Source organism: Lynx rufus, unplaced genomic scaffold, assembly GCF_022079265.1.
Source record: "Lynx rufus isolate CCGP_SWC_20201006 ecotype Redwood Valley unplaced genomic scaffold, mLynRuf1.p SCAF_1, whole genome shotgun sequence".
NCBI lineage: Eukaryota > Metazoa > Chordata > Mammalia > Carnivora > Felidae > Lynx > Lynx rufus.
The window spans coordinates 208,559,808-208,631,578 of NW_025814823.1; the positions used below are offsets into that span (position 1 = coordinate 208,559,808).

Below are 71,771 nucleotides of genomic sequence, written 5' to 3' on the forward strand. Positions count from 1 at the left end.
AAGCTTAACCTCCGTTAATACCTGGTATGATACAATAAATGCCCGAGGTGGAACTTGTGCAGGGTGCACTGGGAACATTAAGTGATGCCAGCGTCTGGGCGTAATGGCCTGCGAGAGATCCAGGAGGCAAGGACGCCCAAGGGAGTTGAGAAGGAGGATCAGCTTGTGGGGCCGAAGTTTGAATTTGAGTTTGGACGTACAGCCTGAGCAGTTGGTTGGGCCGCCTCCTGACTGTTGGCCTGAAGCTTGAAGGGACAGTGAGGGCTAGAGATGGAGAAGCTGATGGAAGCCAGGTGAGTCATCGCCGAAGCCAGAGGCCACGAGATGGATTAAGCTGTGATTAAAGTACATGTGACGGCGGTGCTGCTGAGGGCCCGCCAGAGGAGTGGCCTTGGAGAGAGGGGGACAGGGTTGGGGGGGAGAGGTGGAGCCACATGTAGGAGGTAAAACTGGTGAGTAGGTGGACGAGGTGGGGAAGAAGGTGGGGTTAAGGGTGACTCTCGCTTGGGTGACCCAGGAGAGACTGGTGCCACGAACAAGACCTGGGGCGCAAGAGAGTAGGTTGGGAAGGGAAACTGAGTTTAATTTTATACCTGTGGAGTTTTTGAGGGATCTGTGAAATCTCTAAGTGGATATGTCGCGTCAAAATATTTGTCATTCCTGAAGGACCTCGTTTGAGTGGATTTGTGTAGATAAACAAGAAGTTGCCTAGTGGACAGATGGTTCATCTGTAGCTGGGAAGAGAAATACGGATTTGGACATCATTAGTTGTGAACGATGATTAAAGCCACCGAATAGATGATGCTGTTCAGTGAAGATGCACAGGGTGAAAGAACGGTGGGCTAAGGGAGTCCCTTCCCAGCAAGGAAGTTGAGAAGGAATGCTCTCTTATGGGCGTCTCTAATCAACGGGGGAAGGAATGGATTCTTTAATTAGTGGTGTTAGGGTCAGTGTAACCTTTGGGGGCCAGAGGAACCTGCGTCCCGACTCCTCTTGTACACCGAAATTAATTTCAAAAGGACCAAAGTTTCAGATGTTAAAAGCCTTAAATGTACTGGGAGATTAGATGGGTGACCATTTTTACAACTTCGGCATGAGAAAGTGTTCATGGTCAGAAACCAGAAAGGACAAAATTGGGGAACCTGACTTAATGAAAGTCCAACAAAACCTCACTGGAAAGTAAGAAAACAAGCTGGAAATATGTGCAGTGCATGTAGCAGTCTATCTGTATACTGGGCTGTGATGTTAGGCTGTTTCTTATCAAGCAGTGAGAAAAAGATTAGTGTCTAATTAGAAAAATGGGCAAAAGACAGAATGAGCATTTTATTCATAAAGCATCTCAGATTACCAATAGACACGTGAAAGGTAGTTTTGACTACATATTCAGGAAATGCCATTTATGGCCTAACAGATGGAAGAGATCAAAATTAAAAAAAAAAAAATCCTTGATCTTGGTGAGAGTGTGGGGAAGCAGGTACTGGGGAACGAGCTGTTCCTGTTTGTTTTTGGAAGGTAAGCTTTTATCGTGCTTTTCCCCAGCACGTTGAAGATCCCTTGGCTGATTTTGGACCAAGAAGGAGTGTTCTTCAGGTTGTTTCTGTACTATAATAATAGAGCGTTTAACTCTTGTGATAGAAGGCAAAAACAAGTTCGCGGGTGTGATAGACATTGTTAGCATTTATCGAAGGCTGTTGCATGTCAGCGACTCTGACCGCCCAGCGGAGGTGAGAGGTGAATGTACAGACCTCAGTCGGCAGCGCCGTGCAGTGTCTGGTGGATCCCGAAGCACAGGAGGAGTTGGGGGTGTGGAGCATTCCAAGAGGCAGTGGTTGGAGGGGGGTCCTGAGGCCTGTGGGAATGTGTGGAGCTGGAGGGTGGTTCCCTGCTGCAGTGGGGGGTGAAGGGGATGGCTCTGAAGGGTTTTGTCTACCAGGCTGGCCAGGAACTTGACACTGGAATCATGGGGAGTCTTTTTTTTTTTTTATTTTTTATTTTTTTTTTTGTAATTTTTTTTTTTTCAACGTTTATTTTTGGGACAGAGAGAGAAAGAGCATGAACGGGGGAGGGGCAGAGAGAGAGGGAGACACAGAATCGGAAACAGGCTCCAGGCTCTGAGCCATCAGCCCAGAGCCTGACGCGGGGCTCGAACTCCCGGACCGCGAGATCGTGACCTGGCTGAAGTCGGACGCTCAACCGACTGCGCCACCCAGGCGCCCCGGAATCATGGGGAGTCTTCAGAGGAGTCTTAGACACCAGAGTGGTGTACTCAAAATTGCCTTTTTTTTTTTTTGAACGTTTATTTATTTTTGAGACAGAGAGAGACAGAGCATGAATGGAGGAGGGGCAGAGAGAGAGTGGGAGACACAGAATCGGAAGCAGGCTCCAGGCTCTGAGCCATTAACCCAGAGCCCGATGCGGGGCTTGAACTCACGGACCGCGAGATCGTGACCTGAGCTGAAGTCGGACGCCTAACTGACTGAGCCACCCAGGCGCCCCTCAAAATTGTTTTGACACGCTGAAGTTGATAGGGAACAGCCCCTTGAATTAACAGGGAAGTCCTCACTGGAGTGAAGATCGTCAAAACTGAAGGAGAGGAACGTAAAGATCCTGAAAAACAAAAAGTCAGACCGAGGAACACTTTTGGGGAAACGCTATCCTGCAGAATCCACAAAGACATATTCTTATAGCACAAGTCATATTTCATTATCATTCTCCTGCACGCAGATTCAGATTAGAGCAGGATAATGGAATCTGGAGGCCGTGGAGATGTCTCTCAGATTCCCAAACATTTCTTGGCTCACAGGGCTCTTGATGTTTCATTGTTTTCATGGTGCCCCTAGGTCCAAAGAAATGCCTAACAGCTCTTTTTGTGAAGTACTTAGTTCCAGACAACTTAGTATTTATGACCTGACACTTTAGTCGCGGTTTGGAAAAATAACGCGTATCAATTTTTAAAACAAAGATAATATTTTGATGTTATTCTTTGAAAGCCACATGTGTGAAAGATAATATTTTGATGTTATTCTTCAAAAGCCACTTGTGTGAACCTGTTGGGTACTGCATACCTTCTCAAACCTTGGAAACAGGTCGGGACACTGCCACCCTTGTTTCCATTTGTACGTTGATATCTGGATGGGTGGTGCTTATATTTTATCACAGCACCCAATGACCCTGTCTTTGCAGGATAAGTGACGTCATTGAGAGGAATGTAGCATCGCCTAGTGTTGAAAGTGACCTACCTTGGGGTGCCTGGGTGGAGCAGTCTGTTAAGCGAAGCATCTGACTTCGGCTCAGGTCATGATCTCAGAGTTCATGGGTTCAAGCCCCGCGTCGGGCTCTGTGCTGACAGCTCAGAGCCTGGGGCCTGCTTCGGATTCTGTCTCCCTCTCTCTCTGCCCCTCCCCCACGTGTGTGTGTGTGTGTGTGTGTGTGTGTGTGTGTGTGTGTGTGTGTGTTGCATGCGCGCTCTCTCTCTCTCTAAAAAAAAGAAAGAAAGAAACAGAAACTGACTTGAGCTAAAGGTTCTGACAGTGTTGGACAGTGATGTCACTTTGTTTCCTTTGAAAATTTAAAATACACTGTAATATCCCAGATGGCTTGCTTTTGTGCCTTGGGGTGCCTCAGTGCGTCGATTGGGAACTGCAGCTCCAGCTCCGACTCTGTGTTCTGGGCTGGGCAGTCCTTGGGTCAGCCATCAGCCAGCTTAAACTTGTGAGTGTCGGTGCCGTGCTGGACAGTGGGGGCTTACGGTGAACGGAGAGGCAGCATCCTCTCAAGGAACTTGGAGTCTGTGGGAGGAATTACAAAACTGGGAAGTGATGCCTGGGAGCCAGGGTCAGCAAGCTTTCCCTAGGAGGCCAGGTAGTAAATAAATCTTTTAGGCTTTGCTGGCCATGCAGTCTCTGTGGACGCTGCCCAGTCCTAACACTATAATGCGAAAGCAGCCACGGGCAGCATGTAACAAATGAGCACGGCTGTGAGCTAGTAAAACTTCATTCACAAAAGCAGACATGGCCCACGGCTCATTGTTTGTGCAAGCCCTGAACTAGAGATGTGATTAAAGCGTGGAAGCAGAAGAAGGAGCCACTGACCTGCCGGGGAATCCCAGAAGGGATCTCAGAGGCCGCCCTGGGCTCTTCCTACCTCCTGCCAGGAGTTTCCCAAGTGAATGGAGGAGAGGAGGCGACAGAAAGCCATACAGAAAGGAATTCCAGGCCCAAGGGAAATACTTGCAGATACAGGGAGTTGTGAAGGGGTGTGGCAGCTTGGAAATGGTAACTGTTAGAGGGGAGGGCACAGGGCTACAGTTCCATGGATCATTTCTCTCATGTTTTGTTTCCTCCCTTATTTTTTGGTGAATCGCATCCTCTAGTAGCCTCCGGAGAATAGGTGCGTGGAGGTGTAGCTTTTGAGTTCTGGCATAGCTTTATAAAATAGATTTTATCATCTCTCGTAATTAGTAGTTTGAGAATAGAATTCAAGTGTGAAAATAATTTTTGCACAGATTCTGGAGATGTTCTCTTTAGCTTTCAATGCCAAGAAGTCTGATACTCCCCCCCACTCCCCCACTGTGTCTGTGGACCACACACCCAGTGTCTCCTCTGCAGCCCGCTCTGAAGATAGTGCTGTCACTGTCCCCGTGTGCTGGCGGAGGGCTGGTCGGGTTCATGCAGCAAGTCCCAGCGTCCTGGTTTTAGAGAACTGTTCCCATAGTGTCTCATTTCCGAAACCTTGTATGGATGGCCTTCCCCTCCCTGGAAGCTTTTGAAATTTTCTTTTACACGGTTATTCTCAGTGATGTACTTTGTTGTAACTGTAAATTCACTGTGCTGAATACTTGCCCGGCTCTTTGAGAACTAGACTTTTTTGCAGCTGAATATATATATATATATCAACAATTCTTTGTCTTTGTTATTGCAGTTCTCTCTTAATTAATCTTCCCAAAACACCACTTCCTTCAAGCTTCTCTCTTCCTGAAAAACCTTTACTGTTTTCCTACACAGTCTAGTCTCCGTCTGCCTTTCCAAACCAGCCAGGTTTGTGTTTTTCATAGGTATGTCTCCCTCAACTCAAATCCCCACACTTGACTTAACAGCACAGTGGGGTCTCCCTAACTGCAAAGAAGTTTATGTTCCTGCCAAGCCTTCTTCAAAGGCAGTGCCCCGGAGCTGAAGATCTCGTGTATAGGGGAGGTGGAGGCGTGGAATGCAGTTAGGAAACTAGTTGCTGGTCACAGTTTTTCAACGTTTTCTTTTGTCCTCCAATAGAAAAGAATAAAGAAGGGACACTAAAAGAGTATGAATCAGCAGTATGGATACTGTTTACTTTCCATTCAGTCTCCCTTGCTTGGGGGTAAACATTCCAGCATCTCTCCTGTAGGTTTGGTGACCTTGCCTTGTAGTTAAGTGGCTTTTCTCCCTCCAGTGTGCAGTTCCTTTTCTGAATCGGTGACAGGAATTATCTCATGGTGATGACAAAAAGCTACATTCTCGGGATGAAGGATGCTCTGGGTCATCTTCATCCATGTTTCCCTGACTGAACAGGTGTGTCTCAAGCCCCTTCCCGCTGGCTGTAGTGCCACCCGGGCACTGTAGGGAGAGTCCTGCCGGCAGGATACACTAGCTCTCTGCCACATTTCCCCTTCCCTCCTCACCCCCCTCCCCCTCCTCCCTCCACCCCGCCAGAAGAAAAATCAGATCAAGCAAAATCTGTCGACCGCAGTTTCTGGTCCTTCTCTGCCTTTAGCTTTACTTCCCTCTTTTCAACCCTCTTTTCTAATTGTCCTCAGCAGAAAGGACCAAAACCTCATGTAGATTGGAACCGGGATTCTCAAAGCTGAGGAGGAAGCAAACCGAGTGCATACGTGGAGGTTCCATTGCCCCAGGAGGGGCGGGAAGCACTGCATGCGGGCTGGCCTGCGCTTCTCCGCAGCCTACGCGAAGTCAGGACGCAACGTAAAGAAACTAACTAAACCAGCAAAAAATAGATTTTTTCCTTTCGATTCCAGTAATTTTATAAATTGATTCTGCTTGATCTGTTTTCTTAAAAAGAAGATTTGTTGATGTTTTTTAATCCTTTAACATAATTGTATTGCGTAAGAGACAGACTGGTGGCCCACGGGTGGGGTACCTTCTGAAGGCATATTTTGTTTGGCCTTTAGAATGTCTAAAAAATACAAATTAGTTCCGTACATTTTACAAAGTTGAGCTTTTCATATACATCCCAGGTTTTTACCTTGGCTTGAAAAATAAAATCTGGCAGCATGAGGCCCGCTGCTGCCACCTCTAGGCTGGGCGGGGAGCTCCGGTTTGTGCCTGCCCCTGTGGCCTGTCACTTCTTTTGTCCTCCAGGAATGTGCTGCTGCATTGGGCTGCCGCAGCAAGCCACAGTGAGCCTCCTTTTGAAAATCAGCTCCTAAAGCTCTCTAAAAACGTGTTCTCCTCTAGGAATAAGGCATCCAGTGGGGAAAAAAGTAAATTTCTGGCAATGTTTCTATCAGAAGGGAGCAAAGACCAGTTTCACGTGTCCTTTTTACAGTAAAGTTCATTCGAAGGCTCTGTTCGTGTATTGTTGTGGTCTCAAGTGAGTCCCTTTGAAACTCTGCTCAGTAGTGAAGTCAGATCTATCACAAGCACAGTATCATATGGCGCGAGCGACTTCCTCCGAATTTGCTACATAAGTGTTAAGGACAGAAGAAAGTTTTCTTTATCATCCTGCGTGTGTTCACTTAAGCAGGTGTTGGTGGCATTGCCATTGATTGTCCTGTTCCTGTCCTGCACGCCCAGCACCCCAGCCTGATGCTCACTGACCTCGTCAGTGGTGTCCTTGATCGCTGCCTGCGGTTGGCGCCGACCTTGTGCTGGTGTATCTGCTTGCTTGTTGCCTGCCAACAGGAGTGGAATATCACACCTTGACTTTGGGAAGTTTCTCGCTTGAGCCCCGAGTAGAGGCGGCTTCGGTGCTGCAGTCCCAGAGGCTGAGGCCGGGAGGGATCAAGTGATTTGCCTCAGTCATGCTGCTGATTAGCCTTGGAGCCAGGAGGAGAGTCTGCGTCCACAGGGTCTGGTCCAGAGCTCGCCTGCCTACATACCGCTCTTGCCACTTCACAGGACACATGTCTCCTTTCTAGAACAACTGTAAACTTGTAGTGAGGGACTGTTTCACCTCAAGCTAATGTTTAGCCAGTCAGTGAATGCGGTGTGTGATTATTTCAGTTACGGTTTGGTCGCTTCCGGGGCTCCTTGATTCAGTTATTCCTGCACAGGCTATGTAATAATTCTGTAACTTTAGCAACTGGCATTTTAGACATTCCATGAATACATTTTCATTCTAATATGTGAGCGAGTTGACACCAGAAGTGACTAGGAAGTTATTCAGCCAGAAAATGGCTGAACACCTTTAAAATGTGTGCCCGTGCCTCTTGTTGTGTTTTGGTTATAATTATTTAAGCTACTCGAGATTGCTGTTCTGAGTTTTTGACAGTATTCAGCAGTAGCTGAGAAGAAGTCTTGCCGTCTGCGTTTGCTAAGAAAAGCGTTTTCTGAATCCTCTTTTTGGGCTCCAGTTAGTTAGATGTTGGATCCTTTTTCCTCTCTCAAGTCCCTGCTCTTAACATCTCTTCTCACCTGTTCTGTTCTTGTCTTGGGTTTTTTCCTGAAAGATTGCTCTCAATGTTGTATCCGTTTTTAAAAAACTTTTAGTATCAGCCAATACATTTAACTTACAAGAGCTATTTTTATTCCTGATGATTCCTTTTTCATTGCATCTCTTCTTGTTTTTATGACCGAGTCCTGTTCATTCTGAGAATACGATTTAGAGGTGGGTTTTCTCTTTGTGTTTCAGTTTTCCTCTTTTCCACGTTATCCCTTTTCTCTAGGAGTAATTTTTATTTTTGCCCTGGTGACCCTGTTTATTTGGAATTTCTTTTCATTGTTTTGGGCTCTGCCTGTATGTTTTATGATCCGTGGTTGTCTGTTCCAGTATAAAAATGAGGCACTGTTAGGTCTGACAAGGAGTTTTCAGTGCCTTGGAAGGACTCGTGTGTGGTGGGCTTCATCCCAGCAGCAGCGAATGGGAACGTCATTCCTCTGAGGAACTCCTGTGTGTCAGATGCGGAAGCCTTTCCTCTTGGATATCTGTGCCTTTGGTAGCTGCTCTGATTTCCTGGACAGTTCTTTTACATTCTGCAGGGAATGTGTCTTTGGGGAGTAGGAACACATCAAAGTTGAGGTCTTTAAACAAATCTATGTTATAAACAGACTGTCTGTAAACAGCCCCGTAAATCGCTGCCTCCCTCTTTATGGACCCAGAGAGGATTTAAATGGCACCACCATCCTTCCATTGTTGTGTTCCCACCAAATCTGATAGCCATCTTTGCTTCCTGTCTTTTCCCTCTATCTCACACGACACACTGAATACGCTCAATACCACTTACCACGTGTGTGGTACTCTGCTAAGTGCTTTACGTTTATTTACTCCTTTAATCTTTACAAAAAACTTAAGAGGAAAATATTGTTATCACCCCCACTTTACAGATGAAGAAATTGAGGCACAGAGAGGTTCAGGCCACACAGTGAGTAGCACGGCTGGGCTTCAGCCCCAGTCTGTGTTTTTTTCACCACACTGTCCTGCCTGCAGTGCATTGGGAAGACCTTCCATCTCTAGAACAGAGCCTGCATGTGACTGCCTCTTCCACATCTGCTCTTAGAATCCTAGCCTTCACCACTGGTGGTGATGTCACCTGCACTATGGTTTCCCTGCCTCTTCTCTCCTCCCCTGGAGCCCACCCTCCATGTAGCAGCTAGAGAAATCTCCCCAAGTGCACGTCAGATCATGGATCTCCCCTGATTAAAACACAGCAGTGGATTCTTTTCTCGGAACTCCATATCCTTTCCATGGCCCAGAGGCCCTCTGTGGCCTGACCAGCCCACCTCCTCTTGGCCCCAGCCCCGGCCCCTCCTCCTGACGTTTGAACCTAGTGAGCTTGTCCTTTCTTAGGGCTTTGTATCTGCTGTTGCCTTTCTTTCCCCTGCTCTTATCATGGCCATCTTCTAGTTATAGTCAGGCCTCAGCTTAGCTTAACATCTTCACTTACTCACACACTCTCACACACATTGACTTATTCTAGTTTTTTGGGTTTTTTTAAGTTTATTTATTTAAAGAGAGAGAGAGCCATGGAGGGGCAGGGGCTGGGGAGAGAATTCCAAGCAGGCTCCACGCTGTCAGCGCCGAGCCCAACGAGGGGCTCGAACTCAGGAACCGTGAGATCATGACCTGAGCCAAGAATCAAGAGTCGGAAGCTTAACTGCCGGAGCCACCCAGGCGCCTCAGACTTCTTCTGGTTTTTAAAGCACCTTTCAAGATCTGAAATTTCTTACTTGTTTGTATATGTGTATCTCCCAACTAGAGTCCAGGCTCCTTGAGGGCCAGGACTTGGTATGGCTCAGTGTGTATCTCCAGTGCCTGGATGGGGACCCAGTGCTTGGTACCCTGTCTCTAGGCATTTGCTGACAAGTGTCTCTGGGAGCTCTTAGGCTGAACAGCGCCTGCCTGCATTGCAGCCACTCCCCATGGCACTCCAGGTTCAATCTCTGCCCATCTTCTTGTTTACCAGCAGCCCCTTTCCTCCCATTGTGGTGTTTGGTACACTTTCATCATTTCTGTGTTGTCAATACTTTTGTCACATCTGCAAACCCGCTATACTACTATTTATCCTAATTCTTTCTTTAAACTATTTAAGTTTATATGAAACATAAACATATCATGGTATAAATGAAAAAGAAATAATGACTTGTCACAAATGACTATGTTAATTAAAATTTAAAATGTCATTCTGTACATCGTTTAAAATTGTCAAAACTTCAATTTCATGTTCTGCTTTTCTGTACTGAATAGTATTGGAGTGGAGAGTTATAAATATGTGCTTGGTTATAATCTTGAACTTGAAGCCCATCATTTGTTTAATTTTTTTTAATGTTTATTTTTGAGAGAGAGAGAGAAAGTGGGCAAGCGCACGTGAGCGTGCACAGTGGGGGAGGGACACAGAGAGAGAGGGAGACACAGAATCTGAAACAGGCTCCAGGCTCCGAGCCCATGCAGGGCTTGAACCCAAGAACCGTGAGGTCATGACCTGAGTTGAAGTTGAATGCTTACCCGACTGAGCCATCCAGGCGCCCTAAGCGGCTGTCATTGAAAGTTGAGCCTGTGACGGATCCCGGAAGCAACCACTGTGTCTGAATGTTCACATCTCCTGAAGCCCGGGCAGCTTGAGTCTCGTGTGCACAAAGTTGTTCATGTAGAGTATGTTTCAGTATTCGCGCGGCTCTGTTTTCTGTGCCGGTGGGCACAGTACGAGGGGTCTTTGGAGCACTTTGAGCACCGTTTGAAACTCTTCTCCTCGCCTAGGACTGACTGCTTTGCACGGATGATGAACATTTCCTTACGTTTGAGAAGACCATCCCGGATGGTGGATGGTAAAAGGATGAGGATGACTTCAAGTTTCCAGCGGCTCTTACTAACATTTATTCTTCTGTATTTAATGAATCAAGTAAATAGCCAGAAAAGGGGTAAGTACATCTGAGTCTTAGAGAATAAACTGATTGCAATGCCATTGCTATTTTTTGCCATTACTGTTTTGGTTATGAGGTGATCCTGTGTCTTTATTGAACCCTTCAGGTTTTCTGTGGTTAAAATCCATTTCTTTGCAATCTTTTTTTTTTTTTCTGTGTACTTTTTGTTCTCTTTTATAAAGGCCCATAAAGGTAGATGTAAATATTCTTGCCCCATTTAAAAAAATTAAGATATTATTTACATAAAATAAAATTCACCCTTTTAGGATAAAATTGTGTGAGTTTTGACAAATGTACACAGTCATGTAAACACCGGCACAATCAAGAAGTAGGACATTCCTCATTCTAGAAAATTCTCCATGCTCCTCTGTATTTAGCCCCTCTCTCCCCACCTCCAGCCAACACTGACCTATGTTCTGTCTATAATTTTGCTTTTCTGAATGTCACATAAATGAAATCTAAACATCTTTCTTTAATAAAATGCTGTGTTCGTCTTTTTTAAATATATTGAAAATGTTTGTGTAGATTTACTACCTCACTTATTTTTATGAAGAACATTATCCTTTTGCCCCTGAACTTATTTTTAATATTATTTCCATAATTAAACATCACTTTCCCCCAGGATCACTGTTGAATAATTTTATTATAATTACTGATAATTTCTAATGTATTTCTAACGTTTTTGTTTTCTGTCACATAAATAGCTTTATAATTTATTGCTTTCCTAAATGCCATGCCAGTCGTGTGTAAAAACTAAAAAAATCTTTTTCAGAGACATTTATATAGAGTCTGAGAGGGAATAACCTTTTTTACACTATAATTGCTTTATCCACTCCCTCCTTCCCTCTCTTCCTTCCTTTTGCCTTTTGTCCTCCCTCTCGTACCCTCCTTTTTTTGCATTTTCTTTTCAGCATGATAATTTTTCATTGTATAGTGCTTCTGTATTCCATGACCTAATATTATTTTATAGGTATGAATAAGCACTATTAGGATTATAATCTTCTGAGTCATTTGTTACTTTTCAGTTGTTTAGGCCTACACAAAAGACATATTTTTCAGACTCGTGTCAGTTCATTACTGTGTAAATGTCATATGCTTCATAAAAATCTAAAGATTGGTTATGGGGTTTCCATGCAGGTAGCAGTCTGGTAACAGGCAAAGAGACAGCAATGGCTACAAGTGCTCAGAAGCTGTGTTGTGGGCATGGGGAACACGTAATTTTTACTTGTACTTATTTGTTTTGGGGGAAGGAGTGGGGCCAATGGGGCTATTTAAAAAATCTTCTAGGCCCTCTCTGGGTCTCATCCTTGACTCTACAGTCCCTCCCTGCATTTATCTTAGTGGCTGGAGGTGGGACTTTGATGGAGGCCCAGTCCCTAAGTGGTCTAGTGGTTGGCCCATGTCCATCGGTTTCCTCTCATTTTTTAATCCACAGCTACAAAGAGAAATCTAAAACCAGTCCCTCCTGTGACTCTGCAGTCAGTCCTGCAGAAAGAACCTGGCTCCTGTGCAGACACATGTGCTCATACTCATGACTAAAGATGATTTGATGTGTTGACCTTTTTACAGTGCAGTTAAATTATTAAGCATGTTCTGTGTGTGTGTGTGTGTGTGTGTGTCTGTGTGTCTGTGTGTCTGTGTGTGTGTGTGTTTCTCTCCTTCTCCAGGGGCTCCTCGTGATTTGAAGTGTATAACTAACAATTTGCAAGTGTGGGACTGTTCTTGGAAAGCACCCTCTGGAGCAGGCCATGGTACTATTTATGAAGTTTGCATTGAAAGCAGGTAATAGAGATACTTTGATTATTAGCTGTAACCTAAAGGTCTTCAATTGTAGAACATAGAGATTTTGTTCTAGAAATTTTTTAATGAAATTTTAAATCTTAGCTATTTCCTAAAAAATCTGAATCTTACGTCAATCAAAGTGGAAAAAAACCCTTCTCCTGGTTAAAACTTTGATTCTTTTGTTATATGAATATTAAGTATGGAACACACCTTGAATATGTTGTGGATTCTGATCTGTAGAGAAGTTTTACTGGTCTGTCCCACACCATCTGTCTAGATCAGTTAGGTTGAGGTTTTGACTCTGCCAAACGGGAAAGGTCAGGTCTGGAGTAGACAGTTCAAGGCTGACAGGGTTGTTGATGAGAGACCCAGGTTCCTCTTTATCGTGCTGCCGTGCCACCTTTAGCAGAGGGCCTCATGGTCCCAGGATGCTTGAGGAGTGGCCGTCATGTCTGCCTTTCCAGAAAGCAATGAGGAAAAGAAGGGTGTGAGAAGTCCCACACAACACGTCTTGCACCTGCTTGCATCTTTTTGGCAGAAGTCAGTCAAATGAGGAAGCCTCTTTGCATAAGAGGCGGGGTAGTGTGCCTGGATAAACCTGGGGTTAATGTAGGGAAAGGGAGAGTGGACATCAGGAGGCCAGTCACAGGTCCCACCACCTTCCCCCTCTCGGGCGACCTTGGAGAAGGCCACAGGCTCCGAAGCCTGGAGGTGAGGCCTTTGGGCTCTCTGCAAACCAGAACATTCTCTTCGCTGTCCCTGACTCCACGGGCCCAGGCAAAGTGGTTCAGCGACACCAGAGTTGTTCAGCACGGCGGCTCTGAGGCCAGTTGGCTGATGGGCGGTCCTAATGAGAATTGACATAAGTCTGCATTTAAGTACTACTCAGGTTTTCCCCGTTTGGTGTACATTTATTGAGCATTAGTCTAAGCTTTGTGGGAATTTGTCAACCAGGAGGAGCTTGGTTGTGTTGCAGAAACAGCTCTAACATCTTATTTGGTGTGAAAATAAAGGCTTATTACCTGCTTTCGTCCTGTGGCCCTCTGGGGCCAGCTGGCATCTCAACCCCGAGTCTCTCCCGCAGGGCCCCCGGCCTAGGGCTCCCTCACCCTCCAGTGCATGAAGTGCTGGCTTTCACAGCTTCCTTCCTGAAGTGACAGATGTGACTTTCACTCCCATTTCTCCACAAATAAAGTCGCATCGCTACGCCTTGCCTCAGAGGAGTGGGAAGTGCAGTCCTACTGTGAGTCCAGCAGGTCTGGGAGAACCTGGCAAACCTGGTAAATAACATGAGTGGCTTACCTCAGGCCGCAGGGAGAGGGAGTTGTTCTGGCTCTCTGTTCACAGGAGACCAATCGTAGCAGTGCTGTGGGTCAGGTGCTGCCGGAAATGCGGAAATTCTATGTGAAGGGCTGACGGAGCATTGACTGAGGAGCATGGGGTGCCGGAGAGGCTGTTGGAGGGGTGATTGCGGAGTACGAATTCCCGTCTTCTCAGCAGCAAAAGGACAGAAGGACATTCCAGCCTGAAAGGATAGGGGCTCAGTGGCATAATGGAACTTATGAAATAGCACGATTTAGCGAATTCAGGTGGTTCTGTGTTACTGACACCTAACGAAGCCTCCCGCTGTGAGGCTGAGAACAGGTGAGCCGACCTGTTCCGTGGTGGTCAGGAATTCCTAGCGAGTGACGTGGAGAGGCCCGCGCGAGGTGCCGGGCAGGGACGCCGGGACGCCGGGACACCGCAGAGTCCCTTTGCTTGAGTTCAGATTTGCATGGGACGTTAGAAATATACATGAATAACGGTAAAAATAATATAAATGCGCTCTTGAAAGGTTCAGAGGGCCATGAAACCACAGAGGAGAGGAATGACTTTTGTCCAGGGGATAATGGGTGGGGAACTGGAAGAGCTTTGGAAACAGAGCGGATGAGAAAGTGTTGTTCAGACCAAACCGTGAGACAAAACAGGAGCAGTGGCCAGGTCGAGGGTGTGTTTGAAGGGCCACAGACAGCCAGTTTCATTCTTGTCCTCTATCTGTGGAGCAGCCTCTGCACGTGAGACTCTGTGATGGTCTTCTGTAGAGGGGTGGGGGGTTAGGGGAGCAGGCGTGTGCAGCTCGAGGGAAGGCTGCAACGGGAAGGCTGGTGGGAGTGTAAAGGGCATGCTGAAATCCTGAGTTTCTCGAAATGACCATCTCTGCTTATCACTCGACTTTCTGGCCCAATCTGGTTATTCATCCTCCATGTTAATGCACTTACCATTAACCTCTCTTTTCTCAGTCTTAAAACGCAGTGTAACCTATCGTGTTTCTGTATGAAAGAACAGAAAGTATTTTCTGGTGCATTTTGTGTTAATCAGGCTTTTATGAAAATTGCACTATTAGTTTTATCCACTAATTAAAATGTGATTTTTTATATTGCAGGTCCCGTTCTTGTTATCAGTCAGAGAAAGCAAATGCTAAAATCCCAGCTCTTTTACCTGGCGATCATGAAATAACCATAAATCGTCTATATGATTTTGGAAATCCTATAAGTAAATTCACACTAAATGAAAAAAATGTTTGTAAGTATTTGAAAAGAAAATTGATTTGAAAATAAGGCAGCAACAGTGCTTTGTAATAGGCAGAAGTTTACTCTTCTTTTGAATTCCACTTGTTAGACTAATAGTTGCATTTCCCCAGCAACCGTACTGTGGATTCTAGAGCATAGCCAGGATCAGGAAGGAAGGAGTCAGAGTAAATGTCACAGAGTTGACAATCCTTTCCACATGCGGGTACTTTTCTTGGCATCACTTCGCCTCGTTGATTCCTGCATACCTTTCAGAACTCCTCAGGTGTCGCATGCTCTAGGAAGTGGTCTTTGACTATCCCCTCTCAGAGGAGATCCGATTCCTTTCTTAACATTCCCTTAGGCAGTGTGTTTTTCTCCTTCGTGGCATTTCTCACAGTTGCATTAATAATGTGTTATGTAATAAGGCACTGCGTTTGTTGCTTCTGCAAGAAATAGGCTCAGTAGGGCAGGGAGTGTGCCTTCTACACCTGGCACCTCGCCCACTGCCTTGCACGTGGCAGGATCTTCTACATGTGTGTTGATTGAATGCCTACGACCTATGTTACCCTCGTGACATAGCCCAGACTGATGGAGATGGAGATTTTGCTACACACTGAGACCTTAAAAACCCCCAGTACTCTTGACTCTTAATGGTGGGAGAAGCAGGTTTCTTTCTCTCCTGACAACTGTGAGGGCGTGGCATCGTAATGACATTATGATGAGTCTTATAAGTATGACTTACTTTGCAACAAGGAGAAAAATATAATTAACTTGGTGACTTGTTCAATTTTATAGATAAGATGCATGTTTGGAGCGGTCTGTGTCTGAGATAGAACAGATTTTGAAAGGATAATAACAAAGCGTGCTTTCCAGGAACTTTGCATCTGTCTCACTGCCTTTTAAGTTAAAGAGAGAAGAGCCATGTTACTTTCTTTCTGTAGCTGTATGTGAGATCCATGTGAGAATGTTTTGAACAGATCAGTCATGATCTCAATACGCACAGAGAAATACTGTTAACACTTAAATATATTTTTTGTGCATATACATATAAACAGTGAGGTTCATATTATTACTTTGTAACCTGCTTAACAGAAAACAGAGTTTTCGGTTTGATATCTAAATAAATCTGTATTATTTGTATAGGCTGCAGAGTATTCCACTGAGTGGAGGTACTGTAATTACTTAAGTGACTGATTATTAACATTGAGATTTTTATTTCTGGTCTTTCAGTGTAATAACCAATGCTTTAATGAACATGTTTCGCAAATATGTGTTTCTGATTTGTGTGATGATGTCCTTAGGCTAAATTCCTAGAATTGGGAAAGCTGCATTAAAAACAGTCCCCTTGTTAGGACTTTGATGTCCATTGCCAGTTGCTCTCCAAAACTTTTGAGTCTCTTTGCATTTCAGTCTCTTTGCAAACGTCACACTAGAGGGGACTTGTTCTTCACTTCCTTGCCAGGACTGGGTTTTGTCAATTTCTCTTAGTTCTGCCATTTCAATCTGGTGGCCCCCAGTTAGAGCACTTTGACTTTGCATTTCTGTGATTACTTTTTTGGGAAAAAATGATCAGTCATTCTCATTCTTTTCTGAACTGTCTGTATCCTCTCTCATTTTTCTCTCGTGGTGAAACTCAACTTTTCCTCCATCAGTTCACAAGAGTTCTCAATATTGTTATTAATTCTGCCATATTTCCTACAAATAATTGCCCAAATTTAAAATTTAAACTTCATGGTTTTCATTTTTATATAAATATACTCTCTTGCTATTTTTCTCTGAGATTTTGGTTTTATTATCATGCTTGATTTAAATCTTTTACACATCTGGAATTATTTTGTAGTAAAGTATGAGGAATCTAACTTAATTTCATTCCAGATTTTTAAAAAATTCCCCAGGACTCTGTCAGAGAGCCAGTTTGTGTTGTCTGATTTTTCAGTAGGTATTGAGAAGATTCTGTCTGGGAGCTGCTTGACGATGTCAGTATTGGATAGAAAGAAGTAGAAAGGGGTGGGGGGGGGGCGCCTGTGTGGCTCAGTTGGTTGAGCGTCCGACTTCAACTCAGGTCATGATCTCACTGTCCGTGGGTTTGAGCCCCGCGTCGGGCTCTGTGCTGACGGCTCAGAGCCTGGAGCCTGCTTCAGATTCTGTGTCTCCCTCTCTGCCTGACCCTCCCCCACTCATGCTCTGTCTATCTCTGTCTCTCAAAAATGAATAAACATTAAAAAAAAAAAATTAAAGAACTAGAAAGGCAAATCAAGACAGATTCTGGATGACTTACTAGAATGATATAGTTCATTGTTTTTACATATCATGTAGTTTGTTAATAGCATTTTTAATAATACTGGGTCTGATTGTGATTAGAATATTAGATTAATAGTATCCCAATAGTAAGCTGCTACTACTATGATAATACTGCTAAGAAAATTGAAAAGCAAACTAGATGAATATAAGAGAGGGAGGTGGCTTCATCAGCAAATCTTTGAGTACCTGCTGTGTTCGGGAGAAGCTGTGGAATGTTGGTGCAGTTGTGCGTTAGAGGATCTGGAGTTTGGGGCATTTGGCTACTTAAAAAAGTATGAGAAATTCAGTTTTCTTCAGATGCTTTCAACGGTATACATATAAAGAAAACTAATATATATATATGTGTGTGTGTGTACACAGTTTTTTTTAATAAGCTTCTAATTGGCCAGCGCTAGCACAAAAATAAGTCTTTGTAAGACTTTTAGTGTCTTAAGTTTCTTAAAATAACCTGAAAGTATGGATCTGTCTGAGGCAGAGTAAAATCATGTAGATCCCATAAATGAAGTAGGGAAGCCCCCATCTTCTGATGTCCTGAGGAAGAAGAACATGGAGGTTATAGGTAAAGATGTACTAGCTTTAAAAAATAAACACAAATGATTACATTTCTTTCCCAGCTGAAAAGTTCCTGTTTTTTAGAAAGCAAATTAATATTGTCCTCAAGTGTCCGTTTTAGCTGGAAAGAAATGCAGATAATAGATAGTTCATGGGAGCTTAGAGAAACTTCCCTTTTACTGTGAGGATGTATACTATGAAGTAGTGAGAAAAGTGTGTGTGTATTTAATCTTTTCATTTGTATAATTGTGATTATTACCTTCCTTAGCTTAAAATACTGTATATGACTTGTGTTTTGAAGAGTAGCCCACTTCTATTTAGATAACATGTAAATTACGTGTACTTTTCAGGGAGGGAGCATCTTAACAGACAAATAAATACTGCCTTTGTGTAAATGCTCCCATAATCTTTAAGTTACTGGATCATGACATCCTGAAACACTTGAAAGAACCATGTTCTTAGAAGCCTCTGCTCTGGGTGATCACACTGGCACCTTGAATTTCTTGCTCCTTGTTTGCTCCTTCTGTTTTATTGTTATTATTATTATTATTATTATTATTATTATTATGTTTTTATTTTAATTCCAGTTAGTTAACATATTAGTTTCAGGTATATGATACAGTGGCTCCTTCTGTTTTATTTTATTTTTTTAAGTTTATTTATTGTATTTTGAGAGGGGGGAGGGGCAGAGAGAGAGAGGGAGAGAGAGAATCCCAAGTAGGCTGCATGCTATCAGTGTTGGAGCCCAGTGCCGGGCTTGAACTCATGAACCGTGAGATCGTGACCTGAGCTGAAACCAAGAGTCGGACACTTAATCACCTGAGCCACCCAGATGCCCCAGTGGCTCCTTCTGTTTTAAAAGCAGTTCCTATTGGGGCGCCTGGGTGGCGCAGTCCGTTAAGCGTCCGACTTCAGCCAGGTCACGATCTCGCGGTCTGTGAGTTCGAGCCCCACGTCAGGCTCTGGGCTGATGGCTCAGAGCCTGGAGCCTGTTTCCGATTCTGTGTCTCCCTCTCTCTCTGCCCCTCCCCCGTTCATGCTCTGTCTCTCTCTGTCCCAAAAATAAATAAACGTTGAAAAAAAAAAAGAATTAAAAGCAGTTCCTACTTAAAATTTGCCCTGTAAAGCATCCTCCACTGTCCTCATGTAGCTGTGAAACTGTTGACTTTGCTACATAGTGGTTAGGTTTTGAATCCACATGTACTATTTCCTGTACAGCCATAAATATTTTACACAGATCCAGTGTAGAGCACTGTGCTCAGCAAATTTCAGCTAAATTTATTAAGAACTTATTCGTAAATCCCAAGACTAATTTGTATTGATTTGCTCTGCCACTTTTGTTATAGGCTGTATAGTGCAAATATAGGTTATATAGTGCTATGTTCTTAGCACATTTGGCTACCCTACCTCTGGAAAGTCCTGCAGTTTGTGCTTGCTGTGACTTATTTCGCTGGCCCCTGTGCTTTTTGGGGAAGTGCTAGGAGAGGTGTGAGCCCCCAAGAACATGTGTCTCTGGGTTTCTTTTAACTTACCTTCACATTGTTATTTGAAGAGAGAACATGCAGGAAAGAATCCCAGCATTGTCTGCCCTTCATACCAGAAGCCTATGTTTCACAGAACAGAACAGGTTCGTATCTTATGTGTTTTTCATTGAGCCAAACTATTTTAGTAATTTACTCATCCCTTGTAGGTAGGGAGACTTGAAGATTTTGAAAAGTAAGAAATTTACCATTTTCTCCCTATGAGATACTATATCCTTGAGCATGTTTGTTTTTTTTTTCTTTTGTAAGGCAGCTTCAGAGCCCATTGCCCTCCCAAACTTCTCTCTCAAATATTAACTGTACCCTCACCAATGTCAGTGGTCTTTGCTCAGTTTTCCTCAATGAACTGTCTGTATTTGGCCCAGATGACAACCCATTTCTTTTGGTCTCAGCAATGCTGTATCTTCTCTGGTTTCCTTGTGCCTCTCAGGATTCTTGCTGGGGTTCTCTGGCTCCTTGAGGCTGTGACTGTCTATTGGTAGCTCTCAAACAAGCTTTGGCCATTTTGAGTCTGTGTTCAAGTTCATTTCTTCAGCTACACTCAGAGAGTTCCTCTTGAGTCTGTGTCCATGGTGCTGATGGTCCCCGTTCTCACTTGCTATCTGCAGACCTCTCCACTGGTAGGCTCCACCTCCCCAGACACTTGGTCATCCAGAGCCTATCCTCCCGTTTCTTCCCAATGTCAGTGATTCCTTTTGCCTGCTTTCTGGGCTAGAAACTTGAAGAAATCTTAGATGTTTCCCTTTCTCATTATGCTAATCCCTCATTTCTTCGATCTGGTCATTTCTTTGAAGTGCCTATCAGGGTTTTTCCTTTTCCATATCGCTCATGCACATGATGAGGTATCACGATCCATATCCTTGCTACCCTGGTCAGCCTTTCTCCAGTGGTCTCCCACTTAATCACATTATGTCTCCCAGCCCTCTGCACTGCATTGCACGCCACAGCTCAACTAGCTTTTCTGAAGGACTTCTTACCCTGCTGAGTACTTCACAATTCTGCATGGTACCCTGTTGGCATCCTCACTTAATGCCTTGGTCATTCCTATGGTCTTGCTGCTGTTTACAGATACCCACACTGGTAATAGCTCGTAGCATCCCCAGGTGGGTGACTTCCACCAGCATCGGGGGTTCTGACACTGGGAGATGAGTGGGAAGGGTGCAGAGGAAACAGATGGAAAGGTCTACCAAAGCAACCTTTCCATATTCCGTCATTTTCTTAGGCTTGACCTACAGTTATCCAAAGGAAGCTCCTTTACTTCTCTCTGATGTTGCCTATTTGTAGATTCCAGACTGATGACACTACAGTATTATGGGAACCCAGCAGCTGTTTGTATAAGGAAACATACTAAGATTTGATAATAATTTACTCAAATTTGACTGATGAATCATTGGGAGCTGCTTATACAAATAAATACATATGTTCTCTTTTGTCAGTAATCACTTTGAGAGTTTGCTTTTAATTCTTGATTCTTTTTTGATCAAGAAGGAATAGAGTTTAAAATAGTTGATTAACGGAATTACAATATGAAGAAAACATTACTTATTTTACTAAGTTTGTCTTTTGTTTTTTTCCCAAGCCTTAATTCCAGATACTCCAGAGATCTTGAATTTGTCTGCTGATTTCTCAACTTCTACATTACACCTGAAGTGGAATGACAAGGGTTCTATTTATCCCCGTCACTTAAATGTCATCTGGGAAGTTAAAATTCTGCGTAAAGAAAATACGGAAATCATAAAATTAGTAAGTTTGAATCAAAATAGATTTTTTTTCTTGTGACATTAAAGAAACCAAATAATTTTTAAAAGATTTTTAAGGTGGTATCAGTGAACTTTTCTTTACAGTGTTAAGGGAGTAGATCAACTATCCTTTCAGGGTTCATTAAAAACTATATGCTATGACTCAAAAATCACTTAATTATTAAAATGATGTATAACCATTACAGTAAGTTTAGGAAATTAAGGGAGGAATAATGCATGATTCCACCACACAAACACAGTAAACATTTTTCTTTTTCTTTCCAGCTTTTCTCGTGTGCGTGTTTTTACATAAACAAACGTATCCATATAATTTCTATTTTATTTTTGTCTAATACTATAAACATAAAAATAAATGTTTTGAAACCTATTTAGTCATAGTAATTGTTGAGAAGTTTTGTATAAGCCTGTAAATTTGAATTTATCTGAACCTGAAATAACATTATTACTTTTAGTAGTACATCTTTTTTTCTCTATTTTTTAAAATTTTGTTTATGGTTTCCTTATGATCTGCTTTTAGTTTGCTCTTAATCGCAAGGATGATGAGGAATAGCAGTGAACAGTTTTGACAGCTGGTACTTGGTAATCCCCCCTTTTGTTCCTTGAACTCTCTTCCTCCTCAATGGATTTGAAATGCGCTTAGTTGTAGATTTAAGAATTGGAAGACTATCTCATGATTTTACAATTATTTGCCTGAGTGCATAGATAAGATAGACAGTAAAGGTAAAAAAAAATAGAATGACTCTGTGCTTTATAGTTACTGTCTTGTTTTTCCTTTCTGACACTCTGTGTATGACATTCCTAAAATGAGAGCCGCCATAACATGTCTCCAGTGCTTCCGGCAGTGCTGACACCTGTAAAACCTCTGTAGGTGTTAATTCCTTGCATTCCTGACCCTGCGGTAAAACCTCTGTGTATGTTCTTTGCATCCTCACAGCCGGCCCATGAGGGAGGCACTATGAACATCATCCCCATTTTATAGATGAAGATACAGAGACACAGGAAGACATTAAGTAGTGGAGCCAGGACTCAATCACAGGCAGTTTAGTTCCAGTCTGTGCTCTTTCTTTCCCACCACAATTTCCGCTACAAAGTAGATGTATTTATTTTTGTGTAAGGAGCCTTCCCTTTCCTTTTCACCAGTGCAGACTGAATGTACATTCAAGACCTAAATCAAATCCTGCCCCTTATTTTAAAGCCCATCCTAATTATCTCGGCCTAAAATGCTCTCTCTTTTCTTGAATTTCAATGTCAATTCTTGTCTGTCAGTCTAATTTGCAAGTAGCTTTGATATAGCTGTACCATTGTTATAACTATTGCTTATCTGAAATTGTATCTTGTGGCTTTTTATCATGGCCTGACACTTTGTGCTTTGGATTACCACTTACCAGCTTAGGGTAACTTCCCCAAACCCCCTTTTTGTCATTTGTGAAGTGGTGCCAGTCTTTGCTTTAGTGAATGATTAGTGTTATCTGTAAAGCTGCTAAACAACTATCAGTTGTCATTACTTCCTTTGGGGGCTCCCTGAGGGCTGCTAGAGTTAGAAGGCTGATCTTTGCAGCATAAGTGAAATCAAGCATACATGAACAGAGATGCTATTTTTAAGATCATCTAGCTCATTGCCACAAGATATGAAAGAAGATGGCACTGACAAAGTAGCAATTCCCTACTTTTGGGGATGTGATCTTTGAAGAAAAATCTTTGTATCGAGCAATAGAGAAAGAGGCAAGAAAAACAGAGATAGAACAAATTAATTTTTAAAAAGTGAAATGTAAGAGGGCAGGTGATCCAGATCTATAGTAAAATGTGACATTTTTGTTTATAATTATATGTTATTAATACCAGCATTTAAAGCATAATTGCTTATAACCTGTCATTTTGTGACAGGTTATATGCTATTATTTTGTGATAGTTTAAGAATCAAGAATACGATACGTTAGTGTTTATTTGGAACTTTACCATTTATGCCCATGGCCTCATACGCGGGCAAGGAAGCATGTGCTGCACAGACCAGGATGCCAGTGACTCCTGGGAGCTACGCAGCACCCTCCCGCCACCCCCCCCCCATATTTCTCTCCCTATAAACAACAATTTTCAATTGTTTTACCTGATTCTTTTATTATGTATTTCCGTTTTCCAAATATCATGCTTATGTTTCTCTTTCTTAATTTTTCTTTTCAGTTTTGAGCAATGTTTTATTTTAACAGTGGGTAATGAGAATTTAGTCCCCTCTCCTTCCCTGGGCACACACACTTGCATGCTTCCGTGCTTGCTGTCTCTTACATTTCCCATCTTTTTCCAATATCGTTCTCTCATTCTGCTCTAATTTTTGGTAGACTGGCATTCATTGTTTGTATTATGGTTATATAAACACTATCCACAACTGAACCAAGTAGTGTATTATCATTTTCCTTTTTTGGGGGTACAACTTCTTGTCTTGTATTTTTAGTTTTATTTTCATGCTCCATGAATTCATTCCTGAATTCTCTCCAAGTTTTATGAATCTCCTGTTGAAATGTCCACACACACTAGTATCTTACCAGCTATACATTTGTGAATAGCTCTGAGACCTTCTGACTTACTTCTCAACACTTCTTACAGAGGGTTCACATAGATAATGTTTGTACAGCAGGAGTGTGGTAAGTAACTGAGGACTCTCGTGGCCAGAGGTTTCTCAGGAGCTCCAGCAGCCTCCACTCCTACCAGCAGCCCTTGATTAGAAGAGATTAATACCTAGGTATACACGTAACCCATCCAGGGCAAACCTCTGTGTTTCTTTTTGGCACATTTGTTATGAAGCTGCAGTCCAAGAGGTCTCCTGTCATCATTCAGGAGATTCCTTTTACCTTTTTCTTACAATGGATCCTCTTTTTCCCGAATTCTTCCTCTTATTTTCTCATTTTGGTAGAAGCGTATATTCTCGTAGTTGTTAGCTATTTATTATAGATACTCTCTGTTACCTACAATGATAGCTTCCAGAGATAGATAGATAGATAGATAGATAGATAGATAGATAGATAGATAGATATAGATAAGATAGATATTTTCTTAATTAGTTGCTAACAAAATTTAAAAGACTGTCAGTTCCAAATATTGAGGAGAGGTAGAACAGTTGGAACTTTCATACACTTCTGGTGGGAGTATAAAATGCTACTTGATAAATTCATTAAGACACATTTCTAAAAATGTCTATTTTGCACTCATTCGTGATTACTATTTTAGCTGGGTATACAATTGTAAGTTGGGGAATTTTCCTCAAGATTTGAAGACATTGTTCCATTTGTTTCTCATTGTGGATCTGTCTTCCTTTGTTGTGCTAGACAGTCATGGGCTCCTTTCAGTCTCAAACCACATGTCTGTCAATTTGGGAAATTTTCTTATTTTATGTCTTTGATTTCTTCCTCTCTGTTTTCTCTGTTCTTCAGAAATCAGACCTTCTAGATTGGGAAGTAATTTTCTTACTGTTCTTACTTTCTACCTGTTTTTTTTCCTCAATTTTCTGAGCAGTTTTTTTCTTAAACTTTATCTTACAGTCTGATTATTGAATTTCTATTAATATATATATTTTTAATGTACAAGATATCCCTTTTCTCTGTTCTTTTTGTTTGTTTAATGGATGCAATATCTCTTCTTACCTCTGAGGACATCAGTTACCTAATATTCTTTCTTTCTGTTCTGTTTCTTCAAGTTGCTTTTTTCTTTATTTTGATCTTTGACCCTCAGAACTTCTTCTTCAATTTCTGGTCATCCTGGTTGCTGCTCATATTTTAAGTGGCTCTTAAATTTTTTTTTTTTTATTTTTAAATCTAATAGGTATTTCTGTTTGCCATCCAGGTCTTGTTGACTGAGATGTTATTATAGGTGATTAGGATGGGCCATCTAGTTGGCAGAATCTTAATAGTATTATTTTGGGTGTTCATCTTGACCTGTTCCTATGCTCCAGAAAATTCGTTTTGGTTCCTACCAGGTAAGTAGGAACTCTGCCATCAGCCTCCTAATGGCTGAGGAGAAGGCAGGAGCACACCAGCCTTCACAGTGCATAGGTTAGCAGTCTTCCTGGTTGTGGTACCATATTCCCCATTCTCCATTCTTTCTGAGGTTCTTCGTTCCAGAGATATTTGGTTTTACTTTCCCAGAGCATGAATCTCCCATCTGCCAAGATGAAGAGGAGGAGTCTTTTGGTAGCACAGAATGTGGGAGGGGATCTGGGTATCTAACATTATCTTCAGACAACTTTCAAGCAGCTTTCTGTTCTGTGCCTCACCTTCACCTGCATTTCCATAGGAGCCTGGTGCATACAGCCCTTTCCTGAGCCCTTTGGCATTTCCGTGATAGAAGTCAGGTTGTTTCTGCCTTTTCCACTGAAGGCTTCAGGTTCAGCTTTCTCAGGTCTTCTGAGTCCGTTACCCTTGTCCATCAGCCCTCCACCATCCAGAATTTCACTGGTGGTGTTTCTTCTCCTGTGTTTGCCCTTGTGCATCTATACCTTTTTAAAAAATCCGTGCACTTTTGTATTGGAGACACTTCGGAAGGTAATAGAGAGGGAAATACAATTATTTAAGCTGTTGTCATTGGCTGGAGGTCCCAAGGTCTCTTTTAGTAGATCCTCAATATTTGATTGAAATCCTTCCCATTTTTCACAATTGAAATTAATAATTTACATTATTTTATATTACTTATAAGTTGCATATTTAAAAATAAAACTTTAAACATATAACACATAGATACAAATCCAACCTGAAACAATTTTTTGTTGAAATGCTGCTCCTCTCTTTGCCTTTAACTCTTTTTAAGTTATTTATTTTGAGAGAGAGGGGGGCACAAGCATAAGAGGAGCAGAGAGAGGGAGATAGAGAATCCCAAGCAGGCTCCATACTATCAGTGCAAGGAGCCTGATGTGGGGCTTGACCCCACGAACTGTGAAATCATGATCCGTGCCAAAATCAAGAATCCGACCGAGCCACCCAGGCACTCCTGCCTTTAACTCTTGGAAGTACAGACCCATTATTTTTCCTCAGTGAAAAATGGAGATCATTTTAGGCAATGGTACATTTGTCTGTGAAATGTATTGAATGTTTTGGAAAAAGGAACATCATGTGTAATAACGCAGTGGAGCCTAAAGTTGAAGAAGTAAACAAGTGCACCCATTGTGATGAGCACCAGGTGTTGTATGGAAGTGTTGAATCACCAGATTGTACACCTGAAACTAATTTAACACTGTATGGTGACTATACTGGAATGAAAACAAAAGAAGGAAACATAAATGAATCACAATTATGGATTCTGTAAGTTATTATGCCTTTTCAAAAACTGAGAGGGTTGTACAAAAGGACAAACCTTTATTTAACTTAGTGGTGATTGTGTACAGTCTGTTGCGTCTTTTAATCTGAAAAGAAAGCAGAACCTATCACTTAGAAATCTCACTTTGTGTTTGTGTTGGTTTTTTAGGTGACCCACAACACAACTGTGAATGGCAAAGATACAGTTCATCACTGGAGTTGGGCCTCAGACATGCCCCTAGAGTGCACCACCCATTCTGTGGCAATTAGATGCTATGTTGACGATCCTCATTTCTCTGGTCGCAAAGAGTGGAGTGACTGGAGCCCACTGAAGAACATTTCTTGTAAGCTTATATGTGAAAAGCTTTCGTTTCAAATGAATTAGATTAATCTTGCTTAAGGTTTAGTTTAAGCTTTAAGTTCTCCGAACGCCACTTAGCGTTATGAGGGTCACCTGAGGATCTTCCAAGTCTCTCTCCCAGAATATTTTGATTCAGAAACTCTGGGGTAGGAGTCAGGAATCTGTATTTTTAGAGACCTTCCCGAGTCATTGGATAAACGTCTAGGTTTGAAAGTCACTGTGGTAGGCGTTGAAGGACATTTAAAAATTTTAGGTAGATGTTATTGACGTCAAATTTATATTAAAAAAAAAAAAAAATGGCTCCTAGTTTCTTGCCCACAGAGCAGATCCATATGAGCTGCAGAGTTATTGCAGAGAACATGGGGATCTGTAAGTATACTGAACTCATCTGCACCCTGAATGGAACTCATGCAGGTAGAACGTTGGCAGTGGGAGAGAAGGCCTGGAAAATTGTTGTCAACACCTAGGCTGATGTTTATTGTAGATCCACTCTAGCGACAGCATGGAGAAGTGGATCCAAGGAAGGAAGGACTGGAAGCAGGTAGATGAGTAAGGAGGGTCTTTTGCAGTTCAGCAAAAGACAGTGCAGCTGTAAAGTAGGGCACTTGGGTTTGGAAATGAAAAGGGAGAAAAGTTGTGAACACTGAAGACACAGGATTAAAATTGGTGACTGTGTGTTTGGTAACCAAGAAATAGAACCAAATGTGAGTATTAGTTTGGGCAGCTGAGCAGCTGGTGATGTCTTCCAGTGAGGCAGAAAATATATGAATGAATTCAGTGGGGAAGATAAATTCATTCTTAATATGTTAAGCTTGAGGTGCTTATGAAGTGTCTGGGTAGCAGTGTCTCATAGGCAGTGATTAGTAGGAGCTGAAGATCTCTATTTGAGAATCATCAACATACATGGATTCATATTGTTTACATCTGGAGGTTAACATGCTCAGGAAAAGAGAAATGGGGACCAGGGATACACATCTTACAAGCTTGAATGTCTAAGGGTAGGATGAAAGAAAAAGAGGCCAGCAAAGCAGACAGTAGCCAGAGGGTTAAGAGTAGCCCGGTAAGAGTAGCCCGGTGGGGTAGAGTGGTGTAGAACCCAAGAGAGAAGGGAGTTTTGAGAAGTTAGAGCTTAGGCAACACACCCGATGCTGTGGATGTCAAAGGGAAGGGGGACTGAGAAGTGGCTGTTGGACTGAGCAATTTAGGCCAGCAAGACACCTTAGTGGAATGGTCAAGGTAGGACCCACATTGTGGTAGATTAAAGAGTAAGTAGGAAACTAGAGATAATTAAAAAGATTGGACATTTAGGAAAATAAAAAGGTGTGGCTTTAACCAGCAGGGAATTAGGATTAAAGAAAAAGTTTGTTTAAGATGTAGAGTACTTAAACATATATTCAGGCTGATGGAAAGTAAGAAGTCGGCCCTAAATACATAGAATCATTTCAGAGGAATAGAATTATATAATGAGTGACTTTTTCTTGCTGTGGATTTTTTATGTGTGGATATAAACCCATTTGATTTGAACCTTTACGCTTCTTAAGACATTAACCTGTGACCTTAGCTATTGGCCTGTAGTCCCCTGCATTCCCCCACCATCACCCATCATAAGTAGATAAGACATACCTACTTTTATTTCTTGTGTAGGTAGGTCTTGCTCCTTTGAAACCTGGGGGGTCATACCTTGTCTTTGGGCCACCATTATTACAAAACACTTTATAGTATGTTTTGTATACACTGGGCTATTTTATGATAAAATGCTTCTAAAGTATTTGTGATTCCTTTTGCTCTTTCTAGGGTCTCCTGATTCCCAGACTAAGGTTTTTCCTCAAGACAAAGTGATACTTGTAGGCTCAGATATAACATTTTGTTGTGTGACTCAAGAAAAAGTGTTATCAGCACAGATTGGCCAAACAAATTGTCCCCTTATTCATCTTGATGGGGAAAATGTTGCAATCAAGATCCATAATATTTCAGTTTCTGCAAACAGTGGAACAAATGTGGTTTTCACAACAGAAGATAACATATTTGGGACAGTTATTTTCGCAGGATGTAAGTATATAATACTGAAGAAAGAGTTCCTAGTAGTCTGTTTTGGTCCTCTTTGAAAGCTTTAATGCTGTTTCCAAGTGATGGGAGATGGTGCTATTTCTTTCTCTCTTTTTTTAATTCTTTAATAAATTATAGATGAAGGCATCCAAATTTTTGCTTGTTTTAAGATGAGTTCTAATCTTGTATTTATATAACTTGAAGGTTTTGTAAGAAGATTTGCAATATCCAGCCGGTAATTTTTAAATTCTTAGTTAACAGCTGTGTTGAGTCAAGGGTAATTAGTATATAATACTTCTTAATCCTACATTGTTCAGGAATTATCTCATATAACAGTTGACCCTTGAACAAAAAAATAAGTTCGAACTGCATGGGTCTGCTTATACATGAATTTTTTTCAGTAAATACAGTACAGTACTGTAAATGCATTTTCTCTTATGGTTTTCTTAACATGTTAAATAGCTTACTTTATTGTGAGAATATAATACACAGAATATGTGTTATGTTAATCAATTGTCTGTTATTGGTGAGGCTTCCAGTCAACAGTAAACTAGTAGTTAAGTTTTGGGGGAGTCAAAAGCTATATATAGATTTTTTTTTTAAGTTTATTTTTTTAGTAAAAAAATACACCCAACAATGGGGCTTGAATTCATGACCCCAAGATCAAGAGTCGCGTGCTCTTCTCATTGAGCCAGCTGGGTGCTCTTACATGTAGATTTTTGACTTCATGGGAGGTTGGTTCCCCAACCCCTGTGTTTTCAAGGGCCACTCTGTGTCAGTTTCCCACCAAAAACATACCTTTTAAAATTTAAAAGGTAAAACGTCCCACCTAATTAAAACATATCTTTTTAAAATTTAACTTTAAAACATACCTTTGGAGCACCTGGGTGGCTCAGTCACTTAGTTGAGCGTCCGACTCTTGATGTCAACTCAGGTCATGATCTCAAGGTTGTGGGATCAAGCTCCACATCAGGCCTCATGCTCAGCACAGAGCCTGCTTAGGAATCTCTGTCTCTCTCCGTCCCTCTCCCCTTCTTGCTGTCTGTCTGTCTCTCTCTATAGTAAGTAAATTTTTAAAAATTTAAAACATACCTTTTAAAACTTACCCCAATTAAAATTGTAATGATTTTACACAAAAATCTTTCAATAGTGTATTGCAAGCTTCTGCGACTTTTAAAGTAATATATTTGAGAAGGAGGAGTAACTGGAGGACATGCATGAGAAGGGCCCCCTCTCCCTGTTTGTGTGTGTAACATATGCTCCGTTATACAGGGGCATCGTTATTAATGTGGTCACTCCTACAGTTCTAAAAGTACAGGATGTTTCCAGAAGTTATTGTGGGAGACTGCCCTATTTATATAGCTTGTGTTGAGTGTCCACAGAGACTTTGCATTTCAAGCTTTTCTGTCCCCTCTCCCATGGCAACTGTCCTGTGGCGCACTGATGGCTTTGCCTCCAGCAGTCCTTGCTTCCCTTCCTCCCCCGCAATTCTGAATTCGAGGCGGAGTTTGGGCTAAAGGGTCTCGTGAATAAAGTGTGTGGAACGTAGTGAGTGGGTTTCGTGATTTTGTTTTGCTTGTGTGGTGATTTTTCTTAAACTTTTTTTGATTCTCAGCTGTGCTCTAGACCAGCAGCTCTCCACCTTTCTACTCCTTCTGTTGAAACTTAGGAGGAATTATGTCGATTTGCTGATACACTCCCAAGGGAATAACCAGGCTTAGGTGCACTTCTCAGTGATGGCTGGAACCGTGTTCCCTTTTTGTCTTCCCAGAAATGCATTTTGCAGTTCAAGTGAAAGTGAGATTATGTTCAAATTTAAACTTTAGAAATTTCTTTCCTAATGGAATTTTAGGAAATGACTTGCAACATTCCTCATAAATGATCATGGAGCATATAAACTGGGAACCAGTGGTGTATGTAGTGAGGCTACCTGATAAGTGATAACCAAAAAATGAGACAGCCAGTTAAAAGTACAAAAGACAAAAATTAAAACTCAGAAGATGAGAATATCCATCAAGTTTTTATTATTTCTAACAGTGTTCTAACCTTCTGTCACATAGTAGGACAAACCTATTTAATTCATATATTAACCTTCATTTGTAGCATTTGGTGGTTGAAATACTATCTGTTAACTCCGGAGCAGTGGTAGAATTTCCCTTCAGAGGGATTTCTTTAGGGACTTAACAGCAAGTGCAGTTTATGGTGTGAGTTAGGGATCAAGAGTCATTATTTTCTTTCCCTCATGGATATCGTGTTAACCGGCCATGTGTTCAAAAGACACATTAAAAACCTACCAGGATTTTGGTTTGAGTTACATTAGATCTATTAATTGAGGAGACCAGTTTAGGAGAATTTTCATTCTTTCTATACTGAGTTATCCAAGCCAGGAACATGGTCTATCTTTCCATTTAGTTAGGTCTTCTTTGATTTATATTGGTGATAGAAAGTCTTATGTATCTTCTAATAAATTTATTCCTATGAATTTGGTGTTTGGTGCTAGTAGTAACAGTGGCTTTTTTTCCTCTTAAGTTTATTATTGTAATTGCAAATAAATTTATTATCCAGCAGACAGAAGAATACTTATTTACCAATACTTGTCAGTGTTTGTTCATGAGCTAATTTAGTTCTAAGCAAAATAGATCTTATTTTATAAATACTATTTCTTCAGTAATCACTCAGAGTTATTTTCTTTTTTTCTTTTTTAATGTTTATTTATATTTGAGAGAGAAAGAGAGCACGAGCGGGGGAGGGACAAAGAGACGGAGACAGAATCTGAGACGGGCTCCAGGCTCCAAGCTGTGAGCTGTCAGCACAGAGCCTGACATGGGGCTCGAACCCAGGAGCATTGAGATCATGACCTGATCCAAAGTCGGATGCTTAACTGACTGAGCCATCCAGGCGCCCCTGGAGTTATTTTCATAGATAGTGCCACTTCAGCATTAAACATTGACCTAAATACTAATCTTTCATCATACTTAAAGCATTTTAACAGAATACACTGTGACATAGAATTAGAGTGTTTAAATATTTATGTCAATGTCAGATTTCATACTTGCTCATTTGAAATCATTTTCATAAAAAATGGCTTTGTTTTTTAAATTACATTTTCTATTTGCTGGTAATACAGTTGATTTGTACCTAGTTTTTACCTAGCATCAGGTGATTCCTTTATAAGTTAATTTATTTGAGAAGACAGTACCTTACCTTTCAGATCCTGCCCTCTCATATTTTTTCTGCCTCCCATCTTCCTTTCTCCTTCTTTCTCTTTGCTCCTGTTATTTGGATTTTAACTATTTCAACTTAACATATCTGCCAAATACTAAAATAATCAGCATTTTTAGTGTACTCAAAAATTTGGCATGTCATTCTAATAAAATGACTTAAAGTTTGGCCTTAGATTTAAAACAGTTTTCAAAACAAATATGTCAGTTTTAGTCTCACTATGCCATTGTTAGACTTCAATATAAATACTCATGACTCCTCTTAATGTTACCTAAAATATCATTTATGGACATTATTCTATCTCAGGAAGGTATGGGAAATTTGCTAAGTCCTTTTCAGTTACTCACACAGTCTAAGAACGGTTTTTAAAGTTTTTTTTTTTTTAATTTTTTTTTTAACGTTTATTTATTTTTGAGACAGAGAGAGACAGAGCATGAACGGGGGAGGGGCAGAGAGAGAGGGAGACACAGAATCGGAAGCTGGCTCCAGGCTCTGAGCCATCAGCCCAGAGCCTGATGCGGGGCTCGAACTCACAGACCGCGAGATCGTGACCTGAGCTGAAGTTGGACGCTTAACCGACTGAGCCACCCAGGCGCCCCTAAAGTTTAGTTTTTAAAAAATAAAATTATTGGGACACCTGGGCAGCTCATTTGGTTAAGTATGCAACTTTTGGTTTTGGCTCAGGTAATAATCTCACCATTTGTGGGTTTGAGCCCCACGTCGGGCTCTGTGCTGACAGCTCAGAGCTTGGAGCCTGCTTCAGATTCTGTGTCTCCCTCTCTCTGCCCCTCCCCTGCTCATGCTCATGCTCTGTCTCTGTCTCTCAATAATAAATAAACGTTAAAAAAAATTAAAAAAAAATACCAATTTCTTTTTTCTTTTTTCTTTTCTTTTCTTTTCTTTCTTCTTCTTCTTTTTTTTTTTTGAGAGAGAGAGAAAAAGAGGAGCAGAGGGAGAGAGAGAGAATCTAAACAGACGCAGGGATTGATCCCATGACCCTGGGATCGTGACCTGAGCTGAAATCAAGAGTTGGACGCTCAACCAACCGAGCCACCCAGGTGACCCTGGAAGTAACCAATTTGTGTAACTAGTGTCCAACACAGAATTTTCCATTATTACTTTAAAGGTCTAAGACACACACACACACACACATTCTTTTTTTTTCTTGTTTTGTCCCTGCAAAATGAGAGGGAATCATTTCAATAAAGAACAAAAACCAAAAAGCAATAGTCACTTCTGAATTATAGGAAGATGCAGCATTTCACCAAGAGATACTTTATAAGTAATAGTCCTTGAAACTTCTTTAAGAACTTTAAAACTTGTAACACGACCCGTGTTGACTTTTAATTTGAATTGGAATTTCTTTTCAAATCACAGTTATAAATGATAGATATTGATACTTTTAACCTGTAAATTTTTCTGACTTGTTGGATCCAGATTCCTCTGAGAGATTTGGTAGATTTTGAGGCAGGTGGGGGGGTCGTTGTTGGGGAGCTTCCAAATGAGCTAGTAGTCATTCGTCAGCATATTTTAATCCATCATTTCTAATGTAAAATCAACTCCAAAACATGCTACAGAAATTCCTGCATTGTTCCAAAGGTAAAGTGTAAACACGAAGTTATTTTCATTTTTAAAAGAAATTGTACAAAACATAATTAACATTTGTGAAACATGTTTTCAGGGAAATTGTATATCACCTGTAACTACATTTTTCTTCCCATTAGATCCACCTGATATTCCTCAAAAACTGAATTGTGAGACATACGATTTAAAAGAGATTATATGTACTTGGAATCCCGGAAGACCGACAGCACTGGTGGGCCCACGCAATACAAGTTACACTTTATTTGAAAGGTAAAGATCACTAGTGAGGGAAAAAATGTCAGACAGTGAGGAGTACATTGGAGGGGTATTAAATGACATAGGGAATGCTCTCATTTATGTTATGAGCAAGATAGAAAATCCAGTATGCCGTATGAAATTGGATATGCATATTACATGCACACAGACTATATTTGCATGCTCTTTTAAAAATCCTGGAAGAACCCTCAAATACGAACAGAGGCTGTTTCTGGGTAGTAGGCTTCTGGCCGATTATTTTCATCTATTTTCTGTATCCTCTATGTTTTCTTCCCAGAGTCTGTAGTAACATCTATAATTAGAGATATAAACTTTTTAAAAAGATTAATTATTAGAAATTTTACCCACTTATTTTTTCCTGCCGTATTTATCTCTCTTGCCATTTTGAAATTATTTTAATCTTGTTGCTCTCTTAATTCATAGTTTCTCAGGAAAATATGTTAAATTTAAAAGAGTTGAAGCACCAACAAATGAAAGCTACCAGTTATTCTTTCAAATGCGTCCAAATCAAGAAATATATAATTTTACTTTGAATGCTCGCAATCCTCTGGGTCGGTCAGAATCAACTATTTTAGTTAACATAACTGAGAAAGGTAAGCTGCTTCATAAACCAGTGTCTTAAAAATAATTGTAGAAGTGCTGAAGTGTCTTGAGATTAATGAGGAGTGCTTCCAGGGACTACTTTTTACTATGTTCTTTCTAGTTTTATAAATTTTTATAAATTAGTTTTATAAATTTTATAAATTTTATTTGAGAATCCTTAAAATGTATAATTACGTTTCACCATTTTATTGAATTCAGATAAAAATTTGAATTAGTCGTTTTTATAGAAACTTTAAGTGGTCTTATCTAATAGGTTTTGATTCCTGAAAAATGTTTTGCCCCAGTTTTAAAAGCTTTTTATTTTAAATATAGACTCACAGGTGGTTGCAAAGATATAAATTACAGCCCCGTGACCTCTTCACCTAGCTTTCGCCATTTTTGACATCTTAGTAACTATATAGTATCATTTCCAAATGAGGCAGTTGACACTGGTACACTACTGTAAACCAGGCCAGTGAACTGGACCGCTGACTTTGCCCAGTTTTCTCAAGTTTCTACGTGCACTTAGAGGTGTGTGTGTGTGTGCGCGCGCGCGTGTGTGTGTGTGTGTGCGCGCGCGCGCGCACTTCTGTGCAGTTGGATCCACGTATAGGTTCACAGAACCACCAACACAATCAATATAGAACTGTTCTATCTCCACAAAGGAACTTCTTGTTGCCCCGTTGGCAAATCTCCTCCCCCACCCCATCCCTCCCCCACCCCCACCCCACCCTTCCACCACCCCTCCACCACCCCTCCACCACCACCCCTCCACACATGCTCTTGCATCCTGCTTCCTAGGCAATATCCAATCTGTTATTCCTCTCAGTGCTTTGTTATGTTGAAAATGTTATATAAATGGAATCATACAGTGTATAACCTTTGGAGATTGGCATTTTTTACTAAGGGCAGTATCCTTGAGATCCATCCAAGTTGCTGTATGTATCAGTAAGTATCTTGTTCCTTTTTATTGCTGATGATTCCAGAATTTTTAGCAGCCCTGTTAATACGTAGCTCCAAATAGAACTTAAATATGGTCCATCTTCTTAGCATTCATTCCTGTGGGTATTCTGCTGCATCGGGTCCATACCAGCCTCTGCAGCACAGAACGGTGACATAGAGGCCTTCTCTTAGAGACTCGGTCACTGAGAAAGGCTTAAACCAAATGCCATTAAAAAACAGACTGGCAAGTGATTAGTAGATGACCCTGTTGCCTTGTTTGTAAACATAAGTACACTTCATCAGCTGTTCCTTCTCATCATTTTTGTTATTTCCCGGGTTTTCGTAAGGTCCAAACAGCTACATTTTATACTTGAGTGGTGGTGTTTGTGTGTATTTCCCTTCCCTCTGCCTTTCAACTTTATTTTCCCATGTTGCTTTCCTCCCACTCACATGGCACGCGCACTGTCATCAGCATCACTGCGCCTTTGTTCTTGCTCAGAGCCCAACCTGAAATGCTTTTCTGCATCCGTTCTGCCATTTTGCTCAGATTCTCCCTTCAAAGCTCCTCTTAAGACTCTTCACTCTAAGACTTTCCCTACCACACTGACGTCTAAACTCCAGTAGCTCTTAATATCTCTGCCACACATTTCAAACTCAGCATATGTACTCTTGTTACTTTTCTTTTCGTTTGTCAGTCCCCCAGTAAGTTAGAGGTTCCTTAAAGGTAGAGATTATGCTCCTACGACCTTGTAGTATTCCTGATGGCAGTATAGGAACCTTGAGTGTGGTTGGTCCATGAAAACTGTGGGCATGATATCAGCAGTAAAAGTGAGCTTTTGTGTTCCATGGATACTGAGTGGAATATTGTTGATCAGTACTAATGATACCTCTTTTGTTTTTCGGGGTTTTTTGATTGTCATTTGTCATGTTAGAAAAGAGCTTTTAAAATGATCTCTACAAATTGTATTTACAGTTTATCCTCGTATCCCTACTTCAATCAGAGTGAAGGATATTAATTCAACAGCTGTTATACTTTCCTGGCATTTACCGGGCAACTTTGCAAAGATTAAACTTTTATGTCAAATTGAAATTAATAAAACTAATGCAGTACAAGAATTGGTGAGTAAGATTCTTCTGTAGACTTGCTTTGAGGTTACTTTAGATAAAATACTTAGTTTTCAAAAAGAATTGAGTAAATTGAGGGGCGCCTGGGTGGCTCTGTCACTTGGCATCCACTTTTGATCTCAGGTCAGGTCATGATCTCACGGTTCATGGGATCAAGCTCTGCATTGGGCTCTGCACTGACAGCATGGGGCCTGCTTGAGATTCTCTCTCCCCCCGCCCCTCTGCCCCTCTCTTTCTCTCTTTATCTTTGAGAGAGTCTCTAAATAAATAAATAAACTTAAAAGAATTGTGTAAATTGATATGCATAGGCTCTCAGGTTATTTATTATAGAGATTTACTAAGAACTAAGGCACTATACATCAATGTAATAACAGCTTTTTATTTAGTACTTGAACACAGTTATAATACTGGATATTATTAGAACATGAGTTGCACTTTTATTAGGTTGTTTCCAGGTCTCGTATAGCATCTTGCACATAGCTAGTGCCCAGTAAATTTGTGAATGAATGAGTAGTTTTTTGCCATAGCCGCCAGCATGAATTAATGGACTAATAATAAGCACCAGAGAGAAGGTTTCAAACTGCCAAGTGCAGCAGTAGGAACAAGTGAGTAAGTGAAAGCATGACTTTTTAATACCGTTTAGATACTTAAGGTTGACTTTTATACTGTACCGTCTTGTAATTTGTGCTAAGTCCCAAATAAAAGAGACTGTAATGAAAATATTCATTGGAAGCTTATTGATGGTTGCTACAAAACTCAGATGCCAAAATATAACCCCAAAAGCTTTGTAATTGGGAGTTCAGAGGATTTCCTGAGGCATGCATATCCCCAAATTTGTTTAAACTGTTTCATTTTTTTATGTAATTTAAATAAGAATTTGTTGAATATTCCGCATGTTTAACACCAAACTAGAGGTTCTAAGTGCTGTATTAAAAAATGCACAAGACGATGCCTGCCTCGAAGTTTCCAGATATACCTGACTAATGTACTTAAATCCTCAAGGTCATCTTAGATTAGTAAATCTGAGGCTTACCATATATTAAGGCTTATTGTATTACCATTAGCCATTGACCGATGATCAAAATTTATATCATCTTCTCTGCATAATTTAATTGATCATTATTACTTAGATCCAGTATTTGGATTAAAATGACACCGAAGTTGTTTGGTTGTTGTTGCAGAGCATAATTTTACCGATTTGGTAGTTACGTAAAAATTAAAATGTTTTGGTGGCTGAACTAACTTTAGTGCTCTAAAGGCAAACTCAGGTGGACATTTAGTCAATTTATGTTACACATTTGGGCAGCTTTCTTATCAAAAAAAAGTGTGTGTGTGTAAATGTGTGTTTTTAAACACACGACATTACTTATACATACATTTGCATATCTATTTGCTCTCTAATAGCGGAATGTCACGATCAGAGGAGTAGAAAATTCAAGTTATCTTGTAGCTGTGGACCAGTTAAACCCATATACTGTATATACTTTCCGGATTCGCTGTTCTGCTGAAACTTTCTGGAAATGGAGCAAATGGAGCAATGAAAAAAAATATTTAACCACAGAAGCCAGTAAGTTAACTAAATGATTTATGGCTAAATATCACTAGGGATCCTGAAATTTTACAACTTTTTTTTTTTTTAATGTCACCAAATGAGTAAAAGGAGAACACTTGAATTGTGTAATTGTATAGTATCTGCTCGTAAAATGTCATCCAGACATTTTAAATGGTGGCTCTAAGGTTTGGGATAGTGTGGACAGTTACTTGGCCTGTGTTGTGTGGGAAACTCTAGGTCTGTCTGCCGGATGATTACAGCTGTCCTAAAATGATGCAGAGGAAACAAACTGGAAACTGTGCTAAGATTACGGGGTGATTTTGCTCATGGTCTTTTCCTCCTTTTCCTAGAATTTTAATTCTGTTTTAATTCTGTTCAGTTCTGTTTGCTGAAGACAATTCTTGATAAAGAGAATTTGTTGGAATTTTTGTTTGCGACCTAGGCCTGAGAAATGGATGGGGCCACGGGTCTTGAACTACTCTTTCTGCAGTACACCAAATAGGTCAGAATAGGTGCAGAATTAGTTGACTGGTTTTCTGAGTATGATAATTTCCAAAGACAGAATGAGATTCTATCCTTGATTAATCACATGTCAGCTTTGAAAATCAAAAACAAAAAACTTAAAAATAGGTATAATTTTCAGGAGTCATTCAGTAAAAGATAGCAAAAGCTTTATTTAAACTAGATAACTTGCGGGGGGGGGGGGCGTGTAAAACTTCTTCCAAAAAATTAATGAACAGTAAAACACAAACTGATAGGTATTGATCCAGACTTTGCCTCTCCACAGGAAGGAAGGTTAGAAAGATGAGAGGGGCTTTGCAATATTGTGTCCAGGTGGTTTGGATCATCAAAGTGGAATCCCATGCATGAATCCAGAGATGGAGAGTGTTAGTTATTCATTGCTGCCTGACAAATTACCCTGAAATTCAGGGGCTTAAAACAGTAAACATTTATTCTCTCACGATGAGTTTAGGTCAGAAACTCAGAAGCAGCTTAGTTGAGTATCTCTGGCTTCGAGTCTCTTGTGAGGCCACAGTGTGGATGTGGGTGGGGGCTGCAGGCTTGCCTAGGACTAGAGAATCTGTTTGAAAGATGGCTCTCTCAGTGGCTGGTCCTCACCACACAGACCTCTCCATAGTGCTGCCGAGTGGCCTCATAACATGGCAGCTAGCTCCCCCCAGACTTAGAAGAGAGAGACCATGGCGCCTCCACGATGCCTTTTATGACCTCGCCTCAGAAGGGAGGAGCCATCGTGTCTGTTGCACTCTGTGTCACACAGGCTGATGCTGATACAGTGCAGGAGTGGACCACACAGGCAGGCATATCAGGAGGCGTGACCAATGTCACTGGTCATTTGTAGACTGGCTACCACAGGAGCCTTTGCCTTCGGTTGACGAGCTGCTGTTGCCAAGAGGAAACACTTGATTCACACCTCATTAAGATGACAGCATTAATTCACTTAACAAATACTTATTGAGTACCCGCCATGTGTCAGGGACTGTTCTAGTCACCAGGGATATAGCAGTGGATGAAACAGTCTCTGCCCATGGAGTTTATAGGCTAGAGGATTAGAAATAAAATTTTAAAAATAGTATGTTGGGAGAAAAATAAAGCCGAGAAAGGGGACTAGGGAAAGAAAGTGATGGGGGAAGAGGGGTTGCAGTTTTAAATAGGGTAGCTGGAAAAGACCTCACTATTAAGGTAACATTGGAGCTGAGGTCTAGAGCAGGTGAGGTAGCAAGCTACACGGGGAACCAGGGCAGGAGAGCTTCCGCGCACAGGAAGAGAGGTCACAGAGAGCTCAGGAAGCCTGAGGCAGGTGTCCTCAACACATTGGAGGAGCGGGGCACCAGGAAGCCCGTGCTCGTCCAGAGCCTACCTGAGCAACAGGAGGTGGGAAGATGTGAGCCAGAGCAGCACGAGCCTCAGGTAGGGCCTGAAGGGTGATTTTAATCCACTCGAAGGGGCCTTATGTCTTGCAGACGTTGAGAGCTCGGCTGTTTCATCCCTTCACTTCTAAGTGGAAGCCACTGAGCTGCTTCACATTTTTATGGAGAATTCCAAAAACCTAGAAAAGAATCTCAAGAGCCACTGTCTCAATTATCGGTAGTCTCAACTGACATGCCGTACATGTCTTCGAATGCTAACTTTTAAATCTCTTTCCTAGTTCCTTCAAAGGGACCAGATACTTGGAGAGAGTGGAGTTCTGATGGAAAAAACTTAATAATCTATTGGAAGGTAAATGTCCAATTTTTTTTCCTTAGATATTTAAATGATTATATTATGCTAAACTTGCGTGTGGTACTTGGGTTCTCCAGGAGACTGGATTTCCCAGACTGGCTCTTTGCAGCACTGCTGAGAATCTAACCTGGTACTAAAACCCCCCAGACCCCTCATCACTACTGAATCACCACGGCCAGCGTGGTGAGGGTCTTCTCTGTCGGATCGGAGCGTTCTTTACTTTGATTTCATGAGGACTGGAAAGGACCTGAGGATTTCGTGAATTCCATCCACGTCTGTCACTTCAGCCAGAAACACCTCAAGAAGCCACAAGTTAGAATCTCAGTTGTGTTGGTGTTACATTTTTTTATCTTGAACACATAGGAAACTTTTTACATATTTCGTGTGTACTTTGTTTCCCTTAAGTAAATTGCATTATTATATGCCACTTAAAATTTTTGCATTTGGGTGGAAAATTAAGTTGTAAAGTTTTGTAAAAATTTTAGATACAGTGTAAATTGCATTGTGTTTCCACAGTTTTTCTCTACTAGAGCAACCGTTTTTGTTGCTATACTCTTTATCTGATTTGCAGACATCAAAAACCATTGTTTTCCACATCAGATATTATAAGAACAGTCATAATTGGATTTCTTTAAATAGGGAATTCTGTTGTTGAAAGTAAAACTATTTTTGCAAAAATTTGATGTCAGTACAACTTTGAGTGAAGTAAGTCTTTGTGCAAGTTCACTCTAAGTTCTGTTGCTTTGTGGTGGGCTGTATATGACCCCTCTTACTCATTTTTTTAAATGTTTATTTATTTTTGAGAGAGAGAAGGGGAAGGGAGAGAGAAGATCCCAAACAGGCTCCCCACTTTCAGTGCAGAGCCAGACACAGGGCTTGATTTCATGAACTGTGAGATCATGACCTGAGCCAAAATCAAGAGTTGGACACTTACCCGACTGAGCCACCCAGGTGCCCCCCCCCCTTACTCTTGATTAGAAAATCCACTGGCTACCCAAGAACTGTCTGTCACATTTCATGATAGTATAGTAACGATGATACAGTCACTTCAGTGTATCACTTCTCAGCCTTTTGGCTAAGATCAAGTGTAGTATCTGTTCTTAACAGTTTAGTATCCGATATGTCCTCTATCTGAGAACAATATAACACATGGATTTTTGGAATCAGAAGACAGAATAGGAGCTTGCTCTGTCCATTTCACACATCAGCCTGGTACTGCAGAACCGGTACTTCAGGTATAGAGAAAATCTGTAATGTTGTTCAAACTAGACGAATGCTTAACGGAAGCTTAAAAATACTGAAGTGATTGTAACTTTGGTGACTAGGTTGATGGTTCTGCCATTTGTCAAGGACGAGCATATTTGGGTGGAAAATTAAGTTGTCTGGGGTTGAATTTTTTAAATCTGCTTTTAAAAATCTGTGCCAGTGGGATATCCAAGCAGAGTCTAATAGGTGGTGGTTTGATGTAAGGCTCTGGAGTTCGGGGCAGAAGTCGGAGCTAAGGCACAGCTTTGAGTAGCATGTAACTGGGATCACTCAGGGAGAGCATGCAGGGGGCAGAGAGGCCAAGGACGGACCCCTACGTGAAAACAGCATAAAAGGACCAGCAAAGGAAGAGGATCCAGCCGAGGAGAGTGGGAAGGGTAGATGGGCAGGAAGACCAGATGAAAATAATATAGCAGAAGCCGAGGGAGGGGTTCTGTGAAAGAGTGAGCAGTCAGCATCATCTGATGAAGCCCACAAATCTTGGGATGATAATGGGTACGGTAGAACAGGTCATCGGAGAGTCACTGGGGACCTGTTGTGGAGCAGTGTTTTCAGCAGAGTTGTTCTGTTTTTAATGAGAGAGAGAGAGAGAGAGAGACATAGTTTAAGTGGGGGGGAAGGGCACAGAGAGAGGAGAGCGAGAATCCTAGGCAGGTTCCGTGCTGTCAGCACAGAGCTTGACGTTGGGCTTGAACTCACGAAAGCGCGAGATCATGACCTGAGCCAAGATCAAGGGTTGGACGCTTAACTGACTGAGCCACCCAGGCGCCCCTTCAGCAGAACATTGATACCCAGGTCTGTCTGAATTAGAGGCTTCCATGCATCATCATATAAATTGGAGCAGTGGTTTTGAAAAGCAGTTTAGCTCCATAAATAAAGAAGTTTGAATGTAAGTCTACTTTAGAAATCCATACTAAAGAATTAATCCTAACTATGAAAATGAAAAGTGGCACTGAAAGGTGCACCAAGTATTATCTTAGTATTGTGAAAAATTGGAAACTACTTAAATTTCATTTATTTAAGGAATATTCAGGTCAACTAGTAAAAATACTACATAAAATATAAAGCCGTTAAAGTGTGTATATTATAGACAAGTATATTATAGAAAGGCAAAAAAAAGATAAATTGTATAGAATGATTAAAACAATGTTAAAAAAATCTACATCTTAGAAAAACAACTTGAAGAAAGTATCAAAATGTAAAAGTATTTAAGAGATAGACATGGGAACATTTTATAGTTTTTTTTTTAACTTTTGTATAATTTCCAAATTTTCTGGTGATGAGCATGTACTGGTTTGATAAAACAGTAAATATTTTTTAAAAACTGTGATGCCACAGGGACGCCTGGGTGGCTCCGTCGGTTAAGCGTCCAACTTCAGTTCAGGTCATGATCTCACGGTTTGTGAATTTGAGCCCCGCGTCGGGCTCTGTGCTGACAGCTTGGAGCCTGGAGCCTGCTTCAGATGCTGTGTCTCCCTCTCTCTGCCCCTCCCCAGCTTTCACTCTCTCTCTCAAAAATAAACATTAAAAAAAATTTTTTTTTACATAAAACTATGATGTAGTAATTTTTTTAAGTTTTGTTTATTTCTCTCTACACGCACAACCCTGAGGTCAGGAGTCACATGCTCCACTGACTGAGCCAGCCAGGGGTCCCTCATGCCATAATTTTTTACGTTTTGCTGGGTAGAGCAGTCATTCTTACTACTTTTTTCATTTGTGTCTGAAAAATGAGGCTAAATGCTGTTTTGTATTTACTTAATTTTTAAATTTCTCTGTGTTCTTACTGCTTACGGTAAGTATAGTTTTTCTTCAGTATACTTTCCTGATTTATCCTGGTCTCGTGCCTTTTAAATCTGTGTTTTATACTGTTAACAGCTTCATCTATTCCACTGTTACCTTGTTGTGATTAATGCAGTACCTGGTTTAGACTTGATGGGTGGGCCTGCCTCATCACATAGCCATTTTTTGCAGGTTTCTTGACAGAATTTATTTTTCTGTTTTTCATAGCCTTTGCCCATTAACGAAGCTAATGGGAAAATCCTTTCCTATAATGTGTCATGTTCACTAGATGAGGAGACACAGTCCCTTTCTGAGATCCCTGATCCTCAACATAAGGCAGAACTACAACTTGATAAAAATGACTACATCATCAGCGTGGTGGCAAAAAATTCTGTTGGTTCATCGCCACCTTCTAAAATAGCTAGTATGGAAATTCCAAACGGTGAGTACTTAAGATAACATAGTACATAAGAACAGGGAATTAGAGTGAAGCATCTTAAAGGTGTTTGCTCTCATAATGTCAGCTTTCTTCTCCTGTCCCCTGTTGCTGCTGATGCAAAAGGAGGAACAAGCAGATTAATGTCCCGAATTCATCGAGAGACAGCAGTCATCAGTCATTAGTGTTGACTCCAAACATCTACTGATGGATAAAATAATTACCCAGTTACTTTAGTGCATAATGTTGGAGAGTTATGGTGGTAGATTACTCTTCATAGGAAATGTTTCAACTACTTACTCAAGTACCGTTTTCATTTCTCTCTCCAAGACCATGAGAGCTGATGCTGTATTAGCTAGGCTATTTTGCACACTGCCAGGACAAAATTTTCATTTTAAGTGGCCACTTTGTTGGTAATGTCTTACCAACAAACGTCTTTATTATAATATTATATATTATCAACATAAGCTTGAAAAAGTAACTGGGGCAGTTTTGAAATTAACTTAATGCCTTTTTTTTTTAAGTTTATTTATTTATTTATTTATTTATTATTATTATTTTTTTAACGTTTATTTATTTTTGAGATAGGGAGAGACAGAGCATGAACGGGGGAGGGTCAGAGAGAGAGAGAGACACAGAATCTGAAACAGGCTCCAGGCTCTGAGCTGTGAGCACAGAGCCGGACGCGGGGCTCGAACTCACAGACCTCACGGATCATGACCTGAGCCGAAGTCGGACGCTTAACCAACTGAGCCACCCAGGCGCCCCTAAAGTTTATTTTTTGAGAGCAAGAAAGAGAGGGCAGAGGGGCAGAGAGAGGGGAAGAGGGAGAGTCCCAAGTGGGCTCCACATTGTTAGTGCAGAGTCTGACATGGGGCTCGATCTTGCAAACCATGAGGTTGTGACCTGAGCCAAAATCAAGAGGATGATTAACGGACTGAGCCACCCAGACTCCCCTGCCTTTCTTTAAATACTATGGATTCCCAATGATGTGTCCATTCTTTCTTGGCCGCCTTGATAGCTCTAGACTTGGGAATTTTAAATAGCCACTTCTGCCTCTTTTCCCGGTCGATTCCTCTTTGAGGTCATTCCCTGCTCCCCCACTTTGCTGTCCTGCCTCAATATGGGGTCTCCTATCTGTGCCCACCCACTCGTAAAGGAAGAAAAGTTGGTCCAGTTGGGGTCCTCTGAGTATCTTTTCAACTCTTGATTGAGGCAGTTTCTTACTGCCTGTAACTTAGCTGGTTCTTTGCTTTGTTTCAGTCAACAGTTTCAGTTGACAATTCAGGGGAATTAGGAAGGACTAGGGGAGGCGCCATACATTTCAGAGACACGCAACACAGAGCCCAGGAAGCAGCACACGCCAGAAAGAGAGGTCTCCAGGTAGCAGTGTGAGCACAAAAAGGAAAGGAAAGAGAGACACACAGAAGAGAACACCAACACTTCTGATTTAGAGTCTGTGTTTCATTGCTTTATAATGATAAGCAATAGCTGTGTTGTCTTTTAATTTAAGAACTATATTCCTGCCTTTTCCCTGTGTCCTTCGGAAGGTGGCAGTTTATGGAACTAACCTAGAGAGTTCAGAAGAAATCAGTGTGCCTTGAGGATTTCCCAAGATGGCGGCCTTGGGCCTCAGAGCAAGTTTACACTGTGGGGTTTTAATCACATTGGGCCCAAACATGTTAAATCCAAAGTCTTCTGAATTCTAAACCAAATTGCTATCTTTTGTTAGGTAGTAATTGCCTTATGAGCACAATTTTTTTTTTCCCCAGAAAGCCTTTCTTTGACTTTTTTACTAAACCCTTGAATATAAATCAGTTACAGAAATTCTGTCTTTTCTCCCATTACTGTGGGAAATTTCGGCCTAACCTACCCAATCCTCACCCCCAACCTTGGGCCTTCCTTATCCCTGGGCCGGGATCTGGCAGGATGGGGAAACAGAACCTCAGCACGGCCCCCTTCCCACCAACCTCTGCATCTCACCCCTCCCTTTGCCCACACTGGCTGTTCCGTCCCACAGCTCTTGATCCCACTGCATTTTAGCAGATTCCCCATTCTTCACACCTTCTCCAGAAACCCCTGCAGCCCCCCGGCGCCCTGACTCCCACCATGGGCCTGAAAGGAAAAGCAGGTCTGCTCCATCCACTCATTCACCGCGTGTCACTGTGCTCCTGCTCCGTGTGCCCCGGGGTGGGGTTGCAGGCACACGCCTCCGCCTGCTGGCATGGGGCTCATGTCCGTAGTGGACGAGGAGAGGAGAGGTTAGGACTGTCCACTCGTGCTCTGCACCTGCCTCCGGCATGCCTGCCCCCTGCCTTGCTGCACCTGTCTAGTGCCCTCACGCCCTCAGCCCCATCCCTCCTGACGCTGACCTTCACATCCCAGCCCTGCTGTGTCACCGTCTATCCTGGGTGCTCTTTATTACTTTCTCCAGCTTCTGAGTTTATCTGTATATACCGGTAATTACTGTTCTACAACAGAAATAACAGAGCGACATTTCTAAACTTTGCTAGAGATTTATCTAGTTTGAGCACTATTTTAAAATTTCTCTACAGTGAAGTAATTTTTCTAACTCCTGCCCATTTTCATGAGATTTACCGTATGTTATTGTTTTTAATACAAGTAAAACCCTACTTCTTTCTTGTTGAAGATGATCTCAAAGTAGAGCAGGCTGTCGGGATGGGAAATGGAATTCTCCTCACGTGGAATTACGATCCCAGCATGACTTGTGACTATGTTATTAAGTGGTGTAACTCCTCTCGGGCCGAGCCCTGCCTCATGGACTGGAAAAAAGTCCCTTCCAACAGCACTGAAGCTGTAATAGAATCTGGTAAGATGAACTCATGCCTCTTAATGAAAGTTCTTAAAATATATTTTTAAACAGCAGTATATGGTGTGACTGGGTATAATGAGTGACCACCCCCCACCACCACCACTGTGAATTGGTGTGACTTTTCTGGAAAGTGCTTTGTAGCCATATGTGTGTGAAATGGTTCATATCTTTTGATCTAGTAATTACTTGTCTGAGAATTTATTCCAAGAAATAATCAGAGTGACATCGGATACCATGTAAGAATGTTCACCACAGTGGTATTTATAAACATAAAAATTGAAAACCCAAACAGCAAATAGGAGAATGAGTAAATTACAGTACATCTAGAAAGTGGAATGTTAACGCCAAAGATTGTGTCAAATATGTAACACCAAGGACAAGTGCTCCTGAAGAAAAAAGACTGGAACCCTAAGTAGAATGGTCTGACTCATCGTGTGCTCAGGGCACAGGTTGAGGGGTTAGGCAGAGCCGAGAACAAAGGACTTGCAGCCATCACTGCTGGTGTAGGGCATGGGGGCACCCGTGTGGCAGGGGGCATGGTGTGTGCATGTTTTGGGGGGCCGTTCCCAGTGTCTGACTGTTGATGAGCCGTGAGTCCTACCAGGTGAGCTGCTTTAGATATGAGCAGTCTCGAGTTCAGCCATGAGGAGTGTGTGGTAACCTGCAGGCTAAGCCAGCCCTATCCTTGGTAATTACAGCCCCCTTTCCACTATCATTGTTCCTTCTGAGTGGCTGATGAGTGTTTTGTGCCTCTGCCCTCGGGAATTGTGGAACATGTAGCTCAGTGGTGGTGGTGCTTCTCGAGGTCATTCCGTTGCCGTGGTTCTCCCTCACATGGGCACAAGGCTCAGGAGAGCAAGCAGCTGCTGATTCTTATCTCCCAGAGAACGAGGGCTACCTGCCTGCCCTTTTCACTGTCAAATGGTAAAGATGAGTTCCGCCCACGAGATTACTCCAAGTCGGTTGAGATTATTTGCCACTTCTTGAAATATGCAGTGGTTCCCTTCATCCTTTCTTAGAGCATACCTCCCTCATCAGAGTGCCCAGCTCATACCAGCTCCTCTCCTGGGCCCCCTCCTCCCCCCACGGAGCTGCCTGAGTCTCCCACAGTCCTGGCATACCCCACCGGAGCTCTCGTCCGTTTTCCAGCCTTCTCGCTTGGGCTTTGAGAATGACTGGGTGGACTAGGGCAGGCTCAGTGGTGTGGAAAGGGGTCTCCTTGGATAGCGTGTGACCTGTAGAGTGAGAGGGCCAGCCTCCCGTGCCAAGGCAGGTGAGCAAAGGCCCTGCGGTGTGGTTGAGAGAACAAAGGCTCCGGGAAGTAGGTGGCTTGGCCCAACGTCACAAAACTGGTGTGGGATAGCACCAGGATTCACATTCAGAGCTGTTCTGAGCCTCAGGAGGCCAGGAGTTGTCTCCATTATATATGGTTGCTGGGAGGCACTTCTCTTGTCCCCTTTATGTACTCACTCCACTATCCTCTCTATCTTATGACCTCAAAACATGGAACCCCACTCGGGCTCTTTTTCTTCTTAAGGCGGTGGAACCCTATAGAATACTGATACACATAATTGTAACATAACGCTGGGTGCGTGCAGATTACAATAACCTCAGGTACACCTGTCTCGAAAGAAAAAAGTTGCAGAATGATTGTAGAGGTTGATCCATCTCTCCTTTGAGCTTGTAGACCCACTGGTGTTCCTTGGGCATGTAGCTGGAGATCTGGTGCTCTCACCACACCAGAATTTCCCCCCAAGCAGTATCGTCTCCCTAGACCACCACTGGTGAGCTCCTGATTGCCCTTTAAGGCCCTGTTCACATGTCACTTCTTGGTGGATTTTCGTGATATTCTTAAATTCATTTGGTCATTGAAGGTGCCACAGCCTATGATAGACCCCTGTGGTCTAGCACATTGTGTCATGGTTACCCCATTCGTCTGTCCCCCCACCACTCGGCCAGCCTCTCTAGGCCATGGGCCATACTGTGTCCACCCATTCCCAACATTTCTCACGTTGCATGGTATTGAGGAGGTATCTTAAAAGGGATTTTTTAACTGAAGTTAAGAAGCTTCTCTTGCATGTCTTGTGAAGTTAATAACTCAAGGGCACTGAATGGTAATGCTACAAAGAGACACTGACTCTATGGCCAGGTCCTTCCACCCTGCAGTGTCAAGGGAGGGCAGAAATGTCAGTGTCTGCTTTTGGGAGCAAGGAGGGAGAGAGAACACTGGCCAGGGAAGGGCTTCCAGGGGCTTGATGGGGACCTGCGACTTGCTAGTAAACTGACCCTGGACCAGATCCTGGGGAGAAGTCTTCATTGCTTGATTTTAAGAAACAAAATGCAAGTTTTGATCACTGTTCTTTCCCTTCAAGGTCATGTCATATTATAATACTGTTCATTACAACAGAAGCGAATTTGTTTAATTTTTCTTCGGTCACTTTTCACTTTGTCAATTTTGAAAATACAGATGTATTGTTTTAGAAGAAGAAAACATCTGTTTAAAATTAGCTTTGGAAATTTCAGAATAAGTTAGCATGAATTGGATATTTCTAAAATAGATGTCCATAGTAATATGTACTTATTAAAGTTAATTGTGTTCACCCTGTAGATCAGTTTCGACCGGGTGTAAGATACAATTTTTTTCTGTATGGGTGCAGAAATCAAGGATATCAGTTACTGCGTTCTATAATTGGATATATAGAAGAATTGGGTAAGTTACATGGGTAAGATTTCTTGGAGTTCAAGGTAATGTGAAAAAATAGAAATCAATTGCAAGAGTAAATTCTATAAATAGATTAAATGGAGATACTTAGCTCAAGGAAGGAAAAATAATTCATTTGATGAATTTAAAATCGTGATTACTTCATCTTCATTTTTCTAATGTTTATATTTCACAATTTCACCATTGAGAAAACCAGATCTTCATTTTGATGTGAAAGATACTTAATTTGCACTTAAACGCATTTAAAACACCATTAGCTTCGAGACCGTCTGTTGGAGTGACCACTTACAGATTTGGCCCAGGACGCTTCCCTGGGTGTGTGTGTCCTGGGTTCCACCTGTGTGTCTAGTTATTAGTGTACAAGCTTCACAGGAAAAACACTTGTGATAGAATTTCTGAAATTTTATGATTCAGTAGAGAATAAAGTTCTAAGTCCAAATGCAGTTATTTTTGAGGATAGAAATTTCATGAAATGTTGATGTCTTGCTCCATATCAGTAAATCCTCCCTTAACTATCCACTTTTTCCCTTTTACAGCTCCAATTGTTGCCCCAAATTTTACTGTCGAGGACACATCTGCAGATTCAATATTAGTAAGATGGGAAGATATTCCTGTGGAAGAGCTTAGAGGCTTTTTAAGAGGATATTTATTTTACTTTGAAAAAGGAGAGAGAGACACATCTAAGATCAGGGGTTTGGAATCCGGTAAGTAAATTACCTGATTGTGAGTATAGCAAGAACAGTACTTCCTAGAAGTTCTCATTAACCACAAAAAAAAAAAAAAAAGAAAGAAAGAAAGAAAAGAAAAGAAAAAGAAATTCTGCTGAGCAACTTAATACTTGTTTCCATAACTGTCTGAAAAATAGGTAAATGAAAATGTATGAATATGAGAATTTTAGGATTTTAGTGTGTGGTAAAAGACACGTACCACCGTTCATTTAAATTATTTATTCTGCAGCCCTTGGTAATAAGCCCCATAGGGCAGGGAGACCATCTCTTTCTAGTCTTGTATGATGCATAACATAGCATCTTACATAGCATCTGTAATTATAATGAGGAGAAAAGCTCAGGAACCCAAAGAATGGCTCTGGAGCATCTGCTGTTCTGTGACAAAGAGCCACCCGTGCAGTTCACCAGGGCCTTAATGAGCTGGCCAGCTTAATTGACTTGACTGGGGACGTGTGTCTCCATTGGATCCTAAAAAGTACAGTCAGTCCTCGACAGTTGGTAAGCGTGTGTCCAAAGACCTTAGAGAATTTTCAAATTTACAAAGACAGAGATGTTTGCGCAGACCTCTGGCTTCTCCCTAAATTATATTTCTGTTGGGAGTCAGATGATTCCTATTCATAGCCACATAACACAAGCATATCATCGTTTCAGTTTGAGAGCTTTCATTTCCCTTAATGACCTCTCCTCAGAAAGGAGCCATTTTAATTATTTAATGCCTGTCCAGCAAGTAGAGAACAACAGTGCTGGATGGAGATGCTGACCAGGCATTAGCTAGGTTACTTCCCAGAGCAGCTGCATTCCATGGGTACCTCCCCCACATTACTGAGGTCTGCATTTCCTGAACCTTCCACTGCCTGTGAGTGAGAAAAATCCTAAACACAAAGTTCTACAAACATCCAGAGTCTAGTGAAACTTTTCTTAAATGCTCAGAAATTTTACACTTGGATCAGCTAAAATTCTAGCATATGGACTTCCATTTAGAGGTGGTGGATTCGTCACTAAAAGAAAAAAACAAAGGCAACTGGACAGGCGAGAGTACACCAGATGTGGATGTTTGGGAGCTGATGGGCGTGGGGCACATGACCTAGAGAAAAGCGGAGCTCCATGAAATCCAGGTGGACGTTCAGGCTTCAGTGAGAAATAATTTCACTCATTGTAGGGGCCAGGATTGGAGACAGATGGTTAGGATGGATATGGGCTGAGCAGTGAGGGTGATTGAAAGTCTGCAAGAAGTGGTTAGAACCCCCAAGTCCTGCACCAACTTCATGTAGTGAACATGAGTGCTCTCTCCTCTGCCTGAAGACAAGGGGTTTATTCTTTGGAGAAACTGAGCCAGAGAGCCTCCAGAGAGGGGAACATGACAGGAAGCAGTGTCTGAAGCACCCTGCCTTCTCCTTCCTCTAATAGGAAGCTAATGGGACATCTTCAGCTAGGCCTGTTTCCTTGGACAAGATTGGAGGATCTTTCTTTGGAAAAAGTACATGGTTCCTGAGGAATGACACGAAAGGTGCTGATAGTGGGGGGCTGTCCCAGTGAAAGGCTGGAAATTGACCTGGTCATTTCCCACCAGTGATAAGCGATGCCCGCCAACCAGTAAGCGCCACCAATTCACAGTGACCTTCCAGAGGCTCACTCTTAACCATGACTAGCAGCCAGGGGTAAACAGATGGTTGAGAAAGATTCTAACATGAGGACAGAAACCAGGAGAAATGAGAGGAAACAGGTTCAGTGTAGGGAAACAAATTTAAAACTATCCTTGTGTGGTTGAGATGCGCTGTATTTATTGAAAGGGCATGATGTTCTAAAAAGGAACAGTCAGAAGATAGGTAAGGTTCATCAAAATTAAAAATGTGATCTAAGAAAATTTTATAGAATTAAATAGAAGATAGAGGAAAATTGAAAATAGAGAAATTCTTCCCCAGATTAGATGCATGCAGAGGAGAAAACTTTGGAGTAAAACGATTAGGAAGTTGGAGCATCAGAGACATGCACTGTCATGCGAGAGAGAAGAGGGAAATAGAAGGAAATTACCAAAGAAGGAGCATAAGACCATTTCCCAGAAGTGAAAGACCAGGCTATATAGAGTAAAAGTACACAGATAAATAGAAAAAAAAAATCTACACCAAGGTAGATCGTCATGAATTTCCAGAGCACCTGATAGATAAAGAACAAGTCCTAGAAACAGAGAAAAGTGGCTTGTGTGTGAGGCATCAGGAATGAGAGCGGCCTCGGACTTCTCAACAGTATACCAGATGCCGGAAGATAGGACAGCTCTGTGATACTGGCTGAAAATTCAAGATACTGACTGAAAATTCAAGATACTGACTGAAAATCTTTCAACCTAGAAGTCTGTACTCTGTCAATCTTCCAGCCCGTGTGAGAGCAGAACGAAGGCATTCTCAGACCTGGAGAGCTGCAGATCTTTCCTCCCCCATGCCCCCTTGTCAGGGGGCTCTAGAAGAGCCCATCATCCTGAGGAAGCAAGGGGGGCAGGCCCGTCCAGGAGGGTGGGAGCTAGGAAAGCCTCACGTCTGGAGCAGACACCCTGGGGAGGGGACCCCGGGGGACATAGGGGTTTGGGGGGAGCTGGTCGTGGCACTGGGATTTTGTTGTTGGGCCACGTGAAAAATTGTGTTGAATATTCACAGGAGGATATGGCAAGGATTAGGAATAGGTACACTAAGCAAATGAGGGCAAAAACACGCAGTTACAACAACAGTAAAACAAGAAAGGAAACATGAGCAGACCAAGCAATTTGTCTTAACAGGAATTCATGTTTCTGTGATCCTAGTGATGTACACGCTGGATTTCCCAGACATTTCGATGTGTTTGTGTGAATGACGTGGGATGAGAGGGAGAAGGGGTGTGGAGAACACCAAAGCGTCACCTTCTTTGTAGGACCTGCATACGGAAGGTCTACATCAAATTTATAAATCAAAATCAAATCAGATTTGTAAATCAAAGCACTGCCAGTCTGAGTTTTTTTTTTTTTTCAAAATACGGAAGTAAATCCGCAAAGAAGCAGATTGTGTGGTGATTGTCTGTGGCAGGGGAAGGTGCTGGCAGGGAGCTGCTACTTTTTGGCCGTTAGCCATTTAGTACAGTTCGGTTTTGCAAACTGTTGTCTTCCGGTATTTTGATTCAAACTTGAAAATAATGGTTTAGACAGTTCTTCATACTTCTTTTGAAATGATTCAAGGCTTCCTCGCCAGTGACTCGTCTGGCAACCCTGGTGCGCTGCCTCTACCCCGGGTGGTTTGGAGCAAGTGCTCTAGCGAGGCGGGCTCGAGGGAGGAGAGCCCTTCTCTCTCAGCTCAGGCAGGACCAGCCCCAGGCACCGCGTCCCCCTCCCCAGCAAGTTGTGGTTGTGGTGTGTTCTCATGCCCTTAGGAAGAGAAGAGACTTCTCTTGTTTGTCGGCTATACGCTGGGATTGTCCTAGGGAATGTATGGCAACTTCACTTCCACGGGCAGAGAAACTCAAGCTCAGAGTGGTTTACGTAACAGGTCCAGGTTCCACGACTACTAACTGGCAGAACTTAGCTGATTCCACAGGCCTTGGTCCTCCCGGTGACCAGCAACCAGTCACTTGAAAGGGATGTGGGTAGAACAAGAGATGAATGACCAGGTGTTTAAAATGGTGTAGAGATCAGGAATAATAATCTTCGCTTTAAAAATAGGTCGTTCTGACATAAAGGTTAAGAATATTACCGACCTCTCCCAGAAGACACTGAGAATTGCCGATCTTCAGGGTAAAACGAGTTACCATCTGGTCCTGCGAGCCTATACAGATGGTGGAATGGGCCCAGAGAAGAGCATGTTTGTGGTGACAAAGGAAAATTGTAAGTTAATTACTGCTGTTGAGATGCTTTCCACACTTGAGTGCATAACGTTTCTAGCAAGTTTTGTCGCTGTAGGAACCCTCTTCTAAAAAATTTCATGTGTTGCGTGTTTAAAGTGGGTAGCCAGCAGTGTTAAGAGGCCATGAGGATGGCTTCATATTTATTCTTGTCAGTTATCTGGAGCTGTTTCCTCGTGAGTACCTAAGAAATTAAGGAATTAAGGATACCTCTGAAGTCTGGAGTTCTGAATGCATGTTGAATTCAGATAATGGTGACCCACTTTATCCTTTTTTTCCCTAACTATTCTAAATGTGATTTTTAACATATCTAGAGAAGGGGGAAAGAAATATCCTTAAAAAAAAAAAGGAAAGCCCAGCATTCACAAATTTGAGATGGGGACTGGGGAAGATAGTCTTGACTGTCCGCGGCGAAGAACTTGAGTCGGGGCACGGCGTGTCCTGTAGCCCCGAGGTGGGCTTCACACACTGAGTAAAGCACCATGAGGATACAGTTCTTAGCCAGGGGTGATTTTGCCTCCTGGGGGATACTTGGCGATGTCTGGTGACATTTTCGGATCCCAGAACTGTAGGGTGCTCCTGGGATCACATGGGTGAAGCCCAGGGATTCTGTGGAACTTCCTAGAGCGTGCACGACAGCCTCCTCGCCCGCCCCATACACAGGGAAGAAGAATCTAACGGTCAGTAGCGCTCAGCTGTGCTCTAAAGAATTTTAAGTATTAGTGTAAACATTATTAAAATGCCTAAAGGTCATATTTGAGTAGTTTTTCAATGTCCCTGGAGCAGTGGAATTTTTTTCCCTTTAAATAATCTATCAACTTAAATGTCTTCTGATAGGAATTTATTCTATACTTCATGCTAAAAATAGTGATGTGAATATATCCAATATTCTCTTTTTAGCTGTGGGATTAATTATTGCCATCCTCATCCCAGTGGCGGTGGCGGTCATTGTGGGAGTGGTAACGAGCATTCTTTGCTATCGGAAACGAGAATGGTAATGGTACCTGCATTTACTCTTGCTGTTGTGTTCTTAAGAGCATGATTGTTTAGTTTATGTGTTAACGGAGAAGTACTTGGCTGAAACTAGTCAGTGAAAAACGTGGATTTAGTCAGAATCAATGTTGGATTTGATGGTAAGCAAGAACATGGCATGTTATTTAAAGGTTTTTAGTCAAGTGAAAGGTAAATTTTTTCCTGCTGTATTTACTAATAATTTTAAGTAAGAGCAGATATACTAAAAAATATTTACAGGCATAAATAGGGCAGTACCTCTATGCAAGATTAATGATTAGGATCACATTTGTCCTGATGACCTATTTAGAAACTACCATCATTTATTCATTATTCAACAAATATGAATGACATCTCCCATGTGAAGAGTGAGACAGAGGTGAACTAAATAAGCGTGATCCTTATAGACTTCTATCGTAGTAGGGAAAGGTGGACATTAAACACATAATCATGCAGTAAATGCACGCTTACAAAGTATGAGTGGGTACTAGGAAAGTCACTGGGCACCAGGAGGGAAATAACAGGAACCACGTCACTAGAGATGCCAACCAAGGCTTCCCTATGGGAGTTCCATTTGAGTGGAGTCCCAAAGTGTAAGGAGAGGAGAGAGTGTTCCAGGGAGAGAGAAGAGCTCCCGTGCGGGCCCAGACATTAGAAAGAGCTTGGTCATCTGGAGAAAGTGAGAGGACCTGTGTGTCTGGGTGAAGCTTGAGAGGCAGGAGGTGAGGTGATGTGGTAAGCTGGGACTCCGTGTGAGAGAGTACATCATGGTCAACTGGCAGGCACTGTCCTGGGCTGGGTTTGGGACAGATGGCTGTGTTCAGGCATAGACAGCCCTCACTGGCATTAAAAATGCCATCATTCATGACAGAGAAGAGAATGTATTCTAATAATCTCGGTTTATAAATTAGCATAGTAATAGTTTAGAACTATAGAATACCCTGTTTTGGTAACCATATTTTCATTACCAAAAATCACATTTTAAAAATGACTTTAATACAAAAGATAACATGAGAGAGGTTTTTTTTTTTATTTTTTTTTTTAACATTTATTTATTTTTGAGACAGAGAGACCGAGCATGAACGGGGGAGGGTCAGAGAGAGAGGGAGACCCAGAATCCGAAGCAGGCTCCAGGCTCTGAGCTGTCAGCACAGAGCCCGACACAGGGCTCGAACTCACGGACCGTGAGATCATGACCTGAGCCGAAGTCAGACGCTTAACCGACTGAGCCACCCAGGCGCCCCAACATGAGAGAGTTTAAAAGCTAGAACATTTCATACTTAACATTTAACAAAGTTGTTTTGTTTTTTCCTGCAGGAATTTCAAATACTAAACTTCCTTTTAACAGCTATAAATGTAATATGGCACTGAGAAAATACCCTTTATGTTTGCATTTAGTTTTTGCTCAACATTAATAGCCTTTTCCCCTAATAGTCCAGAACCTGTTACGAGCAGTGGAGAACTGCCTGATGCAAATATGTTCCCACAGTAATGGGCCCTGCTTAATCTAGTTTGCACTGTGGACGTTTGAGTAGATGAGCAGGTCCTCTGTTTCACTTATGATTTGGGAGTACAGTCACCATTTCAATTCATTGCTTTCTATTTTCAGAAGATGCTGTCGTTCTAAAATAGAAGTACCGCTTGTCTGTTTCAAATAGGAACCTCTCAGTGCATTGTACACAAAGGTTCATGAATGATCACACTAAAAAGGATCTTGCATTTTTATCTCAGAAGTTCATTAAAGCATCATATAAAATGTCCAAGTAAACCTAGTGATTTACTAACTTTTTTGTTGTCTAACTGATCATCTCAATTATTAAATGTTCTTAATCATCTTTATTTAAAGGATTAAAGAAACCTTCTACCCTGACATTCCAAATCCAGAAAATTGTAAAGCTTTACAGTTTCAGAAGAGTGTCTGTGAGGTAACCCTTTATTTTCTTACGTTTCTCTTTGAAGTACTGGCCTCCTTTTTTCAGTCTTTTGTGAAAAGCTTTTAATGTGCAAATATCATTCAACGTAAAATGTATCAAGCGAAAGAGCAGTGCTTTAACATCTGCTGAACTTTTGAAATTATTAATTTTAACTTGTTTTTACCATGCTCTTTTTTCCATTGCTATTAATAGCAAGGAACATATTGATATGTAAAAAAGTAACTTTGTTCTAGCAGGTACCACAGAAGAGTAGAGACAAATTTGTATAAACAGCTGTGAAAAAAATCCCTCCAGCAACGCCCCTTTTTGTAGGAAGGGCATTGTGGCAGCTTTTAGTGCTATTCTTAATCATTGTTTCATAATCTATTTCTAGGGAAACAGCGCTCTCAAAACATTAGAAATGAATCCTTGTACCCCAAATAATGTTGAAGTTCTGGAAACTCGATCAGCAGTTCCTAAAATAGAAGATACAGAAATAATTTCTCCCGTAGCCGAGCGCCCAGAAGAGAGCTCTGATGCGGAACCCGAGAACCACGTGGTTGTGTCCTATTGTCCGCCAGTCATCGAGGAAGAAATACCGAACCCGGGAGTGGATGAAGCCGGAGGGACCTCACAAGTCATTTACATCGATGTCCAGTCCATGTACCAGCCTCAGGCAAAACCAGAAGAGGAACAAGAGAGCGACCCCGTCGGGGGGGCAGGCTATAAGCCACAAATGCACCTCCCCATCACTTCTACTGTAGAAGACCTGGCTGCAGACGCTGACTTAGATAAAATTGCAGGTTACAGACCTCAGGCCAATGTAAATACTTGGAACTTAGTATCTCCAGACTCCCCCAGATCCACAGACAGCAACAGTGAAATTGTCTCTTTTGGAAGTCCCTGCTCCATTAACTCCCGGCAATTTTTGATTCCTCCTAAAGATGAAGACTCTCCTAAATCGAATGGAGGAGGGTGGTCCTTTACAAACTTCTTCCAGAACAAACCGAATGACTAACAGTGTCACTCTGTCACTTCAGTCTGCCATCTCAGTAAGCTCTCACTGCTGGTGCTGCCGTGCCAGCACGGGGCATCTTGGAGGGATCCTGTGAAGTGTTGTTAGCAAGGTGGACCTCACTGCGCAAGTTACACTCCAAGTGTTAATGTGCTCTTAACGTAGTCTCATGGCCCAAGTAGGGTAACTCAGAAATCCAGACCATGCAACTCAAGTTTCGGAGCTATCTGTGATTAGAGCCAAAGAATTCTCTCGTGCTCCACCTTTGGGGAGCACTTCACGGCTAATCCTGTCCGGTCCCACACATGCAAAACAACTCCCACAGCAGCGCGTTCTGTTCTGTCAGTGGTTTTCTCATACGGATACTTTATGGAATTGCAAGCAGATTTGCAGGCACAGGAGAAAAATGTCAAAGTAACAGATGATGTTTATTTGCCTGACACTTGCTCCATTTAGATGAAAACCAAGCACAGATTTCAAAGTTGTTAACATCATTCTCCTCTATCCACAGCATTTACGAAAAATTAATATAATTTTTACCGTAGCAACAGCTACTTAGTGTTTTGTTTGATAAAGTATACTGATTTCCGTGCCTACTGTATAATGGTTATCAAACAGTTTTCTCAGGGGTACAAACGTTGAAAATGAGCGTGACACTGACCAGCCCAAATGAGAATCGTGTTCTCTTGCTTTGGGAGGGTTTACAAACCTGTCCCTTATTTTGTAGCTTGCATGCTGACTTCCCTTGTTGCAGTTGGTTGCCCTAATACTTAAAATTGAAATTTCTGAGACTGCAGGTCTAAGTTTTTCTAAACATCTGTTTTTTTTGCGTGTGACACGGTGCCCGTTTTGTAAACGTGAGCAAATTCAGTATTACTGATAAACACAGGATTCCAGGGGTTTCCTGTTTGAGGTGACTACTGGGCAGTCTCGCTGTGTCGGCTATTCTCGTGCAGCCCTGATCGGTGTCAGTGCCTCCTGAGAAGGCTGTGCCACCACGGAGCCCCACGCACCCAGGCGGTGATGACCCAGGACATCTCGTAGCAAACGTTCCTCCTGATCAGGCATTTTGGCATTTTTGGCAGGTTCTGCCTCTGAAATGATCGTGAGTCCAGACTGTTTGATCCGGTCCTCAAAGTTTTAAATCTAAAACTAAAAAGATAATGCTTCCTGTAGGAACAGTTACTCAAGGGCTATTTTGTATGAACTATGAACTGTCACAAAGTCAGTTTGAATCCGTGGGCACGCCTGCATTAAGGGCACAGCATTTTCTTTGTGAGCTGCCCGTGATTGTGTGTCCTCTCAGCATCCTCTGCCCCCTTTGGTCTTCATAAGTGATGTCTAGGACGAATGTGGTCAGAATGAAAAACTCAAAAGTGTATCTTCTGTTTCCCTCACCCCCACGTTGTCTTGTGTGTTTTGTCTTTTGACAGTTAAGGCAAAGTACCTGAAAAATGGAAATCTCTGAATACATCAAAATGTGCCTGGTTTTTTCTTTTTTATCATCCGAGGTTCTGTGATGTATTTGCATATAATGGATCAGTTGTCTTTTTTTCTAGCTCCTAATGTTTCTTTTATAAAAACCATGTCATGGAAAAAAGCCACAGGGTGACAAGGAGCAAAATCCATTTGGGTACTCTGTGAATCCTGGCTCTAATTGCTAGAGTTCAGGCTAAATTCTTGAGCTTCATGTTATATGGACACGTGGGATGAACTAGAACTAATTATACACACACACAGTATATTAAAACCATGTCATAGCTCCTTGGGATCTTCAACAGTGAAAAATCTATCAAGCCAGAGCCATCCCTAACAGTTTTCTCTTCTTCTTTATCTTCTTGGGCTCCTTTCCTCAGCTTACACCCCAGACACTCAGACCTGGGGCTGCCTTCGTTTCCCGCCGTGGCTGGTCATTACCGCACCCCTGCTGCCCGCAACTCATGCCTCGTTCCCCCTGAAACCAAATGGATCCTGCACTTCATCTCCTTAGGATAGCATACGTGTTGGCTAAGGTAGACATTTTTTTTTGGTGTGAACTACACCTCACCGAGAATGGGAAAAGGCAGGCCAGCAGAAATTGATCTGTGTCATCAGTATATATGCATTATGCATTGCAGCCATGGCCATGTGGATCCGATGCCCTTTCCAGCCTATACACCGACTCATTTGTTCAGCTGACGGGGAATATCACTGGGCTCTTGAGTCCTTTCACCTTGTCCGAGACTTCAGTACTTTTCCTGCATGAAAAGGGTTCAGAGAGCTGCTCGGCTCTGCTCTCCCCTGCCTCTGGGGTTCCATACACAGTGATCACTAGGTTAATGGGAAGCAGAGTAACACTGTTAGTGTGGGTAGGCTCCTGATAAGTTGCCTCGTGCTTCGGAGTATGTGGTTTAGGTGTCAGGCCAAAGGTTCCTTGCCTTTTCCCACGGAATTGAAGACAGCCAGACCCACTGTGTAAATCCTAAGTTATTACCTCCCACCCACTCCCAACCCCCCAACCTGGGCATATGGGGGTGGCCTCAACACGGGGAGAGAGAGGGGAGGGGTGGAGAGAGAAGATGCCCTTTGTCACGTATCCAGTTGTTTGTGGCACTGGAGACCCTGGTAAATGTGCACTGTCCGTCAATGCTGGGGCCATGCTCCAGTGTGAAAAGCAGTTTCGTAGGGGTCCTGCTCTGTCCAGTCATTGGTAGCACCTCTGCCTCGGGCAGGGGAGACTAGAATTGTTCTCTCCAGCCCTTCCTGACTGGGAAAGTAATTGGGAAATCCCTCTTTCCTCAACTAAGGCCTAGTCATTGCTTAGAACATTCTAAATATCTGAACTACAGTTACGCCCCACCATGTCTGTTTAATAGTACTGTGTATTAGGACGCATTTTCATATCTCTTACAAGCCAGTTCACTTAGTAGCCAATTTCAGATCAAGTTTCCCTTGTGAGAAATGGAGATTCTGGTGGTCATTATGGCTGCCTTTCTCTTGTGAGTGGCCCTCCTAGATAAACAACATTTAGCATAAAAATATTCTTAGAAGACGTAGCTAGCATTTTGACATTAGCTAGAGCTTGTACATTATGGACTGCGTGGATTAATCTCCACATAGAGTTGCAGTCATCAGTGTGTTGAACTGTAGAAGCCTGGATTTGAGATTGTGGCCCTGGGTATCTGGACAGTTGTGTGTTTATGTGCTTAGGTGACAGAGGTGCTCTGTTCTGCAGCTGAGACTCAGAAGCAGCCGTTCGTGGAACAAGTTCAGGGCGGAAGTGTCAGCCTCGTCTTCCACACCAGCATAACCTTCACGGCCCGTGGGTCTGAAGAATTTAGACACCCAGTACTGTCGCCCTCTCAGAAACTGGTGAAAGTCACACTGTTAAAACCTGATGCAACTTGGATTCTTGCTGGAAGTTATTAGTCCTGTAATTCTTAGTGGTTTTCATGTTGTCCACGTTTAGGAACATTACAGCCCTTTCTGTGTTTGAATAGCTAGATTTAGGTTAGTGCAAAAAGAATTTGAAATCCATTTTACGGTCTTTTGAAATTGAAGTACTCCCTAACATTCGACATGCAGAAAATGTTATCTCAAAGCTATCTACTGCTCAGGCACATAATCTGATAAGACTTTTTTTTTTTTTTCTATTTACGCTAAAGTAATTTTTACTGTTACCTGTTTCGAACCATTTAAACATTTGCATATCTTTTATAAAATGTCTTTTTTTCTTATTTCTTATCTAAAATTAAGCATCTCAGAATTCAAATGTGAGATCATTAACTATTTACAAAGACTAGGTACATAGTGGGAGTTCAGTGAGTAATTGTTTATCGAGGCCCCTTCCAGAACGTGCAGAATAAGCAGTTTTCCTGAAGGGTGGTATGTATCAGGATCTAGCTTGTGTGGATGTAAGACTATCGGCTGAAAGATTCAGATCTACTCACGAAGTAGCTCCAGTTTCAGTGAAAACTTGGGAAAGACTCCTGCAAAAGCATCACTGTCTTATTCCTTACATCTTATTCCCTCCCTCATGAGTATTCGTAGTGTCTTTTTATTTGATGGCTACAAAACTTGGGACCTGTTTGTGCCAACCAGCATTTGTTCTAGCGAACCAACACTACACTGATGTGTGAGCTTAACCGATTAATATAAGCACTCATTCATTCTCTGGATAAACTCTTTCTTCAAGGCGTTTATTTTAAACTGGCATTTCCCGCCAAAACAAAATTCCATGGTACCGTGCCCATCCATCTTACTTTTTATATCCAGAAGAAAATTTTTCACGGAAGGAAAAGATTTTCTAAACTTACTGTAAATGCATCTTTTAGATATGACCTTAGAATATCATTGGAAAGCACTTGGTTTAAATTTGCTCCATTTATGTCTTCATGGATTATGTACCAGGGCTATTAATATTTAAACTTCTTATTTCAGTACGGTCGTGAGATTTTTATTTCTTTTCAGTTTGAGCTTTTGTCTATTACATGATCATATTCATGCCAGTTATAATACAAATGAGCTATTTTTAATGCCTATATGGAGGATCAAGAACATTAAGTTCATGTGTCAGGCTTTATCGTGTGTGGTAAAATTCCAGGGGATGTGATTTGATCTGGAATATATCCAAATTCTTACAATTGTGATACTGAGTTCTGAAAGGTTTCTGTTGCTTTTAATCATGGGTAGTGCTTATTTCTCCCTCTATTAAGAATGTTCATATTTTGGATTATAAGTGTCTAAGTTATAGACAGAATTTACCTATGTAAGACATAACTGCAACATTTTAATGAAAATTAAAAGTGTTTTAAGAGGGAAAACTTCTGAATGTTTTTATGTACAAGTGCCTAGCTGAAGAACCATAGAAACAGGAAGTTCAAAATCTCTTAAATATGGAAACTATACTGATTGAATATTAACCAAATACAAAACGGTAATAACATAGTACTTTTTGATGGCTATAAGTTAAAAGATGTGGGTGGGGGAAATGAATATTTAATTGATAAGAAAATTAATTTGTGTTACATAAATCTTCTGAGATTGCCTTTGCAGTCAGTAGCCAGTCATAATTTTAAAAAGCCCAAATAACTAACACCATAGACCTTATGCTGTCCTTAAGCCAAAAATACTTTGTATACCTGGTTGAATGGCTTATTTAAATGTATTGAAGTTCCTTATACATTTAAAATGTACTTCCCTTCATAATTATTCCATTTTAAAAAGGGGTAACTTTCAATTTCTGAACTTACTATTTCTCCTAAGCATTCCATTATAAGAGCTCAGAAAGATTTCTAGGTGGTATATAAAATTTTCATTGAAACATGGACAAGCTAAACTGTTAGGTTTAACATTAGTATTTTTGTAATTGAGCATAGAAAACAATAGTAATTAATGATTTTCATAAGACATTTTTCAAATATTCTGCCCCCAATTTGATTCCAAAACTTTTTGGATGTTTATGATATACTCATCTATTTAATTTTTTCCTTCCAACATAATGCTTTGGGAAAATGTGAATATGTTATGAATAGTTGAAGACAACACACAAGAAAAAACCCTGTTCGGTTTGTTGTTGTGGAAGGGTGGGTATTCTAAGATACCATGGGCTTTGTTTCTCCTGTTATTTTCTCAGAAAGGAGCATGGCTTTTTCTTACATACATTTCAATTCAGAGTTGCTTGAAAAGGATTGGCCTGAATAGAAAGACATCCAAAATTTGAGATAGAACCACCTTAAAAACAGGTCCAAAGGTAAAAGTCACTTAGAAACTTAACTATCCTAAAGGAAAGTGTTGCCTTTTCTTCTCTTTCATTAGTTGGCCCGAAGTCAGAGGTCCTCTTCATAACATTAGGAAATTGCCATTTTTTTACTTTCAAAATTGCATTGTAGTGAATTACTGTTTACAAAATACACATACTGTGAACAGATATAACTTTTTGTTTTTTATAAGGTTGTTTGTAGAGTGAGTGTTTTTTTTTTTAAGGGTTCTGTGTTAAATATTTTCAGTTTTTAAAATAAATACTAGTAACTGTTTACTAATTTTTGTTTGGTCAGGTGTGTGCAGATGTAGCGGAAAGATAGGGAGAAATCAAATCCAACACTGTTCCTGTATTCATTTCTTAAAATGTCACCACTACAGACTTAAAAAAAACAACAAAAAACCCGAGCTATAATTTGTGATAATCTGTACCTAAAATCATACTTAATCATATAAGGAAACATCTAAATACTCATGTAGAGGAAACAAACTACAGATTGCAGTATATTTGTGTGATTCAGTCTGATTCACAGAATTCCGAGTTCAAAATGGAATAAAACAACTCCACTTAACAGAGATGACAACTGAAGTATTTTCTGCCTTGTGAAAATGTGGAGATTATGTTGCTGTTAGAATGGAAAATTTGAACATTTTATATCCTCGTATAATTTCAGAATTTAGTTTCCATATCTTTTGGAGAACATGGTTATATCAAGAACATAGAATATAAGTAACCTATTACTAAGACACCTTAAATGTAAAACTAGTATGCTTGGCTGTTAACTCTAAAGATGTTACTTATGTTTGTTTTTAAAACGTGCATGTATTTAACAATTTTATCATAGTATTGTCATGGAAAAAAATAAATATATTTTCTTACAACTTACGCAGACGAATTTGGGCATTACTGTTTTTTTTTTTTTTCCCCTCCTGTCTTAAGCACTTAGGAAAAATACCTTCTGCTTTGTTTAATACTTCTGTTAATTCTGATAAGAATTACACTGGTTTATGAAGCAATAACGTAGGGCTATCTATACATTTTTAATATTTTAATACATTGCTATGCCATTGAGATCATCATCTGTATCTTCCACTAAATCTATAATCTGTGTACCAGAAATGTAGCATAAAAATAACCAAAAAGCGGGACTCCAACATTATAAAACAACACTGGTCCTTAAAAGTATGGTTTCTAATTTCTTCCCTTTGAAGACCAACATTTCTGGAGCTTCTAGGAATATATCAAAATTCGTTTTATCTCAAGTTACCGAATTTGGAAATCCAGTCGTTGCTTCAGCAAAACCTCAGTAATTTTCAAGTAAGAAGTGATCTTAAGTAGAATTTCATAAGGGGGAGAAATTCTTTGGTCCTGTGTAGCCTGTGCTTTAAGTAACAACTGAAATATGAATGGGCCACAATTTAACCTGAAGAAACCGTGAACTAATTTTGAATTAGTTGTGAAACACGTGTTAGTGTTTAAGCCCTAGGAGAGCGTGTACATGTGGTCTGTCCTCCAGGGAGATGTCCATGCATAACTTGTTTCCCAGATGGTGAATTCTTGAGCCAAAATATATAGCCCCATCAACCGTAGGGACTTTGAAAAGGTCAAAAAGAGAGGAACGACGTATTAGGGAAAGAAAAGTAGAGATGTATGAACTTGTTTTTAATGTATTCAACATCACTAAAAATGTTAGTTTACAAACCCCAGTTCTTTACAAAAGAGCTGTGTAAAAGTTAGTTTTGAATGGCCTATGAAGTTGATCCAGTACCCTTTCCCTGGAGCGACTAACAGAAAAATTGAATTAAAAGTATTCGTTCTCTAAGAACCAGCGAAGTTGATGTAACTAGAGATGTCTTGAACTAATTTGGGATTAAATTGGAGACGATTTTATCCCAGAGTGATTAGTTTCAGATTAAAGAGACAAGAAAAGCTTTTGAGGAGGATTTTGGTAAAAACTGGGAAGCAGAAATCCTGTTAAAACGAGTGCAACTGAAGTGTCCTGGCTGCTCAAGATTCTCTCTGAACCTTTGAAAGGTGAGAACGAGCCTGAGGTCCCAGCTCAGATGCAAATCTGCTTCCGGGTGACCCCAGCCAGCTTTATCACTGCTGTGGAAGCAGGCCCTCGCGTCTCCCGCCGCAGACAGCCTTCCAAGGCCAGAGCCCCCGCCGCCGTCTGTCTTCCTATCCCTGCAGATGCTTGCACACCCCTCCCCCCGCCCCACCCCCCTCACCTGGTCCTCAGGGCGGATTCTGAGTCGAGAGGCAGGAGGCCCTGAAGAAGCAGAGTGCAAGACACGTGCACCCTCCTAATCCCAGATTGCCCGATTACCAACAGCCAATGGCACACACCCTTCACAAATGAACCTCGAGTCTAATTTTCTGCCGTTGGCTCCTTTCCTCTCCTGTGGCGGTGGACGGGGTTTCCCGTGAGACCAGGCGGCGGCTGGCTTGCCTGAGCCGCGCACATCTGGCTCCCAGCTGGTTTCACCACCTGCTACCTGGGCCACCCTGGGGGAATTACCAACCTCTCGATCTCCTCTGCTCTGAACGGTGGGGCTTGATAACCTCTTCTCGCAAAGCTGTAGTGAGGATTTCCATAGGGTATGTGATGCTCCCAACAGAATAGGTGTGAGATTCTTACATGTGACTCTATCCCTCCAGAAGCCTCAGGAACGGCTCTTTGTGACCGGCACCTCAGAGGTGTAAATGCCTTAGACACGGATAAGATGCACCTTGCTATGGCCCACAGTTACCCAGAGGGCTGTTTATTACACGGCAAGAGGCCTGCCAAGATGAACCACGGGGCCTGTTCCCACCTGCTCAGATGGACTCCACCTTTCTTCACCTGGGTGACTGTCTCCGTCCTCACGTCTCAAAGCATTGCTGGCTCAGGGAGGTCTCTTCCAGTGTCCCAGGACCTCCACCTCTCCACGCACCCCACCTGTCCCTGCACCCCACCTCTGTGTGGCACCCCCACCCCTCCAGGCAGCCCACCTCTGCACAGCACACCCACCTCTCCCTGCACTCCCACCCCTTCCGCTCACCGAGCACAGTTCTCACGCTTTCTTCGACACAGAAATTGAGCGTCTCAGCGCTGCATCCACAGAGCACGGCACAGTATCAGACGCACCCCAAGAGCCTGATAAATAGTCCTGAAATAACCGTACCTTGAAAAGCCAATACGTGGCCTGTTTCCTGGCTATAAGAACTACATTATTTTACAGAGAGGTGATCCGCCTGTGGCAAAGTCTCCAACCATGGAAAGACAGGGGGTCCTCACGGAATTGCTGTGCCTCAGACAAGGTGGTGGCCCAAGGCGCTCCTTCTCTGGTGAGCCAGGGAGGGTTTGTTCACCGGAGGTCCTCAAGTATTTGTTGAACGTGGTGACCCTGTGTTCCTCCTCAAGGAAATTTGCTCTTATCCTCATATCTCTTTGACAGCAGTGGATAAAGGATAAATAGCCTTGACTGAAGTGACAACAGGTTCGATCCCTCCTGCCCACCATCCACCACCACCGCACCTCCTCCCTGTCTGGAAATCGATTTCCTTCTCTCTGGGTTAGGTTCTCCGTATTTTTCCAAGTGACAATTTGCATAACCAGGCGATCCACTTCTGTCCCCACCTCTCCTCCCCGAATTGCGCATCTGCTTCTCCAGAAGACAACCCTTATGGCATCTCTCAGACATTTACCTGATGGGTAGGTGAGTCCCGGTAAGTTGCGCAGGCCACACGGGGCTGTAGACCCTCACTTTACCCGGGGCTAACACGTCTCTTCTCTACATCCAGAACTTTCTTCTCTCAGGTCAGATGACCCCAGAGAGCTGGGCCCGTAGGGTCAGGCTCCTCCAAGCTTACAGGCAACTGCCTTTTCCAGTGGCCTCCCAGCATGATGGGCGAGGACTCTGGTGGGCCTGGCCTGTGTCACGTGTCCGTCCATAGGCTGGTCATGTGGCTGGACAGAAGTTCTGTTCAGAGGCCACTTTTACAAAAACCACACAGAGTCCCCCAAAAAGAAGAGAGGTAGAATTTCGAGTGGCCAAAACAATAAATATTTACTACTAGCTCACTGAAGAAAAACTAGAAAATAAATGAAAGGAAATGGGGAAAAAATCGCTATCTTCTTATATAGCATTAGCTATTTTTAACACTTTGCCTGTTATCCTCTCAGACATTTTTCCTATGTGGATGTGTATATGTAAATATTTGCACATTTTCATATACGTGTATATGCGTGCGTATATAAAAGGGTTATATTGTGTATTCTGTTTTCAAACCTGACTCTTTTATTTAACATATTTTGAAAATCTTTTTTTCATATCAATAGAATATTCATGTGCATTGTTCTTTCATGGATATGTAACACTAGCGTATGGAAATATTATTTAAATTTCTTATTCCTTAGTCCTTATTGAATTCCTTTAGTCTGTAATTTATTCATACTATTCATATTTTCATTAGATAATGGATGACTTCGAAAGCCAGGCAAAGATGTCTGGCATTGATTTGGCTGGGACTAAAAAACAACACTCAGATTTCACACTAGGAACCATTGGCACATTATACTCAAGCGCTCCCCAACTTTTCTATGCCATAAAATGTAGTCTTTTATACCAACTGACTAATGAAGATTCCGACCTAACGCAGAGTTCTGCTTACACGGTACTTCCTCTAAGGTGACGGGGCGGCCAGCGGGAGCTTGGGAGTGGGGGCTGCTCAGGGCTCATGCAGGGTGGCCGTCGGAAAAGGCAGCTGCCTGGCTCAATTTAGCCAGTCCTCGGGGCACCCACACCAGCAGCTGAACCCCATCCCGGGCCCTCCATTATTGGTAAGAGTCCCTGGACCCACGGGAAACAGGACTTTCAGGAACTATAAACAGGGATTTTGAAATCTTTTGATACCCTCCGGGAATAGAAGTCCCTTTATCCTAGGAGCCTTTGACTCATTGTCTAGGGACGCGGCAGGCTGTGGCGCATTCTTTACTGAGAGAGCACATGACATGAACGTGTCTTAGGAAAACAAATCTGGTTTCCGGTGAAGCACTGTGTGGGAGGTAGCACCAGCCGGTAGTCAGGGCTGATGGGGTCTAGCGAGCAGAATTCTAAGATGGCCCCCGAGATGCTCGCCCCTGGTGCACGGGCTGCTACAATCCCACTCCCTGGAGTGTGAATGTGACAGGATGGCACTCCCACGATTAGGTTACCCATCAGTTGACTTGTGTTCATAGAAAGGAAGATTATCCACGATGGGTAGCCAAATCAGGAGCGCTCACAGGAGGGACCGGGCCTTGAAGAAAGTCTCCTGACCACTTCGAAGGAGCAGGTGGCTGGTGAGTGTGCCAGACGAGACCACAGCCCTGGGGGACACTTGGATCTGAGGAGCTGGGTCTTCTCTGTCCTTCGTAGGCTCACCCGTGTCTCATCCAGGGGTTGGTTCCCACCGAGGGAATCCTTAACAAATGCTCATGAAGCAAACGTGTGTTGGCACATTCTGTGAAGGCGAGCGCTAAAGCAATGCATGTGAGGCCCCAAGAGATCATTTGGCCTCCCTCCAGCCTAACAGCCCTCAAGCCTCTGAACAAACCCCGAGGGCTTCGGGCTGCCAGGCCAGAGGCAATCCTGTCACCGTAAAGAAGACCCCCAACCCTTGGCAAATCATTTTACCTCCCCAGTCCTGAGGGGCTGGATCAGTCTGTCCCCCAGCTTCATTCGTGAGGCTGGAGAAATGTGACTCGGACAAACAGCGGGTACATTTTCTGCTCTGACAGTGCCCCCATATCACGCCCACACTCCGCCAGGTGCCCTTTGGAGCTGACGCTAGTGACAACACAGGACGCCCGCAGCCGGGGCAGCCTTGAACTCATACCGCTCTCCTCCACACTCTCTTGGTCTGCTAGTCTCTTCACCTGGTCTCTGCTTTCCTGCGGCCTAGCAGGATTTTCTGCAGCTGATCCTCTGGCCCGGTGCCTGTTACTTTTGTGGCTAAATGAGGATATCTGAGCAAATTTCTTGAGCTCCCCTGGCCTTCCTTCTCAGAGACATTCCAATCCAAGTCCTCTTTCAGCCAAGTCGGAGCTGCAGCCCCATAACCGGGCTGTCCAAGGAGGCCATAGCCCCAAGCGGGGCTCTTGCTTGGAGGTGGGCAGCTGGGACACTGGGGGAGGTCGCACCACGTGTTTAGAGATTTCCGTGCCTCTGTAAGCCACTTGGAGCGTGAGCAGGTCAGCAAGATAAAGATAGACAAATAGAAAGCTGCGACCTCATCCCAAATACTGAGACATAGTGTTCCTCTCACATCCTTCCAGGAAAAGACAAGTGCTCCCAGGAGCCTCTCTAGGACCAAAGACGTCTCTGCAAAGGCAGACACGAAGAGGAGGAGAGACAGCGAGCTTTCTCTGCTGCCTGCCCTGTGCTTTCAGTTCTTGGCCGGGGCCCCGGGGAGCACGCTGCTGCTTGGAAATAGTTTGCAACAACTCCCCCGGGTTCTGGAGGTTATTTGTGGAGGGGGAGGCGGAGGTGAGAAGGGAAAAAAACTTCAAACCCAGACCTCATTGCATCCTGGGGGGTCCCTGAATCCCACCCTGATGGAATGGCTCTGGTTTCTGCTTTCACATTTATTCAAACCAGAGTCCTTGAGAGAAGAGAACTTTGGAAGAAGACAGACTCGGGGCTCGGATGGGAAAGCGGCAGGCGGACACTTGGGCACTGGCCCCTCACCCCCGGGACTCTGCTGCCTGTGACAACTAACCTGAGGACGCAGCAGAATGCTGCGGAAGAATCCCGGAGCCCCTGAGCTGGTCCTGTCTGACTGCAGGTCGGGGTAAGGGGTAGGAAAGTTCCACAACGAAGCATCATGCTTGTGTCCTCGTGGAAGGACCACGGGCAAGGTGCCAGTCTTTCTGGCCAGCTTGTCTTGCCAAGCCAAACAGGCCATGCGCATCCGCTCTGGGCGCCATCAAAGGAGGACCGTCATTAAGATGGAACACGTGAACATGAGACTGGAGTGCAGTTCCCCACGGGGGCTATCCCAGAAGCCAGTCCGTGTCATTGCCCGAACATAGCCACCTGTAAGCTGGAACTTCCGGAGTGACAGCCTGTCACTTCCACTAAGACCTTTGAGAAGCTGATCGCACACGCTTATCAGCTAAGGGTCTGGGCTGGTGCAGGGCACCCCCACACCCCCACCCCTGTCCTCAATGGCAGCTACCGGATGCTGCCGGCCCGGGCCAGAGCTAGAAGAGGCCATGAAGGGAGTGTGGAGGGGCTAATGCTTTGTCCAGTCCTCTCTCCTAAAAGATTAATCGTCTTTCTACTTGGAGCTGGAATTCTCTGCCTTTATTTTCCCCAGCAGCTGGGCCTCTGCAGGCTGCTGTGGACGCTCCCCATCCGAGGAGGAACGGCCTTCTGGGGCAGGGGGGTGGCTGTCAGAGCCGAGAGGGCTTGGGAGCCTCTCCCACTCTCTATTCTTCTTCCTTTGGGAACTCACAGTGCTAAAAACAAGCATTCTGAGAACCATATTTTTCTGGGTTAAAGGTGAAAAATGCAGCATTTCCTCCAAGTGGAAAGCACTGGGGCTGCCAGCTCCGGGCACATTTCCGAGATCCTTCCTCCCACTCAGGGAGGAGGCAGGGCCTGCTCGCCAGGGGGAGAAGGGATGAGGTGGGTGTCGAGGGGAAGGCGAGGAGGGAAGTCGGAAGGAAAGCACCGGTTCCTCTGGAACCAGGGCAGTCAGTGTATGGAAACCCGAGGCCTGTTTGTGTTGGCGCGGGCCTGGAGGCTGGGACAGCACCGGCTCCGGAAATGAAGAGCTAATAAGAGGGTGGGCGAGCGGGGCGGCCATTCGGAGTGGTGCCCGCCAGGCCGGGGTCATCAGGCTGCAACTCGAGGGCTTCTGGGACACTGCAGGGACCAAGACCCACCCCCCCCCCCCACACACACACCAAGGCCTTCCAGAAAGAAATCCCACAATGGGGCTTAGAGGAAACTAAGCCAGTTTTAATAGGAAAGGCAAGAACATCCCCTGTCCTCACCCCATCCTCAGCCATCCTTGCTTAGAACACATGGAAGTCTGGGGAATTTTCTCAGGTCCTGATTGTGGGACGAAAGATCTTCAGGAATTCACGCTTCACGATATCCTTCCCGGGCAGGACAGGCATTGCGTTCACCTCCCAGCTCCCTGGCTCCTCAAACCTCTCTCTGGAGCCAAGGGCCCAG

The 71,771-nt window shown here is 42.5% G+C and overlaps 1 protein-coding gene and 1 non-coding gene across 3 annotated transcripts; both read left to right on the top strand.

Annotated features, from left to right (window-relative positions):
• The first annotated feature begins 10,423 nt into the window (after positions 1–10,423).
• Positions 10,424–57,824, top strand: LIFR (LIF receptor subunit alpha). Of its 2 annotated transcripts, none has more exons than XM_047073869.1 (19): positions 10,424–10,565; positions 12,236–12,350; positions 14,773–14,912; positions 20,873–21,036; positions 26,499–26,673; positions 28,485–28,739; positions 33,683–33,812; positions 34,242–34,411; positions 36,316–36,461; positions 37,872–38,034; positions 40,187–40,257; positions 43,534–43,747; positions 46,392–46,571; positions 49,183–49,284; positions 49,833–50,000; positions 53,704–53,865; positions 54,783–54,876; positions 56,740–56,818; positions 57,201–57,824. In XM_047073869.1, exons 1-19 carry the CDS (start codon positions 10,424–10,426, stop codon positions 57,822–57,824), a joined length of 3,294 nt encoding a protein of 1,097 aa, XP_046929825.1. The 2 variants fall into 2 exon arrangements, with proteins under 2 accessions (XP_046929825.1, XP_046929826.1); XM_047073870.1 differs by having other exon boundaries at positions 54,816–54,876.
• LOC124523725 (U2 spliceosomal RNA) lies at positions 41,316–41,511 on the top strand. The gene has a single exon (XR_006965087.1). It is a non-coding gene; the product is annotated as a U2 spliceosomal RNA (small nuclear RNA).
• Positions 57,825–71,771: the final 13,947 nt, after the last annotated feature.

Bases quoted from the DNA above. Each gene is read 5' to 3' on its own strand.
- LIFR (XM_047073869.1), top strand. From the start codon at position 10,424: ATGATGAACATTTCCTTACGTTTGAGAAGACCATCCCGGATGGTGGAT. The intron at 10,566-12,235 runs GTAAGTACATCT...CTCCTTCTCCAG, and splicing joins AGTAAATAGCCAGAAAAGGG to GGGCTCCTCGTGATTTGAAG. The intron at 26,674-28,484 runs GTAAGCTTATAT...TGCTCTTTCTAG, and splicing joins CCCACTGAAGAACATTTCTT to GGTCTCCTGATTCCCAGACT.